The sequence below is a fragment of the Fistularia commersonii genome, chromosome 26, assembly GCF_037954325.1.
Source record: "Fistularia commersonii isolate RoL2024-O1a breed Wild chromosome 26, RoL_Fcom_v1.0, whole genome shotgun sequence".
In the NCBI taxonomy this organism is placed as follows: domain Eukaryota; kingdom Metazoa; phylum Chordata; class Actinopteri; order Syngnathiformes; family Fistulariidae; genus Fistularia; species Fistularia commersonii.
Window position 1 is genome coordinate 11,583,552 of NC_141309.1, and position 52,781 is coordinate 11,636,332.

Genomic DNA, 52,781 nt, shown 5'->3' on the forward strand with positions numbered 1-52,781 from the left:
TCCGACCTCCTGACCCCCATCACTGGAACCAAGCACCAACCCCCTACCCTCTGGAATTCCCTGCCGCCACACATCAGAAATTCAGGCTCTGCCAACTTTCATAATCCACCTCTAGCAGTCATTTCTACTTTATCTGATTTTATTGTGTTTATCTTCTGTTTCGATGTAAAGCATCTTTGCCTGGAATAAAAAGTTCTATGGAAATCAAGTGTATTGTTGTCGTTATATGCAGAGCTCCCACCTGAAATGTGGAGCATGTTTGAATACATTTGAATGATAAAACATGGTTTTCTAGGGCGCTGTTTTAGCTATTTTCCTTATTTTTCATGTGCTTCATCAGAAGTGGAATTTATTTTCAGGGTTAAAGTTAACAATGAGATTTCAAAATAATGCATATTCTCTGAAACATATCTCTTCCTCGAATTAGTCCCAGTGTTGAAAATGCACACTTGTTCAAATCCCAATCAAAGTGTTGTGTTGTTCATTGGTTCATCTGTCCCTGAGTTGACATTTTGATCAAGTAGTTTGCGTCTTCGGTCCATTTCCCGCCAGTTCTCCAGTTCACCTGAAGTTAAATCAACAAAAAAGAAAAAACAAACAAAAAAACCTCAAACTGCTTCAGTATTGTCTTTGTAATATATTAATACCTTTCTTGTCTCTTGGATAGAGCGTGTGAATACAATGGAAAGAGTGCCGTACCATTCATTCAAAACTTAATGTCTTACTGTCCCACTTTATTTACCTTATTTTCATCTGTCACTTCAACACGCCATCCGTAACCACGGCGAACAAATCGGCAGACTAAGTCGCTAAGTGCCACATCCATTTAGTAGAGTTTCTTTGCTCGATGTTACTGACTCATGAAATTCATCCCCGGCTGCATGTTTTTGGGCAGGCTTCCATTATAGCTACCTCTTTCTCACCACACCTCCTCCTCAGATGGAATTCTGGGATAGATCAGGCTTGGTAATTACTTCCAGAGGCCGAGGGAGTAGAAACAGCAGACGTGCGGGATTTGGGTATCAAGTGAATACAACAGCGAGTTATAATGCGGGAGAGGGTGGTGCAGTGTATGCTTTGGCATTCCTCTTGCCAAATTCTCCTGTTGGCTGTGTACACCGGGCCTAAAGAGCAGGATTATTGCATGACAACAACAATCTGCCCTCCTGCATTGCTGCAGTCTTACTTGGATACCCAACTACTTCACCTGGAGTACACAAAATAACTCCCGTGGAGAGTACAAGTTGACCCGTAGTACTTTTGCCTTCACCTCTAAAACTACTGGCGTCTCAGGTTAGGGTGGCTTCACCTTTCAGCCGCAGGCGAAGGGATACCGCGGCCCCGGCTGACAGCCCGGCGGCCAAAGGTCTCCTCGGGAAGATCAAGGAGGGCAATTCTTTCTCTCCCATTAAGGCCAGAAGCACTTTCCCCATCCAACATGCAATTCATCATACTGGAGGGAGGAGGGGGGGGGGGTTAAGGTGACTTTTACAGTAAGTGATGTTTCATCTGCAGCTGATCGTGGGTAGGAGCAAAGGGTGGGAGATGATGGAAGCCCCACTCCACGCTGAGATGAAGATGAGAAGGCTTGAGTCTCCACGCCCAGATGTCTCCTGGACTGCGTGGGTTTGCAGCAGGACTGGGGACTAACCAACCAGCAGCTCATTTCTAACCTGTGTGATGTCAACCCGAGGCTACACACACACACACACACATACACACACACACACAGCGGCGCCGAGGGAGCCCCCCCCCTCTCCGGCTGCAACGCACGGCTGGAAAAATACATAACCTTTTTTACGAGGGTTTTCTGCAGGAACGGTCACTTGGTATTTCCTGTCATGGACGGCAGCGTGCTCAGAAAACACCCACATGTTTGTTTTTGTTTATTTTTTAAAATAAGATTTAAAAAGAAATGCTCAACAGACTCGGAATTTACCTTTTCTTTCAGAGTCGCTGGCTTCTCCATCCTGCCCCCGCCGCTCTCATCCCGTCACACTCCACGCCGAGCTCTTTCTCCGCTTTTCCACGCATCAAAACTTTACAACGAGCATAAACGAAGGGGTGGAAGAGGAGAGAAAATTGGAAATAAATAAAAGAATAAATAATTTCCTTTAAAAAAAAAAAAAAAAGATCCAAGAACCCAAGACGTCCAGGAGGAACTTTGCTCAAACAGAGTGCGCCATGTTGTCAAATGTTTTCCTTTTTTTCTCCCTCCTGTCTTTTTTTTTTCTTCCCCCAGTTGCCATAGCGGGTCTGTGAGGCAGGAAGGTTGGGCTCATCCAGAAAACTCACATCTAAACTGAAATGAAAGGTAATAATAATGATTATTATCATCGTACATTCATACTTATGACGATGGTTTGAAAAAAAAAGGTCTTACTTTATACTCTCTCAAAATTCCGGTTACCCTTAAACGCATCACTCTTCCACAGAGGTTTGATCCACGTTATTAAACAAATCCATAAATAATAGATAGTTTGCTTCCATTTTTTTCTATTTTCATTTCAAATAAACATGACTGTGACTGTTTACCATTTGTATATATATATATCTTTGTGTGTGTGTGTATTTATATTGTGGGGGGGTGGCCATTAGTTTTTCTTGTTTATTTTCTTAATGCATGCATAATGTTGTGTGCGTCCTCGTTTTCAGGTTATTTGTTGTCAGTGTGGGGTGTGGGGGTATTTTAAACTTTTTTTATTCATCGCATCATGTGTGATCTGGTACGTTTTGACAGAATCTCTGAAAAATGTGCCTATTTCTTATGAGTATGAACCTGAAAAGTCACTCCAACTCACACCACAATAATTGATAAAGGATTATGGCTATAGATTAAGAATTTAATTATTTACAGAATTAAATAAATGCTATAATGTGCAATTGTGAATCAGAAATGCATTCCAGCGATGTAATAATGTCCACTTGAAGTCAGTGGTCTGGTTGACAATCTCCGAAATAAGAAGCATGCTAAGAACAAAACTTTCCAATTTTGTAGTCAATACAGTTTATTATGTTCTCACATATCAAGGACCATCACATATTTTGTCTCCTTTTCAGGATTAGTAGTATTTACACACACACACACACACACACAGATATATTTACATAATTTAAAAGAAACTCAGCAGGAAAGATACCGTCACACAAATTTGACAAATAGACTCATTCACTAATTTAACACAACCGTCGGTTTTGAAAACTTGCAATATGGACAACATAGTGACATAATGTACCCAGTGTGGAAAAGCGGGGGAAAATGGGTCCAAGCAGGTTGGAATGGGTGGAGAAAAGTGTCAGGGGTACGATGAGATAGAAGACTATCAGCCCAGAATGAAAGGAAAGGTGTACAAGACAGTGGTGAGACCAGCGATGCTGTTTGGACTAGAAACTATTACAATGACGAAAAGACAGGAGGCAGAGCTGGAGGTTCCAGAGATGAAGATGTTGAGGTTCTCTTTGGGAGAGACCAGAATGGATGGGATCAGGAATGAGTCCAGCAGAGGAACAGCCCGTTTTGGAGAGAAAGTCAGAGAAGCCAGACTGAGATGGTTCGGTCATGAACAGAAGAGGGAGAGAGAATATGTTGGTAGACGGAATTGGAGCTGACAGGCTGGAAGTCTAGAGGAAGACCAAAGAAATGATTTTCGGACGTAGTGAGAGAGGATATGGAATTAGTTTGTGTGAGAGAGAAGGATACAGAGAATAGGGTTAGATGGAGGTTGATTCGCTGTGGCGACCTCCGAAGGGAAAAGCCGAAAGGAAAAGAGGAATGACATAGTGTACCCTATTGTGTTGAAGCTTTTGTTATGCAGTTACTTTATGTTCTAGCCGTCCTCTCGAGTGCCTTATTCTGGACATAAGAGCTGACATGTAAAACCTCCAGACTGTTTGCATCTGCAGCATGAAAAAAAGTCTCGCCACCACTAAAGTTGGTGGTTTCATGGTTGTTTTGTCATAGTAAAATGAGGTGTCGTGTATGTTGTGTCGGTCCTGCACCACCTGAGGGCGCATCAGGATACAACATGTCAGAAAAACAAAGAATCATGGGGGTTGATCCAGGGTTTCTTGGTGTGTAATTTACTTTACAACTGTGGGCAATTCCAAAACACCGGGGGACTGCTGGGATGAAGAAACCAAGACTCCATGATGTTTGTATGGATTCAGGTCCTGTTTCAGTCTTAAAAACACAGAAATGCCCTTTTCAAATAGACATATAAACTACCAGCAGAACACAACATTATATATTTGATTTTAATGTACATTCTTGTCTTTCCCATGCGATATCAGGTACATTCCTGGTGCATTAGATGAAGATGAGAGCGCAGTCAACGTGGTTATGGAAGGATAATACTTACAGTCCCTGCTGACTTCTACTCAGGGAGCCTGATTCATTGACTGCTAATAAACCGTTGTTTCACAGACTTGACTTCCACAGCTCATTCTCAAGAGCAGCTGCGTTCACAGCTCAATAAAAATAGGCATTCCTGTTATTGTTGCATGGTGGAACAATGATTGGAGCAGTCCAATCAGAGAGAGAGAGGCCGCTGTGCTGTTTCATATTTCCATAGAAATAATGAAACTGTTACAAGGCAAGATTCTGGATTGGTTATTTGATTTTAGAGTACACTATCGCTTAGGTCAAATGGCTAGCGATATGCCTGAATTGTGAGACTTTCCGTCCTCTATTACAGTGAGTAAGGTTTGTGCCTGGTCAGTTTTTGTACCCTCCAAACGTGGTCCATTCACCGTTCCTTGAATTATTTAAAATCCACTACAACGTGTGCTCTGGATTGTCTGAACAGAATATTAATAAGAGCACGGGTGCTTTGGGAGGTGGAGTTAGAAGAAAAGGCCCTCCACTGGTCAAATGCCTCTTCAGAGTTGTGGTAAAATTCGCCTCAGGCAAGAAGAGGAAGGACAATATACCTGGAGCCGGGGTCAGTCCGGGATGCAAGGACGCCACAACTCCACTCAGCTTGAAATCTAAATGCCGCGTGATTGTACTTTTCCTAGGAATGTGATACTGCTTTATCATATAGCTCGAAGATTCTGTGAGGCCAAGTGCGCACACAAATCCAATACGGTAACAGCGATAAAGCACAGGCTCCATTTCATGACATAATATGAACAAATGTCTCGGGGCTAGAGCGACTTTACATCATAAAGTCGTATTCCATCTCGGTTCTGATGTGCGAGGGACATCTATAAAGAGGAATTAGTCAACGCTGTGAAGTCCTCTGTGTTTTTCACTTCCACACAAGCAAGCCCGTGTAATTTTCCAAGATGTGCCCGTGAATTTGATGGCGTGTCCCAACTGAAGTCTCATAGTGGAGGACAAACCCACACGCGAAGGATAACAGAAAAGTTGCCGACACCCTAACCATCCTTTACGGGCCGAGCGGCGATAGTCGTCACAAAAATGTCCCAATGTCAGTCCAACGAGCTAATCGGAGCCTGCCCTGAGAATTCAATTGCAGTAAAATATTACCATGGTGATGCCGCTTGTCAACTGTATAAGTTGTATAAGTTCTTATACAAGGACCCCTTGCCATCTTGGATCTATGTTCAAATGTAACTGTGAGTCTGTTGTCTTGCGGGTCAAAAGTGACCCACTACCATGTTTAGCTGTAGAAAAAACACCTTAACCTATTTTTTTCCAGCTTGAAATTTTATGACTTTTCCTAAAGAGACCCCATAATTAGAAAAAGCGAGACTTCTTTTTTGTTTATGTTTCCATGTGGGCTGTACACCACTAGGGTACAAAGATTGTCTTACGGGTCATTTTTGACCCGTAGGACAAGGGGAGTAAACACAATTTTAAGATCGCACGAGGGTTAAATGAAATGAGGAAAATTAGTCTATGCAATACTATCAAGTGAATAGCAAGTGTACTAATGTTCCACACTTCGCTGGGATGCAGACGCCTATACTTCACAATGCCAGCGATTGAAGTGCACCATTTCCTTTGTGAAGTGCCCTTTTGCAAAGTTAAGTTTAAATATAGACATGTGTCTTTGACGTGATAGTGGCCACATCGTCCGTGCCGGCAGTTGTACCTCGGACGGAGGCATGTCTGTGCTCTCTGGTCCTGAATAACGTTCAGCTTTCTCCAAATGCATTAAAGTGATGAATTAGAGCAAGCCAAGCAAGAATTTTCAGCACAACTCTGCTACTGCAGTCAGTGACCGAAGGCGTCTTAGGCAGCGAAGCCCCTCAGGGGCCATTTCAGTTCTCATTTGAAAAGAACTGATGACAGTAGGTTGTCCGGGACAGATCCAAACTTTATGTCTCCTCAGAATGGGAAAAACCTCCGGACATATGTGCAATTTACAGAGCTGGAGCAGAAGGAGGCCGGCGCTTCAAGCTCATCATTGCTCTGCAGCTAAATGGCTGCTGTAGATTTTCTGGAATTTGCAGTTGCTCCACATTAAACATTTAGCGTTTTGGTTTGGTTCCTCTCGTTTATGTTCATTCTTCAGACAGTGCTTCAAGAGACAGTAATGCCATGGCACATTTAAATTTTGCCTCCGTGTTTAAACTGTGACTTTTCCCATCTTTAATCTTCACGTGTTTTCAGTTAGATTTGGCAAAACCTTTAACAGATGCTAGTGTTTTTCCGTTTATGAGCCAAATAATGTATTCAAATAACAACTGTAAAATAAAGTAGAGTCTATGATCATTCTGTTTTAAATTATATTTACTTTTTCCATCTTCAGTGTGTTATTAACTTCAATATTTGGATTCGAAGAGTAAAACCAATCCAACCCACTGTGGAAATATTGGTGACGCTTGGAGCATATTTATGTTCGTTTACATTTAGGAGGCCCTACAAATGCACACTGTTGTGCACAGTTCCATCCAGAGGACTGCTAATTTGTGAAACCAAATTGGGATTTTTTTTTTTTTTTTTTTTTTACATCTCTACATATCCTGTTTGAAAAAAATATTCAAATATTTAAAAAAATAATAAAATAAAATAAATCCCCCTAAATGTTTGTTTACATTTAGGGGGCCCACGAATGCACACTGTTGTGCACAGTTCCATCCAGAAGACTGCTGATATATGAAACCAAATTGCGATTTTTTTTTTCTTTACAACTCCACATATCCTGTTTAAGAAAAATATTCAAAGATAAAAAAAACATCCCCCTTTTTGACATTTTTCACGAAAGGATGGATTAAATAACTAAATGGTTGTTTACATTTAGGAGGCCTACGAATGCACACTGTTGTGCACAGTTCCATCCAGTGGACTGTTTATGTGTGAAACCAAATTTGGATTTTTTTTTTTTTACAACTCTACATATCCTGTTTGAAAAAATATTCAAACTTTAAAAAAAATCTCCACTTTTGCCATTTTTCACAAAAGGATGGATTAAATAACTGAATGTTTGTTTACATTTAGGAGGCCTACAAATGCACACTGTTGTGCACGGTTCCATCCAGAGGACTGCTGATATATGAAACCAAATTGAGATTTTTTTTTTTTTTACAGCTCTAGATATCCTGTTCAAAAAAATATTCAAACATTAAAAAAAATCCCCCTTTTCGCCATTTTTCACGAAAGGATGGATTAAATAACTAAATGGTTGTTTACATTTAGGAGGCCTACGAATGCACACTGTTGTGCACAGTTCCATCCAGTGGACTGTTTATGTGTGAAACCAAATTTGGATTTTTTATTTTTTTTTTACAACTCTACATATCCTGTTTGAAAAAATATTCAAACATTAAAAAAAATCTGCACTTTTGCCATTTTTCACAAAAGGATGGATTAAATAACTGAATGTTTGTTTACATTTAGGAGGCCTACAAATGCACACTGTTGTGCACAGTTCCATCCAGAGGACTGCTGATATGTGCAACCAAATGGGATATATTTATTTTTTTACAACTCTACATATCCTGTTTGAAAAAAATATTCCAACATAAAAAAAAAAATCCCCCCCTTTTCACCATTTTTCACAAAAGGATGGATTAAATGACTTTGAAAAGCGCCTATACACATCACCGCCTCTCTGTAAAAGGCCTGGTGGCTGCATTTTTATAACCAGAGTTTCCACTGAGCCACCTGTTTTTTAAAAAAGCCTCCACCACGGTCATCCGCGCCGGATCATTCAGGTTTGAGCCGTCGGGCTGCAGCTTCTGTCGGAGACTCCTTTTGGTAGTGGACGATCCGAGCCAAAATAGTGTCTACTCTTTTGGTAATGGCAGCCGCGGCTGCAGCACCTCCTTTAGAGGGGACAACACGCACAACACGCACGGAGGGAACGGCGTGTAAAAATGTCAAGGGGGGCTCGAAGGGGCTTGGGATTATGTAAGAAAGGTTATAACAAAAATTTTTTTTTTTTTTTAAAACACTATTTCTTCCCCAGCGTGCATACGATAAGATACAGCGTCCTTATAACGCAGTCATGAAGAAAAACAAAAACAAACTGTTTGTTTTTATGCGCATCGCTCTCCCTCCAGTCTCACAGGTTTCACGGAGATAAAGAAGACCTCCAGGAGGAACCAGATTTGCAGCCTGTCTGAGGAATAATATTATAAAGAGGAATTTCATTCATCCTCAGTCGGAATTGTCGTCACGGTCCGTGGGGGCGAGGCGTGGCAGTGGAAGAATGCCAAACGCTGATTGGTCGAAAACGGGGCCTCCTCTGCCGAGCCCACGCCACAAGTAGGTATATATGCACTTTACATGCAAAGGAAATACTACATTACATCATACCTGTGATTAGCTGTCATCTTAACAGAGCTGGTAAGTAAAATCCAAATATTTCAGTCTTTTTTCCCATTTTCTTGAAAGTCCACATGGAATGAAAGATGCGATCATTGGTGATTTGATGCAAAGCTGCTCCACAGAGACATGAAGACCCAGCAGCCTCTTCATGTGGCCACTCCGGTGAGACAGAGCCTCCCTCTTACCAAAATAGCAGGGACCCCCGTTTACCTCAAGCTGGACTGTTCTCAGCCGACGGGTTCCTTCAAGATACGTGGGATCGGGCATCTCTGCAAATGTGTGAGTCTCCGCTCTGGGATGGCAGCCTTGTGGGTCGGTTCTTCTTCGGCGACTTGTCGCATTGACCTGTGCGCCCTTTTTATTTTTCCCAGTGGGCAGAGCGAGGATGTGAGCGGTTTGTCTGCTGCTCAGGTGCGCAGTAAAGCGAAATTCACCTTACAACCTCGCTCCGGTTTCTCAGTTCTTGATCCCCGACTTATTTGTCCGTGACAGGGGGGAACGCCGGAATGGCGGCGGCTTACTCCGCCCGTCAGCTGAGGGTTCCCGCCACCATCGTTGTCCCAAGCGTCACGCCGAACCCAACGGTGGAGAGACTGAAGGACGAAGGTGCTCAAGTGATCATCCATGGAAAGGTTAGTCAGCGTGACTCACCCAATCCCACCCTGCGTAGTGCAGTTGTGTTTTTCAATGGACATTGTGAGGAGAATTTTAAGCCGGAATACTAATCCAACTGAACCGTTTCACTGTCTCCTCTTTCTCAGGCTCTGAATGAAAGCATTGAATATGGACAGCAGCTTGTAGCCAACAACCCCGGCTGGATCTTCATCTCTCCGTTCGATGACCCTCTCATCTGGTGAGTCTAACTCGCCTTTCACAAGCGGCGGTTTACAAAATGGAGAAAACATTGCAAATGCAGAAGACATTGCAGGATACCTCTGTTACCGCGAGCAACGATCAGTAACATCTTTGGTTTGACAAAGTAAATGTCCTCACAGTTTATTGCTGATTATTTTCCAGGGAAGGTCACACATCTTTAGTGAAGGAGCTGGAGGAAGACATGGCGGAGAAACCAGGAGCCATAGTGCTGTCGGTGGGTGGCGGAGGCCTGCTGAACGGAGTGGTGGAGGGACTGCGTCGTGCAGACTGGGCAGATGTACCTATTGTAGCTATGGAAACCTTAGGGGCACACAGTCTCAATGCTGCCATGAAGGCAGGAGAACTTATCACTTTACCAGAAATTACAAGGTAAAAGGTCACTTATGAGTGTGACCGCACTCAAATAAGATTCTGCTTCCGAAGGTCGTTCTCCGCCATTGACATTGTTCTTTTCCCCAGTGTTGCGACCACACTGGGCCTCACCAGGGTCTCCGCACAGACTCTCAAACTGGTAGATGAGCACACGGTTTTCTCCGAAATCGTATCAGACCAGGAGGCGGTAAAAGCGGTGGAACGCTTTGTTGGTGAGTGTTATGTGCGACTGAAGACATTCCCACAGTGTAACAAAGGGGTTTATGAGGCTGATGTCTTTTGGCTTCCTCTCATTCAGATGATGAGAAGGTGCTGGTGGAGCCCGCCTGTGGTGCAGCCCTCGCAGCCGTGTATAGCAACATCATCAAGAAGCTACAGGAAGAAGGGAAACTGGCCAAGTGCCTCGGCCCTGTGGTTGTTGTGGTGTGTGGCGGCAATAACATCAGCATGGAGCAGCTGAGGAGGTTGAAAAAACAACTTGATATCATGTAGCACGGTTGACCTCGGGTCTCGTTGGCCTTTTGTCTTCTCCTCCGTCATCTGGTCTCAGTCCCAGACACTCCATAAACCAAATCATTCCAGTGGCACTCTCTTGCAAACGGTTAACTGCAAGGTCGATTAACTATCTTGTAAATATATAGTATTTTTCTTGCTTCGCTGATAGTAGCTTAGTCGATCGAACATTTAGAATATTAAAAACCTCTATTTAACTGGCTATTTTTTTTCCTCACATTTTTAAACACGAAAAATGTATTTCAAAACAAATAAATTGTGTTTTTCAATATTGTACCTGAAGAGTAATTTCTATCGCTTGGTAATTGTGACTTAATTTGTGCACCCCAGAATGCATTGTATATACAGTATGGCATATATGTCACATACTGTACATTCACATGCGTAAACAAACGTACACATACATACATATAGGTCACATGCTGTACAAAAAGCACCAGCCAACAGAAGAACTGCAGGCTCTCCCGTGTGATTCAATCATAGGGAGTACAAAGCTGAGAGACGAATTCCTCTCATTAAGGAGTCATTTTAAATAAAATCTCAAGAAATCCAGCAGACAGCCTGTTTGCACACAAGACCTGACTTGGTTGCACAGGACTTAATTTCAGTCAAGTCAAATGACCTCACAGCTGTAGACGACATTAGGTTCACTGGAGACAGCGTTTGTGGGTCAGTGGTATGTCTCAGTAAAAGCAGATACGTCTTTGAATACGTTTAGGAGCTCAGCCTTCAGCAGGCTGACGTGTGAGGGATGTGGCAGGCTTGTTGGGTGTCTATTGGTCTGGGGGCCATTAAACGGGGCTCGTGAACCCTCATGTCACACAGAGGGGGGACAGCCGCGAATAAATAACAGTTCTATTGAACACGCATGCCAACATGTTTGAGAAGTTCCTTGAATTCCTACAGGTTTACTGTTTGTATCACATACAGCAGCAGAACTTTTAGTATTATACACTGACCGTATTTAAGGATTCAGCATGACAAGAGGGACCACAGAAAATCTTTTAAATTGAAATATGAAGTGCCCATCACAGCAATTAACAGAGCTGAAAGGACACGCTGAGGCTGTGAAGGGTGTGAATGTGATCCAGCTAGAACTGGCCTGGTCCAGCACATGCTGCTTTGAATACGTGTCTGGTTCACAGGAAGAAGTGATGTAACCCTGTGACTGTGTGTCACAGGGACCTTGCATAAAAAGCAAGAACAAGGAGACAAAGAATGCTTCTCAGGCATCATCCATCATGCTTTGGGCCGACTGTCGGAAAAGATGTGTTACACACATGCCTACCACCCAATGTGGAGTCAAGAGTGACCCGATTTAGGACAAAACATTTGATTATGCAACATGTTTTTCATCTGAATATTAACATCTGCACCTTATTGTCATGGTCTACATGTGAGGAAGACATAAAAATGGAGAAAGTATTTGTACATGAAGACATTTCTTTATTGTGACACAGAAATTTCAAATGCCATCTGATTCTTTACATCTGTATAATCCTTTTTAGATATGTTAAATTTCCAATGCGCAGAGGTAAGACAGTAAAAGTTAAGTTAATGCAACCATAAATAATTGTAATAAATATCAAGTAAATGTACAGCACACATTTTATCGCAACAACTCTTCTTATGGATATATCCTTTTGATAACCTTATCCAATTCCTTATAGAGGAGGAACTAGAATAGAGAGCATCCCTGTTAGCAGCGATATATTTTCCATCAAAAATCAAAACCAAAGTTGTAAGCATTTCAATCATCCATTATGTGTCAAATATGAGTTCTGTTGTTTTTCAGTTCTATCAAGTAAAATGGCAATTTTACTCACACAAGAAACATGTTTCACCATGAGTAGAACTTGAATCCATCTGAGTACAAGACAAAGGTGATAGATTACAGGTTATTTCCAAAAAATTGATTAAAAAATACAACACAACAAACTGGATATCCAACAGACATCACGTAGTTTGCTCATTTTTGAATCTTTTCTTGGAAGAATAGTGCAAACCAAAAAAACGAAAACAAACAAACAAACTAAAAAAAAATAATATATATATATATAGATATATATCTATATATATCTATATATATATAGATATATATATATGTAATTAAGGTGAAGTGAATAAGCAATCAATAAAAACTGCAGTTTATTTACACTTTTCCTATTCCATTTTTTATACAGCTAAACATTTGGTTATGGATAAAATAAAACAGAAGAAGAAAAAATAAATAACCCCCCCCCACAGAAACAAACTATAAATAAAAAGCAGAAATCAGGATTATCTGCCGCCTCTACCCTGATTAATGCATGATTGATGATAGAATATGTATGTAAAGGAGCAGTGGTGGGGAGGAGATGGGGGCAGGGTGTCACATTCAGTAGCAGTAGCACACAAGTAAGAGAGCAGCTCAAGGAAGCGTTACCTCCCTCCTGCCTAAAAAGCACAGGTTTTACAAACCTGAAAAGTAAGTATGCAAGTACGCAGGCCTCTCTTATCAGCTTCCCTGCTGCTACTTAGACAATGGATAACCAAAGAGCTATTTCATATATTAAAACATCTAATGATTTTTTTTTACATGACTTAAAATACCTTTTCTTCAGAGTCTCTGATAAAATGCACTGTCTTTGTAGGCATAAGATAGTCTGTCCATTAACAGTTGATCTTTTCTTTTTATACAGGTGACTATTACTGAGAAGGGCATCAAAATCCTTCACCACACCTTATCACACAGACTTGATCACTGATGTGGTCATAAAAGGTAGCATCTTCTTTTTCTGTGAGTGTTTTTCTGTTTTGGAAAGGACTTAACCTCCAAATGTCTGATATTAACGAAAATCATTTTATTCCATCCCCTCCCCTGAGTCAGTGTCACAAAGGCATGTTTTAGAATGCCTTCCCTGCAGAGAGGAGAGAGGGAGGCAGCTAGGTTTAACATTAAGAGAGTTTCGATAAAGCCTTCACAGCATTTAATAGTCCCACGACTTAAGACCACAGATAGATTTGCTCAGTCAAGCCAAGCTCTCAATTTCTTCCAATTCACAGGACTGTTTCGGTATTGGTCAATCTGTGGTCTTGTTCCCCTTAAATGTGTGTTGGAATGTTTGATAGGAACAAAAAATACTGTGATTGGTCCAATTATGAAGGAGGACAGCTAAACATTTAACTGCTCCATTGTACATGGCAAATTCAGTCCTCTCAACCAGGATGATAATTTTATAAACAGTGTAAATGAACTGCACAAGTCCAAATTGTGAAAACAAACTGGGGTGCGACACTTTAGGCAAAGCCTTCACAGACTGCTCCTTGGGCAAAGTCACACTGGTTGTGTCTAATTTACTGACTTCCCATGAATGAGAACGACCGGTCCAGACTGCGTCTTGCAGAAGTTCATATTTAAAGTGACCGTTTGGACCAACGTGAATGGCGGCTGAATAGAACTAAAGCAAGTTGAGCTGAATCGAATGATTATGGGCAACTGTGATGAAATGTAGCTGTGGTTTCTCAGTTGGACACCGAATTATCCAATGAACAACAGGAAGGCAGACTAACAATTAGAGAAACAGCACCATAGTTGTGACTAAAGCTGTGTTTGAGTTTGTTTTTGTCCTCAGGACATTGGACATATCATTATAGCAGTTTCGCATTTCCTGTGCCTCAATATGAAGAAAAACTACCATCATAATTCACAAGTTCCTTCTGACTTATACAAGATGGTACTTCATTTTCCTGTTTTTTTTTTTTTAAACAACTTTAGTCCACCTCCAGTTTTTAGCAGCTAGTTTGTTTTGCTGCCAACAAAAAGACAAAGCATAAGGATCTACAACCATAATGATCTATTCTACCATGTTGTTAGTCTGTCAGACTGTTGCTTTGCTTAACTTTGTTGTTCAAAATCCTGTGTCTCACAGGATTTTCTCTAAATACATGAGGCAAGTGCTGTATCCTTTTGTCCCCATCAATTATCCCCACCTACATGCAATGGGAAGTTGTCCACAGCTTGAAAAACATCAGAATATTTTGTTAATACTAAAATGCTTTTGCAACAATATTTCAGTGAGTAGTAATTTGACGTGTATCAGAACATCCTAATATTTCATATTCACTGAATTTTGTAACTCTGTTCAAGGTAAGGGGAAAAGAACAAAATTGTACCAGTGTTGTAAATGTTTTACTGTGATCTACTGTTATCTTCATACTCAGTGCAGCCAGAACGAATGCTCATAAGCAGTGTTTGACCTGGTTCTGATTATCTTCCCTGAATGCCAAAAACATTTGTTAAATATATTCACAACATTTGTAAACTGTGGTAAAAAAAGCAGAGGTGACCATGCAAAGGCTAATAAGCCAGAAAAATCAAACAAATGTAGTTTTAATGGAGCGGAGGAGCAGAAAGCGGCTGTGTATCCTGGACTCTGCAGGTCAAGACAAGCAGGTGTTCAAAGGAGTGGGCAGGTCAGCATGTTGGGAAAAGCCGGGTTGTCAAGTTTTAGCCACTGAGTGGATCCTCACGATAGTGGATGGCGTAACGCAGTTTCTCCAGCATCACATCCAAAGAGGTATACTGGGGCAGTTTGACCATAAACATACAGGTTTCCACGCGAATGTAGCGTGAGTCTGGTTGACCTGGGGAGCAGTCAGACAAAACAGTAAAGATTGTTATTCAATACATTTCCCTCATATACCATATTGCTCATTTCAAATGTTGTCCTATGGAAGTAAGGGAGGCAGAAGAGTTAATTCTGGACCCAAAGAGTACCAATGATAAAAGCCTGTCAAGGTTATAAATCCAAAACCCAACTATCTTATCTGCAGTGACACATTATCCAACTGTTTTTAAACTCAAACCAAGAAAACTAAAACAAGTGCAGATGGTTCACCTCTTTGCTAAAGGATTCCTGACAAATGTTCTGTCTATATCTCTGTCTACAAGGAATCTTTAGATTATGTCAACATTACACAAAATTATTTAACGACTGAAAGCATGCAAGCAGTTTGATTAGAAGGATGAATGTCTTTGATGAGCTCAGGTCCATTGGGAGCTTGTAGCGCAAACGACACCATGAACATCAGGCAGAGATAACAATCAATACCCTGCTGAACTTTTGAAATCCATTACCTGCCGCTCCATCAGGAGGGGCGATCTTCATTGGGTAAGGAGGAACGTGGGCAGTGTCGGGACCCCCATCCTTGCAAGGGCAGGTAAAGGGGATGCGCTCCTGGTTGCAGGCAAACTTGATAAATTTACAGAGTTCCTCTTGAGTGAACATCTCCAGTGCTGTCCAGAAGAACTCTATGTGCTGGTCTGTCTCCATCAGACCCACCTGATACATAGTGTGAGCCTACAGAAAAACAGGGCAAAAATAACCTTTAAACAATTCTGTGATTTAATGCTCAGGAATGAAAATGGATTCATTTTAGAACTTTTGAAACATTGTACAACCAAAAGTTTTAAATGATTACACCTGCTTCATTTCATCAAGTTTCCTCCAGTTTGAGGGGAATTAGAGGGGGGAATAAATGGAAGGGCAGAGTGAGGAACCCCTTTTCTGGATTTCTCAAGTGCGTTAATACTATCCAGCCCCTTTTCCTCCAGGACTTTTTCCAATCTTTTAGATTTTTATAGTCGATTTTGACTTTGATCTGTGTGTACTGTACTGTGTTATGCTGCAGGAACCACAATTTCGCTAAGGGATCAATAATGTCCTACACTGTTCCCTCTATGCCGCGCATTTGCGCACTGCTGCAGCGTTCCCCGCACACAACAGAGCTGAACTGCAAATAAATTAAAAACATTAATTTCATTTACAGTTTAGCTTGGATTTTATTTTGTGCGCAGCATAGATTTGCTGTGCGTGGAGAAGGCTGGAGCTCTGCGCGATTGCGCAAACACACGGCTTAGAGGGAACAGTGATATGATGTCCTATCCTATCTAGTTTCACTGTATCAGACAAAGTGTCTGTATATAAGCGGACCGTTTCAAACTGTTAATTTTCAAACAAATGCACACTTTACCTTGAGGAACTCTAGATTGATGTAAGGCAAGCCACAGGTGCGCAGCTCCACCTCTAGTGGACTGAGCATGGTGAGCAGTTGCAGGGGAATGATGGAGCCCAGTCCTGCACGCACTGCTGCCATGCACTCCACGTTCTGCAGCTCCCTCATTCGTAAGTCTCTAACTGCCCGTGCATAAACATTCTTATTTTCCCAGCTTAGCAGACACAGAGACAGACAGAATACATTTCAGATAAAGACATCAGAATTGAAGGAATGAAGACTTCTACAGCTTGAATGACCTTGGCAGGTTCCCTTTACCTGACACTAATGTGGCGACCTCCTTGACAAAGCTCCACTTCCTCGCCTGCCATTGTGATGTAGGTGAAAGTGCAACAGGGCCGGCTAGGGGAATCTGGGCTTTCTCCCGAATGGTGTTGAGAGGATATCTCAGCACAGAGAGTCTCCAGCTCTGTCTCATCATTCACCTGCAGGTTCAAATAATAGAGGCAAAGTTATGGTAAAAGATTGACTGCGAGGTAACTTGAAAAGTAAGAAAAAGACACTGTTCCATACATTCTCAAACTTTTTGACATAATTGTAGGTTAGCATATCTGCATCTTGCAGGTCCTGCTCTGGATCAAGGGATTCGCCCACCAGCCCCTTCCAAAAGGAGCTCAGGAGGTCCAAAGGAAGTGGCACATCTGCTCGGATAGCAATGCCAAGGAGCTGGCCAAAGAAGTGCAGCAACCATTCCTCTGCATAGCTGATAGGACAAGGAGTCAAAATGTATTTCCCCTGTGTAAGAAAAAAACAAAACAAAGCAAAAGTATTAAGAGTTCAGACAGCATCAGGCTAGATCAAGAACAGTTATGTATGTCTTTTTAAAGAACAAAGTTACAAAAAGGGTCTTATATTAAATAAACTTTACCTTGTTACGGCTGGCCGCAGCACTGGGACAAGGCAGAAGCAGGGAAAGAGCAGAACTCTGTAACTCCTTACACACCTGCCATAGGAAGTGTCTAAAGGAGCCACCTGGACAAATACATTTGTACAAGATACAGTCAGCACTGAAAAATGGATATCACTGACAGAGCTTGACAAGGTGGAAAGAAGAAATTCTAACTTGTGCCATGAACTTCCTCTCCAGTAAAGCGGATGTTGAAAGCATAGGTCGGGTCTCCTCCGCTGGCTAATTTCACACAAAGCTGAGACGAGGGTATGCAAGATAGCTGGCGAGCTGCCTGGCAGAAGTATGTGTTCTCCAATGATCTAATCTCACCTGCAGAACAATAGCAGTCCAAAAGAGAACGCTTACAAACATCCAGTAAATGTCAAACGAACTGGGGTGAGCAAAAGAAGGCTTGCAGCTACCTCCCACGATTTCAAGAGGGTCCAGTGTAATTTCTGGAGCAGCATGGTCAGCTGTACGCTGTACTGTGGCATTCAGAACCCTGTTCATTACGGTAACCTTAGTGTCATAAAAAACAAGGCCTGGAACGACAGACAACAGAAAAAAACTGGTTGAGTTTCAAAATCTGAGGTCTCAGGTGAATGGAGTGCGATCTCCATGACTTGACTAGTCAATTGAAAATGTGGAGGGGAAAAAAAGAAGATCCAAAATTCACACACATGACCATCAAAAAATGTACATGACCAAGTATCGCACATGTCTCATATTTGCGGAAATGTTTATGGAGCCATCCCCCTGTAAACCAGCCCATGCATCAAGTTGGTTTTGTTCCTTGCAGATGCTAGATCAGAGTCTAGGTCTTGACTTACCTTTGGCTTCATGTAGCAATGCCGCAATGCTGTTCTGATAGGTTAGGGTCTGTCTTAACTCCACCAGTGGCAGGAAGAAACTCTCCAAAGTGTTGTTGAGGGACTGCAGCAGAGCAAAACGTAGGCGCAGGCTCTCCACAGGCACATCTTCAACACAAATAGAACAGTTAATATTGTTACAGCTGAGCGAGTCTATGTACTTAAAATGTAAGGGAGATGCAAAAACTAATTACAGTCAGACTTGAATGTAAGTAAGCATTTAAAGAAACTGAATGAGTTCATAATATTTGAGTAATAGTGCCGCTGTTGATTTTGTGAAAAACATGGATTGCACCCCAGACAGTGTTTAACACACAAGTAGTTTACTGACTGAGCAAACAGGCCACCCGGGGATCAGCAGTATCACCGGGATCCAGGTAGACCTCATGGGGATGTAATCTGGCTGGTGTGATAGCCAGGTGACGACACAACCTGTTGATGTATTGGACCAAGGCTACGTCCATTTCCAAACTCCATTTCCTGCTGGCCTTCTGGGCATGACGAGTATCTATGCAAGTGCATCTATGGCCAAGGCACAGTGATGGAAAATAAAAAGAAATGTGTATGTCAATTTCTAAATTGGTACAAATGGGTAAATCCAATAGAAAAAAATAAATTGCAGGTGAGATACCAACTGCATCATGAAGCAGGAAATAAGACATGCACAAGTACAACATGTGGAAAAACATTTTAACAGAAAATGTAAAAAAAAAAAAAAAAAACATTCAATGTGTAGAATTGCACTACTGACTATATTTTGACATATTTCTACATAAAATATAACCAGGTATCCAAACCACAAGTTGAAACTGCTCCACTCCCCTTAATGAAATGTTTTATAATTTGTACAATAAAACATGTTGTAAAATCCATAATTTAATCCTGAATAGAACCAAATTCAGTTGAGTTTGGTGTGTTTATGTAAGAACTCACACCAGGAATCCTTTTTTGTTCCTACTGAGAACACTAGTGTTTTGATCAAATTTAGTTGCCAAATACCTCAGAATTAGGTGGAGGTGTCTGCCAGCAAAACACGTCCTATGACATGTTTTGTTCAACTGGATTCATGAAACGTATATCTCTCCCCAACATGCTAGCACAGTGTCCAACCAGAGCAGCACAGAAGAACTGAGCCAACATGAATGAGGCCCCGAGTACCTTGTCAAATTGGAATTCTACTCCATCTCCCAGTCTGAATATGCCCTGGTTATGGATGTTGTTACCATGTGCTGTGCGTTGTAGTGGCTAAGGGATGTGATTTATGGTGTCCCATGGTCAACATACAACTGATTTAATAATGGAAAAAGAAATTCAGCCAGGGGGCTTTTTTTGTTTCAGAGAACAGATCTTCAGGTTCACATCTTACGTACATATGACACATGCAGCCATATTAGAGAGAGGTTACAAATTGAACAGATATGTATAAACTGCTCAGTGTGGTTGTGTGATAGTATTTGTACTGACTGTAAAAGTAGTGTGGTGTGTGACATCTTGTTACTGGAGGTTAGTCTCACCTTTCAAAATGAAGGTCAAAACCACAAGCTAAAATTGCCCTCCAGACACTGCGTATGTCCTGCTTGGCTCGGTCAACAGCAAATTTATGGAAGCCCTCCAGTGTAAGATACTTCTCCTCTGGGACTGGGAAAAAAAAACAAGTATGTGGGTACTGTTGCAGATTCTGCAGCAAAGACTAACACATGAATATTAATTAAATTTAAGTTTAGTCTTTACATTTTAATTCAGTTTCACATAAGACAAAGAAGAGATGAGTCTTTTTATCTTTTTTTACAATAACTCATTATTAGAGTTCTCTGGTTATTTATATTCATTAATGCTATTTAAGTCATCAACAAATATCAAATAATTTGTTCATTTTACTTTAATCTATTCCAAGGGGAAATATCCCATGGAGTATGGTAATTTGTGCATACATCAATTTATTTTGTATAAAATCTTACTGGCTTCAACATTAAGACATTAATGTTTAGTTTTGGATTTTGGTTTCCCCACTCACTCTGAAACACCAAAAAAGTAGTGTAATGTAATGCACATTGTGCAACCTTGGTAATTCACCTGTCTGACTACTAACCAACCTTCAGTTTTTTTAGCAGGAGATTTTTCCACATCTTTTTCATCAGGCCTGGATTTTTCTGGAGATTTAGGCTTTAGGACTGTCTTCTTCTCACTTAGTGCAGTCCTAACAGAGGCAAATGGTTGGCGACTTTTGTTCAGTTGTTAGATTTAGATAAAAATGTAACCAAACATATGCGTGGAATTTTTTTTAGTTGATGCAAAAGGTTTACCTGACACTGTTTAGCACAGATTTTTCCTTGGTGGGTGGTTTAGTAATGGGCCTCTTGGTGCTCACAACCTTGCCTTGGTGTTGTTCTTTTCCTGCCTTACTGTACTTGTTCTTATTGGGCTTAGGAGTGCCATATTTCCTCAATATCTGGACACAAACAGTTTCACCAGATATGAACATATAAAATGAATGATGCAGGTCTGCAAAATATGGATTATATACCAAAATGTTTACAATAATGGGCACAGTGTTTGATAAATATGTATAGGGGAATTCCATGGTTAAGCTTCATGTACCTGAGTCAGTTGGTCCTCAAGCAATTTCTTGGGGGGGCGAACATTGGTGAAGAAAGTATGCAGCAGGTTACCTGGAGTCTGAGAGTTTATTTGCTCTTTGCTGAGGTAAATGTCAGATACTTTTATTGGCTTGGCTGGTGTGAGGCTGAGCATCTGCTCTGAGTGCACACAGCTCTTGAATATATCTGTGAGGACATCTCGTGCTCCAGGAACAAGCTTGTCGCCTTGAAATGTGAAGAATTGAAAACTATCAATGAAATACTTGCAAAATGCACAAAACCAGAGGATATCAAAATAAAAATGAAATACAAACCTCTAACTGACTTGTCCAGAAAATAGTCTTCCAGAGCAGAGCTGCCCTGTGTGTCAAATAGGCTTTGGTTCACACTAGAAGCTGTGAGGATTTCCTCATTTGTCAACTCCATCAGTTCCTCTTCACCCTCTAGACTGGACAAGCCAATTAGGTCGCTGCTATTAAATAAACTGGCACGGATTTTTTCCACTTTGGCTCGAGACCGAACCTGTAATAACCAAAACAAAGACCATATTGCAGAACACATAGCAAAAAATAAACTTGAGAAAGCCTGGCTATATGAAAACAATTTTTTTTTGACCCACCTCAATAACGGCATAGCCCTTGATGGTCCGGGCTATCAGTGCATTGCTTTCCTGTGATGTGACTGTGTGCACAGAGCCTCCATCTGACACTGATGGAGTCTCTCCGCTGTCGACTGGTTCCCCGAGGCTGCCCAGACTCCCGAGACTTCCTGTACTACACAGGGAGGTATCCAGACTCTCCTGACTAGAGACAGTTTGGGGATCCTGAGACCCCTGCTGGGGGTATGCGACAGCAGATGCTGTGGCTGCATGTGCAGATGGTGGAGCAGCCACACCCTCCTGGTCCACAGAAAGTTCACTGGCAGTGCGGGAGACTCCCTGAGAGGAACTACAGATGGATGTCTGGCTGGTAGAAGCCGAAGCACTCACACTCATTGCTGGAGTTACACTGCTGGAGCTGTCAGGACTCTCAGGGGCTCCATTATTGGGGAAGGGGCGTTCTGGTTCAGTGGCCAATTTACTATCCTGAGGGCTAGAAACTCCAGCTCCAGGTTTAGGTTTCTTGGGGTCCTCTTCTTGCAGAGGAATGAAAACCTCATCTTTGAAGAGTCCTCCGTGGGCATTGCATGCCCTGCGGATAGCATTTCGTACCACTGCCTCATCAAGGTGCGTTGGGATCCCTGAGAGCACCAATAGGCGGCTGTGGGCAGTGGGACCCACCAAGGCTTGGCAGGCGTCTGTTACTGCATCACTGGTCACACTCAGACCCTGGGGATCTTTATTGGCAAGATGTCGAAGGATCATGAGGAGCGTGAGGCAACGGTGAAACCACAGCATGTCCTCGGGCTTACTACCTGCTATGTTGAGCAGGGCGCTGTCACTCTCTGATAGACGTGCTCCGCCACTTCCTCTTTTTCCAGAGACCGCTGCCGCAACTGCAGCGGCTGCTCGCTCACGCTTCATCTTCACCTTCTTTCGTTTTGACAGAAGGCTAGGGCTCTGGGGTGTCTGGCCCGGGGATGATGAAGAAGACGAAGACGAGTCACTGAGGTTCGGTGCGCTCGTGGAGGACAGGGCTCCAACTGCTGAGCCTCCAACATTGAGTGGAAGAGTCACCTCCGTGACAGCGAGACACACCTCCATTAGAGCATGGAAGTAGGTGGAGAACCGGCTCTGTTCAGCTCCCAGAGCCAAAGTGATTCCCCCAGATGAAGACCCAGCTGCTCCTGCACCTCCTGCACTCCATCCCTGAGTCTCTCGATCGTAGAGCTTTCGGAGTTCAGTCTGCAGAGCCATTAATACTGCAAGGCAGGGGTTGAGAAGAAGAGCAATGGAGCTGGACAGACCAGTTGGACTTTTGCGCTGTTCCAAATGGTGAATCTTGCGTAAAAGCTCAGCCAACAAGTGAAAGATGAGTTCTTTGATAGAAGGGGATAGATCAGTTGTCCAGATCAAACCGCCTTCAAGAAAAAATGGGAAGAACACAGAAATATTGAAATGCATAGTGTAATTCCTAATGCAAGCTTTAAAAAAATCCTGTGATTAAGTGTTTGAACTTACAAATTATCAACATGCTAGAAGTGAAATTTTAAAATGGAAATGATTATTCCCAAATAGGAATCCCTTTAATGGCATGGTAGAGTTAGGAGAAGTTAAACAAAAGTTTATTTTAACAATATCATTCGACATGGGTCTTGAATGACCAAGAACTATTTTGTCTTCCCATCACTTTGGGATAAGTAATTCTAAATGTGTTAACATAACTTGTGATACCTACCAAGCAGTTCTACCACCTGAAGCAGCACGGATGAGGGTACTGTGTCTAGCTCATCTTCTGATCGTTCACGATTCTCTCCCAGTTTCCATGTCAACAGCTGCTCAGCAAATGCCATGGCCAGAGGGAACTCCAACGGCAAAGAATGCAGCACTAGTGCAGTACCAGGAGGGGGTGACACTCCTAAAATCGAGACAATTTTATAGGAAATGCAATTATACTACACAATTAACAAGTTATTTACAAAAAGATGGGAACAATCTACAAGGAAAACTTTATGTTAATTTAACACTTACCAAGTTTGATGTGCACCTTATCTGTCGGAATTATTACAGATGGGTATTGGTTGGTGGTGGGAGGAGGGGTAAGGCCTGTGTTGGTAGGTGAGGCATCCAGAGGATAACATACAGCCTCCATTAGATTGAGCTGTCCATTTCTTCGCACTTTATGACCTTGGCCATACACCATGACTCGTGCCCAGGGAGCTTTATACAAGCTTGAGCTAATATAGAACAAGGTAGAACAAGGAAGACAGGGAGGAGGTTGAACATAATGTGAGATTTAGACAGAAAGAGACAGGGCTAAGTGTATAAAAAGCCAAATTAAATGAATGAATGAAATCAATTGAACATACTCTTTGCGGCAACCCAGCTGGCTCTCCTTGCAGGACACAATCACAAATGCAGCACCTGGAAAGCTGACATCCATGCTAACCTTAGACTCTGTTATTGGAAATTCCTCAGATGAAAACTGCTCTGGTGTATTCTGTAAAAAGGAAACAAGTTTACCATCTAAGCATGTTCTCAGACACAGCTTATCAAATGACATGGATTGTTAGACCTAACCTGGAGGAAGCAGCAAATTTGTTTTGTTAGCTCCAGTAGGCTTTCCTCTCCTTGATGCAAGGCACGGGTGATGGCCACAGTGAGCCACTCTCTGATGGGCTGCGCATTGCCCTGGTAGAACAGGTCTGTGGGTGAACAGCTTTGGCCCTGGAGATTGTGAAGCACAGACTGGGCCAGTAGGATAGAACTAGAGCTGATAGTGCCATCTACCAGAGGAAAACAAGAGCATTCAGTTATCATGCTAACAGGCAGAATCAATGTTCACTTGGCAAAAGCTTCAGGACATCACATTTACACTCACCTGGGAGGGGTGGAGCCAAGAGCTGATTCGACAGAAGCTGCAAATGCTCCAAAGTGATGTCACGAATGGCAGGTATGTGAAAGAGACGAGTGAAGGTATGGGGATTTTTAGGGGCGAAAATATTGAGCAGGGCCATCCGGCAGTACAATCGAGCCAGTGCACTCTCACAGCGAAGTAGTTCCCTAAACAAAGGCAATGAAAAATATTATATGGCTTTGAGAACTAAATGAATGTAATAATGTTTATCCTCAAGTATGTCACAGCTTCTGTTACCTGTGGATCTGAATGTTGCTACTGTCTAAGGAGACCAAGCCATTAGCAGCAGTGCGTCTGGATCCAGCAGGCGGGCGCTCCAGCATCTCAATAGGATACCAGTACCTCACCAACACACCTTCACTTCGAAGGTAAGTCTCAACCTGAACTAACTCATTCACCTGTATAAACCCACACAACAACTCGAGTCAAGAATTTATCAATTTAATATCTCCTCATGTATATAAAGCACTGTACTTACAGAGTCTACGTCTAGCACCACACCATGCAAACCAAAAGTCTTCAACATGCCTCGAATGGCAAACTTGGGCAGGGCTGTGCCCCCTGTTGTGCTGCTGGTGTTGTTACTGTCTGGACAGCGGATCACCACAGTCAAGCCTGATTGAATAGGCAGAGAATGTTTAGATGATTGGAATTATAGCAGAGATATACCAAACTATATTGTTTAGGATTAAATATCTTTTTTTTTTGTACTTCAAAGTATTATGACAAATCTTAGTCAAAGGTATGGTGATGAAAGTTACCTTTGCGAACTTTGTCAATGGTGAACTTGTTGGCTTCATCTTTGATATCCTCAATTGTAGGGAGGTAGAGGTCACGAGGAATTCCACCATTCTCTTCATACAAGAACTCCACAGTCTGTCTTGCGATGTCAACCATACCTGTTGAGGTTGTTGTTGTTGTTATTGTCCCTCAACTTAAATCAACTTAACATTAAAAATAATCAGGCTCAGTGTGGATTAAGTTCAGTAGAATTTATGTCTTAATTTCATGCGATATGTGAGGTATCAATAATTTTGAATTTTATTTAACTGTCTTCATCCTACGCTGAAGAGGAAGCACATATTTAGGCACCATCACAGAAAAAATTCTAGATGAATAGTGGATTCTGAAAGTGGAGCAAATGTGGAATGGATAAAGTTCTTTTACCCACAGGTTTCTAGCTTTTGATAAATTCCTTACTTGTCTATTTATGATGTGATAGATTCCAAGAGCTTTCTGAGGTGGCAGTAACCTATTTTAATTACGTTTCTGTTGCACTTCTAATTATAACAAAGACAATTATTTTACAAAACCTTCTGACTATAGGTCTCTGTGTGCAACCGTTTCCCCTGATGATTTATCAGGTTAGAAAAAAACCTGTATGACACATTAAAAAACATTTATTTTATCTTCACCCAGCTGCAGGGCTCCTTTGATTTGGTCCAGGCCAGATTTTCTCTCAGCTTCATTGCGGAATCGTCTACGAATGGTAGGGAAAACTTTGGTCTCCCAGGCCTTTACCAGCAGGGCATAATGGTCCTCCTAAATCCAAATAAAATACACTTAGTTTCAATTCAAAGCACAAATTATTTTTCCCTGCTTGCATATTCAAAAGTAAATACTCACTCGTGGGACATCATCATCATCCTCATCATCACTTTCATCATCTGCAATAGGTGGTGGATGTGGGTCAGGCCCAGAAGTGACTAGGTTCTCATAGCTCAACTCCACTTTGTAATGGCATGACAGATCACTGTTGTATTCTGTAGCAACACAAGAGGAATAACAGTTTTAACTAATTTATCAACACAAATAAAACACTTCTGAGAGTATCAGAGTACAGCATTTCAAGTGTAGGGTAAACGACAAATGTTTTAACATAGCACAAAATATTATGGTGATGGACATACGTTGCTGAACAACCGCAACAGCTGCAATCCTACATGGTGGTCCATGGGATCCAGAATCAGAGGTAACACTAGCACCTGCATCATTATCACTGTCTGAGGCCATAGCAAAGGGGAGTGCTTCAAAATTTGCACTTATTTCTTCTGCAAGGTCCACACATAAGTCTGCAGCATTCCTGTGTGCTTGTCCTTCTGCAAACGCAAATGCATGGCTTCCAAAGTTGGCACGTATCTTTGCATTCTCCAATAAAAGAATAGAAAAATAATGTTAATACAGCAACAAAGAAATATTCGAATATATGAAAATAGTAAAAATACAGAGCACATAACCGCGAGACCTACCTTCTTTTGAATGTGTACAAGAGGCCACATTCCACCAGCAACATCTTCAAGGAAGGGGCTGAGCCGCTGTCCACAGTATGTAAAGTAGACACGGCCCTTAGGGGCCTGACCAGGCGGTGGAGGAGTGCCCTCAGAACGCTCCCATCCAATTCCAGCAATGTCACCTGTGTTAGGATTTAATCCATATTTAATCCACTCACTTTAATTCTAATTTGTGATACGAATTTACATCAGTGACCATCAATGAAAGTTTGGGCGACAACTTCTCAAGTAAGGTGAAGTTTGCACCCTTTGAACCTAGATTATTGTCAAAAAAATGTGGCAACTGTACTTGAATCTCTTCAAGTCAAATTGAAGTCCAGTTACTCCAAAAAGATTTTGACAAGACTTAACCATGACCTGGATGACCTGAACCTTGACTTAGATACTGCTATGCTCTGATTCTGCTAGCAAATCATTAAGAATTACTGTAAAATTGTTCAAGAATGGCTAAATTAAAGTTTATTTCGGGAAAACAGAAAATGTTTCCATTTTCACCTGGAAGTAGAGCCACATCAAGCCTGACACTCTTCCACTGGAGCAGACTGGAACCGTTATAATGCACAGCTCTACCATTACTGTAAGAAATATGAAGGCAAACAAACAGTGACAGAACAATGGGATCAGATAACCAAGATAAGTCTTCAATATCCTATATGTCTAGACAAGAGTTGAAAATACTTGTGAAAAAGACAGGTGCCAACAGGGTTGGTCCATGCTCCATCTCTCTTCTCTGCTTCAGTGGCAAATCCAAAGGACACAACTGGGCCACTATCTTCCTCTGAGTCTCCATAGGAGACAATCTCTATCTCCCAGTAAAAAGACGGGGCCTTCAGAGACAAAGACAAAAACCAATGTCATCAGGCACTTAGTTCAGTGCAACTCTGACCTCATCTCATCTCAACATTTATTCAAACACCCTAAAATAGCAATTATTAATTCTGGAGTTGATTCAAGAATGATTTATTCACCTGAACTGGTACAGGAGAGGTAGCATAGATAAAGGTGCCCCTTGGCAGCCCTCCTCCTGCACTAGGATCAGCTAAAAAAGTGACAGATGTCAACCGGGATGAGAACATGCAGGCACGAACTGGAGGAAACACTCGTGACGGACACCAAGTAATCTCCTTGGGCTGGTGAGGAAAGCACAAGAAAGGATACTCTAATGAGAAATATTTTTGTGCCATGAAACAAGTGTCTCAACCTTCTCTCAATTGTACTCAGCCTACTGCCATACTAATTACATGATATACCATATCATTTCTGAGGTAACAGCCTGATTCTCACATAATATGCCAAGGACAAGACAAGACAAGACCAGCTGATGTTGGGGTGTTTTGCCTGATAGCATGATACAGATTTGCTATCACCGTTCCCTTGAAGCTGCGCATTTGCACAATCGCGCACTGCTCCAGCGTTCTCCACGGACAGCAAATCTATGCTGCGGATAAAATAAAATCCACGCTGAACTGTAAATAAAATAAAATAAATGTGTTTAATTTATTTACAGTTTAGCGTTGCTGTGCGCAAGGAACGCTGGAGCAGTGCACGATTGCGAAAAATGCGCGGCTTAGAGGGAGCAGTGCTTGCTATCCCATTTGTTTAATCAGAATGTGTAAAAGCTAACATGCCCTGTGTTCAGGGCATTCATTTATATCTCTTAAAAGTGTTGTGTGTGTCAGGCTGTGAAAATGCACATATTAAACTTGGAGAGACTGTATTGAATGTGGTGCTCACTGTTGTCTGATTTGTAACAGATGAGCAATAAGTATTTTTGTTGACTATTATAAATGTGTATTTTCTTCTGTAACCAATCAACAGAGATGTGGCAGTTGGGTCAGATTAGCCAGTCTGAGATGCTGGTATATTGCGACAACAACAAAATCTCCGTTTTGAATTTGAGAATTCTTGGTGAACTACCTGACGTCTGTCAGTCTGCAGAGGTGGCGGTGGTGGGCGAGCGCAGTCCCGGTAAAGCATTCTCACTCTTTCACACTGGGCTTCAACCATTCCTAAACGCTCGCCTATACAGGAGAAGACAAGGCACAGGTTCACTCAGCATTTTATGACATACAGCAATTTGTGTTTTTAAAATAGTTTTACATATCCCTTTGTTTTCTCACCAGGACTACATTCTTGAGCAACAAGGTTGAGCACTTCAACAGCTGCAGGACATTGCTGGATAAACTCCTCACAGAAGGAGCTATCCTCAAGAAGTTGAGCCATAACTAAGCATGCCCTGAAAAAAATCATCATATAATGCATTATCATGCATTTGTACATGTGTTTAAGATCAGGACTCTGATAAGAACAAGATCTTTTCCTTCACCAATGGTTTCTCACCTGGTTCGTATTTCAGCCAACAAACGAACTGCAGCCATTACTGGGCTGGATCCATCACCTGTAGCTGGTAGAGAAGTGTGAATGGAAAGACTGCCCTCCTGTGGAAGAAGCATCGACTGCACTGCTTGCACCACCTTTTCGGTGATTGAGAGCTTGAACAGAGGGAGTGCCTGGGTGAGGGGGGAAAGCAAAAAAAAAAAAAAAAAGGGTGGCAAGTTAGATTTAGACAATAGGGGTGAATTGAAGGAAGGCTGTCTCTGAAGTTCTTACCTCAGATCTGGGTGTGCACAGGCGTGATATTGGTATGGTAAGGATGTCAGAGGCTCTGCAAGCTCGCCTATACTCACAGGAGGGGAATTTAACTGTTGCAATGCCCTCCTGCTCATTGATGGACATTACAATTCCCACACTGCCCAGCACACCTTTACCCACCACCTACAGTGCAGACATATAATATTCAACATTGCAGGGAATTCAGAGAACAAAGGCACAGTTAATCTGGTCAAGGATGTAAGTTAACTCATGAAATACGTCAACAGAAAAGTCATTGTCTTGGCTCCCTTTACAAACCTGGACCTCAGAGCCAATCTTAATTGTTTCTTTGAAGCCCCCGAGGGCACATAGTGCAGCAACTGCCTGTCGGCCAATGGCCTGGAGCTTGGCAAGTTTTCTGCCACTGCTGCTCCCACTTTCCAAAATACTCTCAGCATACTTCCCCAGCTGAGGAATGAACATCAGTGCCCGGGAAAGCACCTAGTGTAAAACATGAAGCAAACAGTTACAAAAGAAATACATACATATTAAATACATATCATTCAAAATACAAAGAATTGCAAATGTATTAAATACAGATTACATCAATTTGCATTTCTAGTTGTAGTGATAGTAGACAGTAGGTTACTTTTTCAGCAGTGCTAGTCCAAATCTGAGCAGTGTTGGATTCGGGGGCAGTGAGCAAGCTATGCAGAAGGGCAATAACTTCAGCAGCCATACTGTTGGCAACATGGCCACTGATGAATGGCCTGACGGGATCCGACCTGTTCGAGGCAAGATTTGTAGACAGATGTTACAGTTGTAATCATAACCAAGACGAATGTTACTTATGTATTTAGCTTAAATATTGATTGATGACCTATCTATTCACATTAATAAATTCACAAATGTTCAGTGCAACTTTGTAAAACTCATCTTACGAATCATTTTGTATTTATTTACCTTGCCAACTCAGAATTTCTGTCCCGACAAACAGACATTTGAGCAGTTTTCTTCTTGTCCCCAGTTGTGATGCCCCCTGGTGTCTCTTGGCTCAGGGTCTCCACAGGAGGACCAACACTTACAATCAGACCAGACTGGGCCCACTTGTTTGCTTTCCTTAGGGCAGCTGATGCTTCCTCTGTTATTACTTCACAGCTTCCACTCTATGTAGATTTGTAAACATGTCAACAGAGGCCATGGTATTCTATTGTTCATTCACAACTTTGAATTTCGGAGAAATTATATTTAGATTTCTTTATCCCTATTACGTTCTTACTTTCGTCATGTCTCTGTCCATCTTGACTACCTTTTCCATGTTGGCTCCAGTGCCAAGCCTAAAAGGACGTCCCTCTGAGCTGCTATATTTTCAAGACAAATTAAGAAAACATGATGCAAAGTTATCTTACTGTAGAGCCAAAAACACCGAAATCAATCATTTTAGGCACCATCATACCTGAGAAGTGGTTGTAAAACCTCATGAGATGACTGGTCTTCTCTCTTGTGGATGAAGATAGACAGCTTACCATCAACTGCCTCTCCTTCCTCCCCAACATCTTCAGACTTCAAGGCACCTTTAGAACTGGCTCGAGACAAACATGTGTCTGGTTCTGAAGAGCTAGGAGAGAGGAGGGTCTGGCAGCCTGGAGAAGAGGTAGTCATATTGGTAGGATGTACTTATCTCTCAACAATGGTGAAATGGCATTTCATGTCTTCTTCCACAGCTTTTCAGCCCGGAACAGTATTATATATTAGAAATTGTTAAGAGACAAACCTGGTACTACATAGTCCGCCAGCTTAGCTAACAGCAAGGCAGCAATACGTGAGGCTGGGTCATTAGCATCTTGTTGCTCAGTATCCAGTGTATTAATTGAATAGCTCCAAGAGGGGAGTGCCACGTTACCACAGTCCTCTACGCTCATGAGAGGCAGGGCAGCTCGGCATAGCTGAAGGATGATAAGTACCAGCTTCGGGGAAGGTCTCTGGTCAAGCAGCAGAGACAATAGCTTAGAAACACAAGCTGGCTGACTCAGGATGGCTTTTCCTATGTGACTCCTGGAATACAATGACAATACAAAACATACATTTGTGATATGGATTTGAACAAAGGTATACAAATGAGCAGAAATTTTATGGAAAAGTACATCATGATAAAAATGTACCTAGAAAGGTCATTGAGAAGACTAAGCACATCTTGTAAGGCATCATTGCCAGCTGCCTGATTCCCACAGCATTCTGTAGCTCTGGCTAAGTGATTGGTCAGCAGACTTGAAACCTGCCTTGCCAGACCAGAGTGCACTGCATCTGTAGAGCCACCTTTAAAGACAATTGTAAACAAAAAACAATGCCATGTTAAATATCTTCATCCATTTAACAATACATATTAAAATCGACTTGACAATGGTGATACTTTGTGCTATAACACCTGAATCCCCCACACTAAGATACATTGTGTACTAAGTTTAAAATATGACATACCTTCTACTTTTTCCCACTCAATGCAGCGGTTAGCCAGCACTTGGAAAGCAGCCCAGGCCATGGTGGCCACTTTCTGCTTTTTGGTCTGTTTTTCATTTGAGCTGCATTCTCTCTGACCACTCAAGCTACATAGGCTATCCATGAGCTGAACCAGCCCACTACGAACTAGACATTGTTCCTCACTCCTTAAGAAAGCAAAACAAATTAGGGTGAGTTTGCAGAAAGTTTTGGAGGCGAAGCAATTTGAGCAGAGGCTAATTGACATAAAGTGTCTTGCCTGGTGTATGGTATTGTACAAAGCAACCCAATGCTGTTGGCACAAGCAATTGGGTAGCGAGCACACAGTGAAACTACAGATGTCATGGTTTCCCCAAAAGCCTCTTGCACCTGCTCTACCATTCCACCACAGGTCAGCTCCTCAATCCTGCATGGATGAGACAAAATTGACATATAGAGAGCTATGCCTTAATAAATTATGGTTAAACTAAAATATAGCTATTCATGTATACATTTATCAACATTATGAAACATAATTAAGAGAAGGTATTTGCTGGTTACAATGTCTATATATGAAGTTTGAGGATGGGACTGTTACCAGTCACTGCCCTAAATCTTTTACCTTGGGCCTCCTTGCAGTACCATAGTAACAGGCCCCACCAGGTGAGTGACCCCACCAACTTTGACAGCGGCCGTGAGCAACTCTCTCATGTGAACAAGAGCCTGCTTTCGTGTGCTTCCACGTCTCCAGCGGGTTTGAGCAGCAGACAGGAAACTGCTGCTTGACACCTTTAGAAATAAAGACATAAAGACATAAGACATAAAAATCAGCGTGTCAGATCACAATTTACCCATTTAAGCATCATCATCTATGGTTATTATTAAATCCCAAACAGGAGGACAAACTGATGGCTAACAGACTTACAGCCTGATCAGGAGTAGTGCCGATAAAGGCAAAGAGCTGTCCCAATAGAACACTGTATGTGGGTTTGTCCCGGCTGTCCTCAATAGCTAGAGATTGCAGCAGAGTAAATGAGCTACTGCGATGACTAGTAGGGTGGTGCCGCCTTCTATAATGAAAGAAAAATAGAGCAAATAATATTATAAATTGTTAATGTATTCCACTGTCTCAATATATTTAAAGTAAAGAGAGAAAATACCTTTGAGGAGCGTGGGTAAACTCCAAGTCTTGATTAGCAATCATTTCCAAGTCAGATGGTGCAGACATGCTGCGTAGGAAAACTGGCTGCTTCACCATGGGGATTGTCGTCTTGGCATCGGACACTGACTTAGAGGCTGACACAGAAAATGAGATATGAATATTAAATTCATTCTTTTATTTATAATCTGTGCCCCTTATTCTGCACACAGGGTTGCCGGGGAGGCGGTGTGATAGAGCCAGTGCGATTGGGAAATTGACACTAGCCAAGAACAATTTGGCCAATTTGGGCCACGTAAATTAAACTAAGAACCCTCTTGCTGGAAGTAGCACTAAACACTGCCTGACCAAGATGGATCAAACAAAGAAAAGAGTTTTGATGCAAAATCTATCACTTAAGTAATTCATATCAAATGTAAACAAGAAAACAGTGACATGTACCTGGACCTGGTGTGCAAGCAGGTGTGCTGGTAAGGCTTCTGCAGTGTGGTGCAATTGTAACATGTAGAAGTAGCTCAGTGCGGTTCATCAAGCTCTTTACTAATGCTTTCGTCTTTGCCAGTGGGGTGTTACACTTTAGGTGCAGGGTGTTCACTTCCTGAAAGAACTTTTCCCTGTTGGATGCAAATATATGTTGTTAAAGATAAGACTGAAGAGTGAGATTAACCCCCTGTGTTCAAACTTCAGATTTTGTTTGAAATTACTTACCTCAATCCAAGAACAACATTTTCCAAGTCACTAAAATCAAGGGGAACTTCTTTCAGGGAGCAAAGTAGTTCCAACTCTTTAATTTTGTTCTGACAAAAGAAAAAAATGACAAGTAAGCAGAAATATACCACATTAATATGTAGAAGTAAAAAAAAAAAAAAAAAAAAAGACGGTTGAGTATTGAAGGAGAAGGATACCTCAAAGAAGTGATAGTCATGAAAGAAAGGAGTGTTATTTTCCAGCTTTCCCTGTTGGGCCTCCTCCACCTCATTCTGCCACTTTTGCTCCAGTTCCGCTACGCTCTGAAAGCAACAAAGAAACTAATTAAGCATAGACTAAGCTTTCCACTCTGTGTTGCTGTTTGGACCTCCAAAAATTCTGAGTTATTTTAAGTGACTAATGATATTGTCTTTTGTGATTCACCTGTATTTTCCACATTTATGTATATTACAAAACAGTTATGACAGAAAGACAGAGCTAGAGGTCGCAGAGATGAAGATGCTAAGGTTCTCTTTGAAAGTGAACAGGATGAATAGGATCAGAAGTGAGTTTATCAGAGGAACAACACATGTTAGATGTTTTGGAGAGAAGGTCAGAGAAGCCAGTCTGAGATGGTTTGGTCCCATCTCTGTACAGAGGAGGGATAGTGAATATATTAGTAGATGGATTCTGGAAATGGAGCTGTAAGGCAAGAGGTCTCGAGGAAGACCAAAGAGAAGATTTATAGACTTAGTGAGAGAGGATATGAAGATAGTTGGTGTGAGAGAGGAGGATACAGAGAATATGGTTAGATAGAGAAAGTTGATTCGCTGTGGCGACCCCTGGAGGGAAAAGCCGAAAGAAGAAGAAGATACCAGAAGCTTCTTCAGTTCTAATGGACTATGGAAAGTTTTCAGCACATGGCTGCTAGGGTTGGGGGCATAATAAAAGTTAAACCACATGCTGCCACACATTTTTTTTTGCTTGAGGAGAATACTTTAGAACAGGCTTAATAACATACATATGTGCTCAGTATTTTTGTCATTGTTTTATTTCTTTTTGGCTACCGGTGTGCTGCAATACCTTACCTGCAACTGCCGTTCCATCGCATTGATCTTCTTGAATGTCTCAGCCATGATCTTACAGACCAGGTCATATTCCTCTGCATGGTCCTCTCTGTACTGGTAGTTGACGAGTGACTGAAGAGCGTCCACCAAGCTGAGATGCTTTATGACACATGAAACTATAACTTCCTCCATGACATCTGGCCTGATCACCTCCCTTACAGAAAAAAATTATGTTATACATTTATGCATTCCTTTTAACAAAGTGACAATTACACAAAGTGTCACCATATATTCAACTTATTAGCAAACTTGTCACGCATAGTTTCAGCTAGCTCAATTTACCTTGATGTCTACTAATAGCCTATCAAGATATTGCAAAAAACAATGTTGGCTGAGTGTTATCAGAAACAAAGGTTTTGGTCAAATAGTAGCACAACCTTACACAAAAACAGAAAACAAAGTCTGAGGCAAGTCTTTGACATTTAATGGAAAAAACAATATCACTTAAATTTGATTGTTGATGGATTTACTTAAAAAATTATGTTAAAATGCAGACGTTACTACTTATCAGAACATGAACTAGAATTTAAGCTAAATAACCAAGCTAAACTTTGTTCTCCTCCACCTAAGCCTTGTTACTACTCCATAAATGCATATAAAGCATTAGTTGAATATTTGATTTTCTTATCAAAGTCAGGGAGAATTGCAATAATTGTATTCCTTATACAGAAATTTGTATTGCCACTGCATGTTATCCACATTGCAACACCTTATCTTACTTTATACTAGGACGGAACTGTGGTCTAGCTCGTCCAGACACCTCTCTCAGCCTTCCCATGATGCCAGGAGGGAGGCGTATACGAGGTAAGTCAAAGTAGGTGCCAGGCATAAAGCCAGGGGGTGGAATGAGCACATCAGAGGGGTATGTAAATTCCCGATCCTCTTCAATTGTCAATGGCAGAGGGGATGGGCTAGGTGTGAGAGCGGGAGAAATTGCACCATTTGCTTCCACCTGCCACTGACACCTAGGGACACATAAACCCTTTTAATACTTTATCATTATACAAATGGTATGTCAAAGCAGTGCTTAAGTTAGAGTAGTTTTGATACATCGATAAATCTACCACTGAACATAATGCTATTCTGTGTGATAAATATAATATAATGTAAGCGTGTGCTCTAATGCTACTTCAATTACAGGTGTTACCTTTGCAGCAGCTTTGAGCAGAGCAGATCGTGACAGGTATCCTCCTCTCTTGTCACCTCAGGCCCATTGTATAGTATGCGGAGCATTGAGCAAGCAAGCACTGAAAGACCAAGTGCCAGGTCTGCCAAAAAGGGCAAGCCTCCAGAAACATCCTCAGATGACTCCTTAAAAACACATGATTAAAGAGAAAAAAAAAAAAAAACAATTAAGATGGTTTCAAATGGGTCAGCCTTTAAAGATGCATTACAAAGTAACCAGGGATTACCTGAGCTCTGACTGTGCAAGAGAACCCCCACATAGCTTTATCAGGGGTGTTGTGCTCACGCCCGCTTCTCATCTCAAAGGAAAATGTCACTGTGTCACCTTCAACCTAAAATATGAGAGATAAAAATGTAGCTCTTAAATACTGAGTCATTCACCTGGTGATTAGGCACTCAGTGTGGCACTGTGTTTATTTTACCTTGACAAGGTCTTTGGGCCATCCAGTCCCCAAAACACTGCGGCTGCCATATCCCAGAGTGTTTCCCCCATACTCTGTTACTTTACGACTGTTGGTATTTGGTCCAGCGTAGATGACCAACTAAAATATGAAAGTGTATTTTGACAAAAAGTACAAAAAAAAACACTTCTAAACGGAAGAAAATTGCTTTATGTGCGGTGAATAACGAAACTCAATACCTTATCATAGTCGTACTGTGATGAACAGCGGGAATCAAAGCGCAGGTAAAGGCAGCGTGCTCCAGGTATATGAACTGTCTCCTTGAACTTATAATTATCTCGTACAGGATGCACTGTCTCTACTGTTTTTCCAGCAGCCCATGGGGCAGGAATCTTAAGTCCGGTCAGAAAACCAGGCTCCTCCCGTTCATCGAGAATTCTGACATAATGGATGGAGAATGCAAATGCATCACCAAAGACGAGCAACGATATCTCTCTATTTTGATGCCTTGCAAAAGTTATTAAAAACAGGTATGTCCAACATAATTTTGCAATTGGCTGAATGAAATAAGTAATCTTCAATGACGAAACATTAGTCCTCCACTGATTATTCATCCTGGAGAAAACTTACTTGTCATCAGCAGCACATGCCTTTGCTACCTGCCCCAGAGAGCCTCCCATGGGTGGTGTGTCATCAGTAAAAAGCGGAGACTGAGTCTTTAGCAACAGAGCAGTCTGGAAATCAGAATAAAATACTTAATTTGCTTCATGAATACTGTTTTGTTGAACATGTATCTAACTGTGTGGTAAAAATGCCTTCAAGCCTCCAACCTGGCTTGTGTAGAGGACCAGCTGGACCAACTGAGGCATAAGAGCATCAGCAAGAGTGAGTGTTTGCAGATTCGGATGCATCAAGGATGTGAGCAACACTGGCAGCAAGTGGCCTAGCATGGTAGCCTTGGTTATCTGTTCCAGGCCTTTCAACCTGTGGACAGTAACAGGATAAAGATATTGGGCAGAAATATAAGAGCCTGGATAGGCCTACTAGCAACAAAAGACCCGTCTTCATAATTTTGATATTCCCAATTTTTTTTGCACATTCACCTCCTAACATTTGACAGGGCCACAGCATTTTCTTCAACACTATGAATAAATACATGAAAAACCCAGTTTGTTAAATGCATCATGATGATAAAATGAAAATATTGGAGCTTAATGTCAGATTTTAAGCAAAACTGTGCCCAGCTAAAGAAAAAGCAAATTTTTCAACAGGATAAAAAAACAGATTTAAAGTAGTTAAAGCTTTACCTAGTGTCCCGATCTGGGATGTCGCTGTTGATGAGTGCCGTGGTCACTTGCTGTAGTGTCTCTAACACCTCATCACATCCCACCAGTATCTTTGCTGCTAAAGAAAGGATGCTGCTTTGCAACTCCTGTGGACCACACACAGAATAGGCCCACGCATCGGTAATTTTGTTTTCTAGATTTCCACTGATCTTGGTGTTTTCATGCATTATCTATTTGCTAAAATATTATATCTTCAGGCAAGAACATCCCTAAAGAAACATACCTATATACAATTTTTTTTTTTAGATGAAAGTGTCTAGAATCTTTATCAACAACCATTAATTTGTGATATTTAGAAAAAAAAAACATTTCTAGCCAAAACATTCTATTGACAGATAAGGATTAAACTGCCGTATTAATAAACAACAGTACATTTCAGTGACAGAACAATTACACCATTACACCATTGTACAGTTTAGTCTCACAGACAAACAAAGATTCCATAATAACAGAGAGGAAGGGGTATTTAAAGGGGATGTTTACCTGTACCTTCATTGTTTCCCCCTGTAGGGAGCTGTCACTATCATCATTATCATCTGGACGGATAAGAATTGTGTTACTGAGAAGGTGGTTCTGAACAGCCATGAGGTAGTGCAAACATGGTGAGACCACCTGAAAGGAAGGCAAGCCATCTTGTATTGATACAAGTGCAATCCAACAACCATGTGACTATATTCAGCACAGATGGTATTTTGTGCTGATAAACAAATATGCATACTGGCACAGTGGACAGCAGCTTCTGAAAGTCATCTCGGGCAACAGTCTGACATTTAGTAATGAGAAGGCAGGATTCCCGAACTACTGTCTTGAGAATACAGTGCAGGAGCTCATCACTCAGCCTGTAAAAGTAGAATATTTTATGTACAAACATTTATGTATGTAAATAACAATATTGTTCTGTGATCACATGCACTACACCACTTCACTTAAGACAAACTGTTTTTCAGTGTTATCACCCACAATTGAGACAAATGATTCTATTCACTCCAGAGTTGCAACTTACCTGTAGTGGTCATCTTCTTCACTTCCAAATCTGTTCTTCTGCAGCTGGTCTGCCAAGTTGGTAAGAATGACATCCCGAAGCTGAGAAAGGCCACTGTTCCTTTCACCTAAATAACATAAATATCAGATAGGTTTGTTTGTAACATACTGTGGACATGCATATAATTAGATAAAAGTCTTTAATAGTCACCTTCAGTTAGAACAAGCTTCAGCAGTTTGTTGAGTTCAGCCTCTCCCTGATATAAAGTATTCAGGCCTGAGCTACATGGGCAGAGAAAGGAAAATGCCCAATTTATATGACTTTTAATCAAAACTGTATTGGCACAATAGCCTTCTTATATTTGCACTTATCATGTTAGATAAATAATACTATCAATTTACCTGATGGCCAGGCACACCTCTCTCTGGATTTCTGCCCCAATCTGATCCACTGGAGCCATTAATAGCTGCCATAAGAGCAGGCCTGATCTACGCACACTCTCTCTGTTCTGCTCCGACTGAGGATTGAAAAACCTAAACACAACCTGGAGACGACATAACGATTTGATAAACTTTAGTTCAAGACACAAGCCGATTATTTGGTAAATTTTTCACCTATTCAACCAAAAACTAACCTGGAACACTACTAAAATACAGCGGATGATGCATGTATCTCCATTGACCATGGCCTTCTCCATAATGTCACAGATGCTGCTAAAATGACGAGCCTCAATAGGATGTTGCTTGCCCAGTAAGGCGCCCAAGGGCAAGCTGTTACTGCTTGCGGCCAGAAGGTTTAGCTGATGGATACACATCGCTCCAACATGATGAAGTAGCTGGTTGATCACCTCACTAGTGGCCACAGTGTCCTCTATGAATGATCACAGAACACATTTAAACATTATCAATTTCATAAATGTGATCTAATCTAATCTAAATGTGAAGCTAATCCTTTTTTTTTCAACCTTTAGGTTCGTTGATGACATGGCTAACACCAAGCCTATGGCACACATGATGAAATGCCTGGTTGCCTGGGTTGCACCACTGATCTATATAATCACTGGAGCAGGTCCAGATCAAGTTGTTTACTGAATCATAACTTGCTCCTAAAAACAATAGAAAAAAAATGTCAAAGAGCAAGGACTGTTGGGGAATATGCAGTTCAGACTTTAAAAGGTGACTGGGACTGAGCTCACCAAGGCCTGCAACCTGGGCTCCCCTACCCAGCGAGCTGCCAGGGGAGTCAATGAGGTCAGCGCGGCTGCTGAACTGCCCATCAGCCAGGTTAAAGACCAGGCTAGAGGCTAATACTGAAATAAGAAAAAAAGAAAAGTTTAAACTTAAACAAATGACAAGGTTAGGGTTAATGAGAAAATAGTAGGGCCCTTCTGGGATTTAGAAAGACTGAGAGTAACATTTAAATGCTCTTCACCAGCTTTTTATGTAATTCATTGTGTAGCTAGAACAATCATGATGTCTCATTAAAACTTAAATGAGCAACTAAATTTAACAAAAAAGCCAAAGACTTAACTTGATTTTATCAAGAAAAAAAGATGACCTCTCCAAAATGAAAAAGATAAATAAATCTACATGATTACGAACAAGCAGGAGAGTGCATGATCTTACTTTTAAGAGAGGACAGGCTGCTGGTACCTCCAAAAAGTGAGCGTGTAGCAGAGCTGCCGGAAACGCCAGGAGGGGAGACCAGCATCACTAGATAAGTTCCACACACATACATTGGGGTCTTTCTCAGAGTCTTCAAAGGGAGTCCACAGCTCGTGTTGACAGCTATGAAGAGGTAAAACAGAAATATCTCAATGGAAAACATTTCAAATGATAGGATCCATATTCATCAGATAACAATTCATTCTTCATTCTGGGGTGACTATTTTGCTGTATACCTGACTGTTCCTCTTTGACAGTGTTAGTAATGGTAGAACCAGTGAGGGCAGCCAATGTGGCAGAATGGGAGGCCCGGAAGCGTGACATTCGGCTCAACAGAAGCTCATTCAAGCACTTGGAAGACTCGCCTTCCTTGCGAGTGAGGATAACTCTCTCCTGCAAAATGTCTGCAATGCAAAACCCTGTCTGTGTCTGCATCATGGACAATATGGTGGGAAAGAAATCAAAAGATAAAAAAACAGCCCAAAAATGGAATCCTGCTGAAATTCCTGTATCATACAGCTCACCGACAGATGAAACACATCCATGAAGACAGAGTGGCCTTTTTGTGTCTTCTCATTGAGACTGGCTGGAGACCAGATCCAGTACAAGTAGGTTCCATCAGAACAGAGGTGCAGTGTGGTCATGCTACTGCCAACTGGGAAGTGATGGGCTGGCATAGGGACAATCTGGCAAACCTGATAAGAGCATAATGACATGGGCTGTAACAGCAATACCACTTTAAACATATCTGAAAAAAAACGTTTGCATTTAAAAAAGTAGCTCTTACATTTATTTTGTATTTGCAATAAAAGAAACCAGTGGTTCGTTGAATATTTACAGTGTAATCAATTGTTCATTATTATTCAGTTTAATTATGGAACACAACTTAATTATTCGAAAAAAAAAAAAAAGGTTAAAAGGAAGATAAATTAAACTAAAAGGTGTGCTAAAGAGGAAATTTGAATTAAATCAGGATGTTTCAGCGTGAAATGTACTATTTGTTGATTTTCACATATTAAATTATTGAGGACTCATTATTCCTTTCTCTATGTATGAGATGTATGGTTTTACTCTAATATTGGAGGGGTCCCCTACATGTGTTGATATCACCCAACAATCAGGAATCTGGCAAATATTAAGAAATTAAAAACTTTCATTACTTTTCTCTATGTTGTTTTTCATATCAGCCACAACCATATTGAATTATTGCTTAATTAAAAAGAATCAGAAAAGTCTATTTTCTAAACCACCATAATCTTTCTAAATTCTTGGCAATTACACCAATTATACAAATATACCTGGGCTGATATTTCAGCCTATATACCATATAATATTCATCTCTCTTTTTCTTTACCACATGAAGAGGATGAAGTACGTAATCATCTTTCCAATTCTTGATTACATTTATTTATACCATTCAACATTGTTTCATACATCATGATTAACCGAAAGTCAACTATATTTAATTATATTACATCTGAAAAGATATTGTGACAGGACAGTACCTGGAGGGTGAAGGGGTCAATGACCTGGCACAGCTGATGAGGCTTGGCATCAAAGGTGGAGGGACGGTGGAGGAGTCGACCACAGCTGAATACCACCCAACCAGGCTCTAAATCTTCATTCCGACAATAAACGAAACCCCTGTGGGAAGACGTGCACGATTAATGAATTTGGGATTATTGTTATTTTTTACAATTAATAAAGGAGGGTGACAATTTGTACAAGGATGTAATTAAGACTAAAGAAAGAAGGTAGAAAGAATAACACCTCATTGTATTTTAGGATAATGGTATGGCACAAATAAATTGTGATAATCAATGATCATTTATCTATTTAGTATACCAGAATCAACTTTCTTGACAAAAATGCACCTTTCCACATTATCAACGTCCACTGGGAATCAGGAAAGCATATACTTCTAGTATACAAGAGACAACTCGTGGGCAATGTTCCCTCTAAGCTGCGCAACAGCGCAATTGCGCACTGCTGGCACAATCTCAGTGCACAAGAAAACTTATCCAGTGCAGTGATATATAATCAGATGTATAACATTTTTTTCTGTATCATTTTGCTGTGTAACTCAGTGAGAGAAAGGTGTCCAACCAATTGTACAGTAAGAGTCAATTACGCTACGCAGCCAATCACGGCATTGACAGTACTTGCGCACGTGCTCTGCCCATACATGCTATATAATAATAATAACAGTGTGACGGAGTTAAGTGATGCTGACGCTAACCCCTTATCATGGCGAAATGAGCGGGCAGTGAATATGATACGTCCACTCACCAAACCAAAGTAAAAAATAAATGCGGTTCTTTTAAGTCGGACTGACTGTCGGGGTATGTGCAAATAGAAGAACAAGCGATAAAACTGGGTGAGATTTTTTATTATTCGAGTTAGAAAGGTCTGCTCTACAAAACATGCAGCGTAGCTAAAGTAATAAGCAAGTTTTCTGATCAAAAAATATGGACTAAATGGAAGCTATGATCCCGGGTGTGATACTGATGTATGGCCACAGCATTCATATCTAATGTTGTTCACAGTGGTCCTCAGTGTCCTCAGAAAGGTTGTCTGTATGCCCAGACATATGGAAAATTAGAGGGAACATTGGTTGTGGGCCTAAAACTTGCAAAAGCATCTTTGCAAGTAAAGAATAGAGATTAAATCTGGACCCTGCACATTATTAAAAAAAGCACAGTATAATTAAGCAGCCAACAGCTTGCAAATGTGGTAATCAGTTAACACAACTTAGCGTTAAGATGCAAAGACATAATGCCCTTTTGTTCCTTTCAAAATCAATAGTCAATCCCTGCTGGGCAGGGTGTGTGTATTGTGAAGACAGTGCTTTGACAAAACTCCAGGAAATCATAGCCATACTGTTGCATTTGGATGAGTAAGCGGTAAGAGATATTTTTAGTGATTCACTTTCAGTCTGTCTCTCCTCCTATTCCCCAAATGCAGCAGATAAACAAAGGCAATTGGGAAAGAGCATCATATTACCTCAGTGTCCCATGTAAGCCAGAGCCTAGCTTGCTGAGTCCTCTCCCAGAGGAGTTAGTGGTATACAAATACAGCCCGTCTGTAGCTAGACAGCGCCCCAGGTCGGTGTCTGTGGGATCCAGAGGAAAAGGGTACAAGGCGGTTAATGTCAAGCACCAGGCATAGAGGTGAAATCCAAATTGTCGTATGACTCAGAAGTGACATGGGTGCAAACAGGTGAAAAAAAAAAAAAAAAAATCAAGATACCTAAAATGTAAGAATGTAATATTTGACATTAGATCAGCTTCTGGGGGTCTATAAGCCAGCAAATTAATAATTGTAGTGTGACTAATTTCTCTAAACCATATACCTCAACAAGACAAACACATACTGTGAAATCACATCCCTGTTCATTTTCAAAATGACATACCTTTCAAACTAATTTGCACAGCTTCGCTACTTCATTGTTTTCTTGTACTTCATGAAGTACAAGAAACACAAACAAAGTGACCTAAGCAATCTATGCCTATGAGCAACAGCAACAGAAGGATTAACATCATGAAGAAAGAGTAATAACACAGACAACTAAAGAAAAAAATTAAGCTTTCATAAAGACTTATTGAATCCATTAAAGAAGACCAAGAATCATCATTACTTTCTGCGCTATAGAAAATTAAAAAACAAATCCAAAGTCCACTTTTACCTTTACTATCAGCAGCGCCAGCAGAGTTATCAGGAGTGGGTAGCATGTCTTCAAAACCCCAGGAGACACAGTGCTTCCCCCCTAAGAGGCAAGATGAGGAGCCAGGGCCTCCTTCCAAGAGTAAAAGTCTAATATAGAGATAGATACAACAATGTTTATGAATCTAGAACAGCACTCATTAGTATGTTTAAGACCAACAACAGTTTTGCCTTCACCTGTACAGGACATCTGACACAGGAAGTTGTCCCAGATCCGATTGTTTCTGCAGCAGATGCACTGTGTGTATGAAGGTCTTAAGCGATCCTCTGGAAAACAATTTGGCTGATTATTAATTTGACCACAACATGGAGCACAGCAGAAGTACAAAATACTTAAAGTACTTGATTGAAATGTGCCAGGAGTTGTATGACAAGATGGAATAAAACAAAAGCATGACTCCTCACTGGAATGCCCTGCATGGGGCAAGACATACACTTAGGTTTGAGTAGTTTCCATTTAATTGATAAATTACGTGAGTCAATGCTGGTGCAGCTTGCTGCTGCTGTGCTTGCCGGTAATAATGTCCATCTTTCTGTACGGTGTCCTTGATCGTTGAATAAGGCGCTTAAATAAAATGTATTACTATTATTGTCATCTGGGATTGACATAAAAATACTGGTGCAATTCTATACTGACCACAAAAAGCTCTGAATTTTGAGACAATCTGAAGGACAGATAACACAATGATACCTCTACTTACAATACTATAGCAAGATCATACTATAGCAAGCTGAGTGCCAGTGTACCCCTTCTGAATTTTTACATAATACATCCCTAAATATATAAACATATATAAACAATTGGCTTAGCAATGCATGTAGTGTTTGACAGATTGTAATTACCAACCAGCTCCATCTGACCCATAGATTAAACCGGATTGCGCTTTAATAAGCTACCACAAAATTTGAAAAGGCACATGGGCTGGATGGTTCCCCCCAACAAAGAGTACTCAACAGAGACTGAACAAAGAATGGAGGGTTCTGGTTTTGACAAGTCAAGATTAGTTGTCACCAGCAGAAGCCAGGGGTCACATTGAAACACCCTTCTGTAGGGCAAGTGACAAACACTGAAAACAATATTAAGATCCCATGGTTTCAATTCACGACTATCTTGTTAGGAAGAGTGACTAGTTTACACATACAGTGTGTTTTACCACATTTCAGTAACAAATATGAAAAATTACAATACCCATACATCCATTTATCTACAGCTTAGCCTGCACACAGGGATGCAAAGATGCTGGAGCTTATCCCAGCTGTCATTGGGTGAGAGGCGGGGTACACCCTGGACTGGTCACCAGTTGATCTCATGGCCGCATACAGAGACAAACAACCACTCGCTGTCATTCATACAACTCAGCAATTTTTCAAAGGAACCTCTTGCATGTTTTAGGACTCTGGGGGGAAACCAGATAACCCAGAGGAAACCCATGCAGACAGGGGGAGTACATTCAATCGCCATACAAACAGGTCCCTATGGGAATAGAACCAGAATCCCCCTAGCTTTGAGGAATAAGCGCTCACCACTGCGCCACACTAAAAAAATAATAATATACCTTGATAAAATGTTTCAAGCAGGTTTTCTAGCAGTGCTCAAAGCTAAAATCTTAGATTGGAGTAAACTAATTGTGTCAATGGGTTTGCTGCAACTTAAAGGTGACTAAGTGATAGCATCCAGAACTCATCTTCATCAGATTACCTAGTATTTTTGCAATGTGAACAAGAATGGGACCCAGGGCCACACTGAAGGATGGCCCAGGTAGATTATGTCCTTCTTGTTAGCTGAGTGTATGCTTATTTGCACAACAGCACTGCCTTAGATTTATAATTATTCACATACTTTCAAGATTTATCAATATATATAATTACTATAAGTGAGCAAACAGAAAGTAAAAGTTCAATATTTTTTGCAAATAATACCAGGAAAAGATTTATCCATCCATTATTTATACCCTTTTTTCATGTACAGGGTAAGGAGAACAGGCAATAATCCTTGCTGACTTTGGACAGGGAGCAGAATGCAAGGTGGTCATTCCACCAAAAACTATGGGACAATCTGTAGTCTGTAATTAATAGAACGTGTATGTGTTGGTCTACAGGGAGGAAGAACAGCACTCAGAGAACTCTCACCGACACAGGTGAGAGCGAACCCCTCACAGAGTTGAGAGATTTGAATGAGAGTAGTAACCACATACTAGCCATTAGCCACTATCAACATTAATGTATCTAAACAGTTAGTACATGTCACTTTTTGGATGTTTCAATTTTGCCGACCAGAAATAACTAACATATTAGCTGGGCTTCAACACAAATAATCAACACAATGAATTAAAAACTATAAACAAAACAATTGTTTCTAATGCGTGTAAGGACCTCACCTTGCACAGGCAAGCGCCACAAGTGCAGCAGCAGCATTTTCCCTCTGTTTGGGGGTGTGGAGAATCTGGTTTTGTGCCTTTCCCTTCCTCTGGTCTGAGTCCTGAGCACCATCTTCAAGCCAGGAACAGAGGAGCCCCTCCAGGCCATTCAGACAGTCAGCAGGTTCTTTGCTGAGGCTGAGGGGCTGGCAGTCACGGAGGCAGGCTAGCAACACTTCTGCTGTGACACCACAGAGTGCTGGGTCACTGCGAGTCTGGGACTGTAAAAGGGGGAAGACCAGGAGCAGACCAACACGGGAGGTGAATGGTGCCTGCTCTGGTTGCTGAAGCAGGCCTTGTCTTTTGAGCAAAGCCAAGGTCTCCTCATCAGCCCCTCCAGTTCCCTCTCGTTCCTGCTGCTCCTCCAAAGCCAGTTGTCGCTGTGCCCCCCACAGACCACGAAGGGCATTAAGCCGGTACTCCAACAAGCGTGCATAGGCATTGCTCTGATTACCACAAACAGCCCGCAGACGCTCAGCCAATTCTATAGGGTTCTTGGTCTCAAATGTTAGAATCTGTAATAAGAAGAGTGGTCAGGGGAAAAAGACAACAAAACTGATTTATGTTCAGTCATAAGCAATTTGTGACACTCATTTGGCATGGCTAGAAGTGATGGAAAAATTCAGATTCCCTACATATCAGTCAGATCCCCAATTTAGAGGTGCCTTTGACTTGCAATGCATGGTATGCTCAAACATTAATGCTAGGTTTTAAGGTCACTGTTCTGCTACTAGTACTATCACAGCTACACTTTAATTGCTGGTTTAACATTTTGTAACAATACCAAAATCAAAATCAATATTTGTAATCATTCCTAATTTATTTTACATTTAATTTTTGTAAATCACCTTTATCCGAAACTCTAAACTGGGAACTCCAGAAATACACAATGTTTACAAAGAATATTGACTACATAGTTATACTATATAGTTGTATACTCTGAAAGAGTAAGGCTGTAGCTCTGTATATATAGGGAAGGCTGAACTAATTGAAACTATGTGCACTTAGGCAGCATTTCAGATATTGATCATTCTCAGAAGCCCAGGAACGATGGACTAGGAAACAAATCTATTACACCATTTAGCAGGCACAATTTATATTGATTAAATTTCAGTAACTCTACTAATGTTACTGTAACAGTCGTTAACTGGATGCTTGGCCTTCTGCACCTTGCTCAGCAAAACACTGTTGCAAGTGGATAAAAATAGTCAGTGTTACACACACAGAAAGAGAAAGTCCATGTCTAGATTTTAACAAATCCTTAGACCGCACAAGATATTATTGTCTGTTTTGGTTCTTTTTTATCTGAGTAACTGGCAAAACAATACACACATACAATACATTTTAGATGAACACTGAGGACAAAGCTAAAGCAGGATTTCTTCAATATTTATAAACTAGTCTGCTTAGTAGAAAAAAAAACTTTCAGTCAACAGTCAGACTTCAAATACTATAATTATATGTATTCAACCTCATGACTATCACTCATATATTTCATAAATGATCCCTCTCTTTCATTAATTATGCCCAATTTCATAAATTATTATGGGAGAATGAACTTTGTATATGATAAACTCAACGGATATGACACAGAAAGAACTAACAATAAAAAAAGGCATCTATGTTTGTAGCAGAGTTGAAATTCTTCAGTGTGCCACTATTTTCAATAGGGAAAATATGTCCTGTGTGCAAACCTAAATGTGACACCACAAAATCATCCCTCTGATGCATGACATGAGGACATAATTGGTCAAATCAAAAACACTCTTCTACATTTACTAGTTCTTTATTATGTGGTAGACCTCATAATAAGAGAAAGGAAATTAAGAAAGCTATGTTTAGAACTTTTTGGTGTAGTATGCTTTACATTTCCTAAAACAAATTAATTAGGCAATGTCTCTTATTTTGAAAAAAGCCAAAAGAGAAAAAAATACAATCTTACTAAGCTGTGAAAAAACTTATGTCAAACATGTCATTTGATCAGTGACAGAGCTGCAAGTTCAAGTATTATTCTAGTCGATGACAAATCCATTGACTTAACATAATACTTAATCATGTTGTCTTGGACTATACATAGAGTTGTAGCTTTGTTAGACAGACTGTAGTTGAAGATTAAAAAAATGTCATTGGTTATGTCAGCTTATAATATGTCAGCCTTCTTGTTACAATTCAATGGGTTGAAAACATTGTAATTGAGAGCACTGGTTATGCTATTCAAAGTCTCATTAACACTAGAAGTGAAAAACTGGAGTTGTGAATGGCTTATCACCTCTGATGAACAAGAGATACAATTCACTGGGTAAGAGATGAACATGAGGGAAGTTATAATTTTAACAACACATGTAGCGAGGACAACTGTTGGACAGCTGCATTACATTAATGCTAGAAAAAGTACCCTTGTTCTCCAAAGGACGTGATATTTCCATTGTACTGTACTACACTGTTGATGAGCAACCCTCGCTGGTGGTATTGCAAGATTGGTAATATGTTATCAAAAAGATTATATAGATGTGTCTTCAATGATGCATGGTTTAGAGATGGTGAAACAGTGAAAGACAAGAAAAGTGCAGATCAAATGTTAAACTTAAGTGGTCAGCAACGAATGAATGAATGAATTCTTTAATTTCGGTCATAGCCTTTTGTAATTTAGAATCATGGAACTTGGTGTATCTTATAACGGGTTTGGGGGGCGTTTTAAAATGTCCTTTTTTGTCAGTGTGTTTATTTCACATCATCGAGCCAAACCAGTATGGTGACACCTACTCATGTGATAGAGAACAAACGAAGATGTACTCTATAGAGCACAGACTGCAAGAGAACACTGGCTGCTGCTTTCTTACATGGAACAGCAGTGAAATATCGAGAATCTGCATATATTGTTTGCTCGAAGTTATTATCGGCATCGGTATAAAGCTTCCGTTATCGGACTACAACCATGGTAGTTGTAAAAACTGTGCCTTCAAAATAAAGCCTGACCTCCTCCCATAAGGACACAAAACCTAGAGTAATCTGGCTGTGTACGTGAGAGGAAGGTATTCTTTAATTGCGTGGTGCATTGGTAAATAAATTGTTTGTTTCTTTGCTTTGACTAACGATGTTACTCTCGGCGAAACACCGTACGAAATATCAGTTGTCACTTTGCCTTCGGTATCAACGTTAGATACTACTTAAGATGTCTCTTTAAGCGTTTGCACAAACGATTATTGTTTAAATCAAAAGGTGTCACGTTCCTTGAGGAAAGCGCTACATTGGACGCTGCTCATTGCAGAATTCCAATGTCATGACAAAGTCGTCCGAATTAGTTTTATTTTGAAATACAAGACAGGAACCACAGCGCCAGGCTATTCTCTTGATCGAGTCAATAACAAACAGGGCAGGGAAAGTTGCGATGGTTAGCGTTATTGCAGACGGTGTTTTGATGACAGCCGGCTTGAGACAAAATACACAACAATCTGGAAATAAAGCAGAATGTTGTTTTGGACGTAAAGCATTTGTATTTTCCAACACTACCCGAATTAGTCTCTGAGGGTGTGCGGGTGTGATTTCACCCACCTCTTGCTCGGCGTCCCCCTGCTCCGACACTCCAATTTCACTCGGCAGTTCGGCCAGATCTGTGACCCGAATGAGTCCGTCGTGAAGGAAAATGGTCTCCTCCTTCACCGAGAGCCACTGGGACGAATCCACAGCCCCCGAGCCCATCGCTCTCTCCTCCGACAGTGATGCCAAAGGGGTCGAACATTAAAAATTCAGTAACAGAAAGCCAGTAACGCCCTAGCTAGGTTGGCAGTGCAACAACAATGTGCCGTTGACGACGCCGTCTGATATGCCAATATCGGACAGACCTGTACCGCTAGGCTGCAAGCTAGACGACAGTCATTCGGCGAACAGACAGCGGTGTCAGGTCCTCTTGACACAGCATGTCTGCTTTTGTCGTGCTAACAGCGGCTGCTAGCTGTCTGGATTGGTTAGCTAACTTACCGTACGGCGTCGTTAACGAGTAGAGTGGGCGTGACACTCGTATTAAATCCGTTATTACGCCCTTCCCGTTACGCGACTGCCCGTTCAGGACAGAAACTGCATATGTAACAACCGCTTTGACGTTGACAATGGAGCATTAACTGCTCCGCTAACGGCCCAGCCGCTGTGCCAGTGGCTGGAGAAGATAACGAGGGTCCCAGCTGTCAGTGCGACGCCATGTTTCCAAGGCCAACTAGCTTTACCCAGAATGCACCGCGGGTGAGATTAGAGCTGTCAAAAATTCATGACTTAATTGGTGTCTTATCAACAAGATGGAATTGTGAAACGTTTGCAAAGCAAATATCGAATGCTATCGTGTGTCATTCAAATGCTCAAACAGCAAAGATTTGGTCCATTCAATCGAGAGAAATCTATCTGTGACGTCACAGTGTGTAGCTTCTTAATGACGTAACACTTTCCCCATCACACTTCGGGCGGAGCCCCTGTGGACCCCACACACACACCACACAAGCACACACACACCAGATAGGCATATGTGTGTTTTTGTGTTCACTCTGTAGGGTGAAAAACTGTTCTTCTATTTTTCAGTTAGTCGTGGCCAATATCACAGCATGTCCCCTCCGTTTCACAGTCATATCTTCTGTTAACTGTTTTTCTGTTTCCCCTGAGTTACATCACAGCTGACTCTCTATGCTGAAATATACAAACCAAGATTGGCAGACTTTGGGAACGTCACCCTTTGGACAGTAATTAAAGAAAAAGAAGAGTTTTAAATTGACTTTGAGCCCATTTTGACACCAATGACCAACTTAAGAGAAAAACAGAAAACATTTTCTTTTGGTACAAAATTTGTCTTGATGACAAGAAGGCCCATTTTTGATATTTTTTCACATTCAACAATTTAACATCCTTTTGACCTATTTAATTACTCTGGCTGTCCATTGCATTGTTAAAAAAACAGTTTACTGTCAAACACAAAGATTTTTGTTCCTCAAACTCAAACTTTTGTTCTATCTTTTATCGTATTATGGGGCAGCATGTAACTGAATGTTCCTCGTTCAATTCTTCTCCCAGCCTGTCAAAATGTTGCAGAGTGAGACACCTGAACCCCTGACTGCACTCAGGGTACTCCTCAGTAGCTGCCTATCAATGGTTCATCCACGATGTGTTAAATGCAGAGGATACATTCTGCTCGCCTTGTGCTGCTGAATGTGACAAAATTACAGGATTTCTTCTTTCTTATCTTAGATAATGTTTATGACTCATTGTTAACAGCTTTGACATTTACTACAATTAAAACTGGGGGCTTGTATCATTCATAAAATCAAATTTAACTGTCAAAAAAAACAATTATACACCAAAGACTTCAGTTCCCAAACATTTAGTTTTTGCCATCAGATATATGCATAAAAATGCAAGTCATTTTCATTTACTTGCAGAGCAAGCAAAAGTGAGAAGAAAACAGTTGTGCATGTACATTTGTTTGTAGTGAAGAAACATGGATTCAATTTCTTCCAAATGAAAGTCTGTTTCTGCAGGCGGTGTAATTGCCAGAAATGGAAGCTGCAGTGATTCTGAATAAGCATTAACTAGCTGGCAGAAATGACAACACAATCCAGGATGAGAACTCTCAGATTAGAAACCCTGCAGACAAACCCTCACTTTGCTTCTACTTTACCCGCATCGCCAGTAGGCAAATGAAAAAAAAAAAAAAAACGAAGTCTTTTTAAGCAACCTTCCTTCATTCTCCACGGAATAAGGCAAAAAGAAGCATAGTACAATGCAACATTATAATGATGTATATAATGCATTAATTATAGTGTGTGCTCATTTCAAATGACATTGAACTATATTTTCAAACACAATGTTTGGTATTGGCAGCATGATGGTGCAATGCCTGCATGGGTTCTCTCAGAGCTCTCCAGTTTCATTTCAGTTTTGTGTTCCTGTTCATAGCCTAAATGAAGACTATACAAATCTGTCGATGTGAATGTGTTTCATGCTTCTATATGTGACCCTATGATTGACAGGCGATCATTCCAGGATAAACCCAACCTCTCACCCAGGGTGTGCACATTACATGGTATGGACAATGAATAAGTGAATGAATGTTTGATGTTATTTAGGCAAAATTTTCATCAAATTATCAGAGGGATGTTCATGTCAGAATAATAGAATATGAAAGATCAGATGGCAATATTCACAATCCATTGTCTCAATCTTGTTTTTTTTTCACTTCTTTTAAAATCAATTCTAGGGGGCTATGTATTTTAGGGCTATATTTAGAGGTAATCTGAGCAAGACGTCACTAGATATGATTTAACAG

The 52,781-nt window shown here is 41.1% G+C and overlaps 2 protein-coding genes across 2 annotated transcripts; one reads left to right on the plus strand and one right to left on the minus strand.

The window, feature by feature from the left end:
• The first annotated feature begins 8,614 nt into the window (after positions 1–8,614).
• Positions 8,615–10,732, plus strand: LOC147218599 (L-serine dehydratase/L-threonine deaminase-like). Its single transcript, XM_086174030.1, has 7 exons — positions 8,615–9,019; positions 9,112–9,151; positions 9,233–9,372; positions 9,502–9,593; positions 9,758–9,985; positions 10,076–10,200; positions 10,287–10,732. Exons 1-7 carry the CDS (start codon positions 8,867–8,869, stop codon positions 10,478–10,480), a joined length of 972 nt encoding a protein of 323 aa, XP_086030156.1. The 5' UTR covers positions 8,615–8,866; the 3' UTR covers positions 10,481–10,732.
• Positions 10,733–14,131: 3,399 nt separating this feature from the next.
• hectd4 (HECT domain containing E3 ubiquitin protein ligase 4) lies at positions 14,132–50,686 on the minus strand. The gene is made up of 76 exons (XM_086173736.1): positions 50,030–50,686; positions 46,439–46,992; positions 44,238–44,327; positions 44,023–44,150; positions 43,341–43,449; positions 41,843–41,981; positions 40,862–41,032; positions 40,574–40,766; positions 40,299–40,460; positions 39,869–39,982; positions 39,638–39,778; positions 39,308–39,543; positions 39,075–39,217; positions 38,884–38,954; positions 38,695–38,800; positions 38,410–38,530; positions 38,175–38,303; positions 37,653–37,777; positions 37,176–37,329; positions 36,976–37,079; positions 36,585–36,783; positions 36,367–36,486; positions 36,172–36,276; positions 35,907–36,070; positions 35,479–35,724; positions 34,721–34,913; positions 33,851–33,955; positions 33,654–33,742; positions 33,387–33,559; positions 32,947–33,082; positions 32,712–32,856; positions 32,409–32,575; positions 32,067–32,213; positions 31,790–31,974; positions 31,474–31,627; positions 31,086–31,366; positions 30,768–30,954; positions 30,591–30,672; positions 30,275–30,477; positions 29,961–30,096; positions 29,630–29,812; positions 29,330–29,494; positions 29,060–29,229; positions 28,840–28,955; positions 28,637–28,740; positions 27,688–27,849; positions 27,398–27,546; positions 27,215–27,294; positions 26,678–26,841; positions 26,339–26,576; positions 26,055–26,191; positions 25,844–25,970; positions 25,190–25,327; positions 24,907–25,043; positions 24,666–24,826; positions 24,393–24,574; positions 24,092–24,297; positions 23,881–24,011; positions 23,543–23,748; positions 23,250–23,429; positions 21,533–22,932; positions 21,228–21,435; positions 20,915–21,138; positions 20,620–20,765; positions 20,410–20,513; positions 19,831–19,954; positions 18,648–18,838; positions 18,278–18,424; positions 17,870–17,989; positions 17,622–17,777; positions 17,427–17,530; positions 17,072–17,293; positions 16,817–16,983; positions 16,517–16,712; positions 15,621–15,843; positions 14,132–15,127 (listed from the first exon to the last, which is right to left on the minus strand). The coding sequence occupies exons 1-76, from the start codon at positions 50,174–50,176 to the stop codon at positions 14,991–14,993; spliced, it is 13,359 nt and encodes a 4,452-aa protein (XP_086029862.1). The 5' UTR covers positions 50,177–50,686; the 3' UTR covers positions 14,132–14,990.
• Between the last annotated feature and the right edge of the window lie 2,095 nt (positions 50,687–52,781).

Coding starts and splice junctions, on each gene's coding strand:
- LOC147218599 (XM_086174030.1), top strand. CDS start 8,867: ATGAAGACCCAGCAGCCTCTTCATGTGGCCACTCCGGTGAGACAGAGC. Junction 9,152..9,232: donor GCGGTTTGTCTGCTGCTCAG/GTGCGCAGTAAA, acceptor TGTCCGTGACAG/GGGGGAACGCCGGAATGGCG. Junction 9,594..9,757: donor TTCGATGACCCTCTCATCTG/GTGAGTCTAACT, acceptor ATTATTTTCCAG/GGAAGGTCACACATCTTTAG.
- hectd4 (XM_086173736.1), bottom strand. CDS start 50,176: ATGGGCTCGGGGGCTGTGGATTCGTCCCAGTGGCTCTCGGTGAAGGAG. Junction 24,575..24,665: donor AGCAACATTCAGATCCACAG/GTAACAGAAGCT, acceptor GCCTTTGTTTAG/GGAACTACTTCGCTGTGAGA. Junction 21,436..21,532: donor AGGGCTATGCCGTTATTGAG/GTGGGTCAAAAA, acceptor TGGTTATTACAG/GTTCGGTCTCGAGCCAAAGT.